A 67,614-nucleotide genomic window follows, 5' to 3' on the forward strand; every position below is an offset into this window, starting at 1 on the left:
ACACACGCTTATTTCATTGCTGCGCCTGTGGGCCTGGCGGTGTGCTTTAGCTAATTACGCCTGTGCAGGGCTTTTTAATTCTACAGCCTCCAATGCAGTAGCCAAGGGCTTGTGGCACATGCCAGGCTGATTCAGGCTGCCACGTTTAATTAGTTTATTTCTCATTTTTGAGCGGCGGCGCTAATAAAATGCAGCAAAGCCAGGATCAGCATGTCAGCCAGATCCTTCAGCTCCGACCTCGCGGAGGGGGTTGGCAGTGCCTGGCAGACCATGCCCTAGGCAGACACGATTCTGTGAAGGAACTTGTCTCCTGAGACCCAAGGCACTGGGATGAGAGCGTCCCGGGTGCAGAATGATCCGTCTCCTCTTCCAGAAGGTTGGAGGATTAACGAGAAACCTCATGGCTCGGTAAGAGGTGGCTTGCCCGGGGGTTGCTGAGCCAGCGTGCTGTGGCACAGCCCTGTGGGCGGAGCTCAGACGCGGAAGCCAGTCTAGTTTAGACGAGCTCTACCATGGCCTTGCTCTGCATTGTGGGGCCTGCGCTGTCAGTTTACCCATCTGCAAAATGGGTCCAATAACACCCCTTCCTCCCCTCGGCTCCTTTTTAGGCACTGGGGAGGACGATCTGGTGTCTGCGGGAGCTATAGCAATTCCAGAAGGAGCGAGCTGAGCTAGCCTCAGGGTTTTAAAGTAACCGGTGGAGGCTCTTGCGCTGCCATCTGGCCTGGTTTTCTGAGGCTGGTACAGTGCACCCGGCCCTCCCTTTCTGCAAGCGACTCAAGGATTAAACATTCCAGCCTCTGGTCTCTCGCTCCCTGCGGAGGGTGTTTAATATTCTTGCCGTGGGTCAGAGTATGGCTGGCGCCGCCCAGGGGAGCTGTGTGTGTGTGTGTGAGTGAAATAAGTACAGGGCATAGGCAGTGCCATGCCCTCTCCCTGCACCCTCTCCTACCCTGACTGCAAGCAAGGGAGTGAATTGTGATTACCGTGCCTGCGTGGTGACACCTGCCTGCTCCCACGTAGTGGCCATGTCCCTGCTGCCCCAGGGCGGGTTTCAGCGGGACGCGGAAGGTGCTACCCCAGTGCCGGCCTACGAGCCAGCTGGGCCCCGAGACAGCCAGCTCGGAAGGTCCTTGGCTCCCCTCTTGCACGTTTCTTTGGACGGTTGCAAAGCACTTGGCAGGTATCAGAGCATTTAAGCCTGGCCCTTCTGCCTGTAAGGGAGGTGGCTGTTATCCCCATTTTACAGCTAGGGAAACTGAGGCGGGCAGTGATTTGACTGGCAAACTGCTGGCAGCACTGGGTGCAGAGCAGGGATGGGCAGACCTTTTGGTCTCAGGGCTGTATCGCAGTGTTTGGAAATTGTATGGAGGGCCATGAACCCCACGAAACTGGGGGTTGGGGTATGGGAGGGGTGCAGGGTCTGGCTGGGGATGTGGGCTCTAGAGAGGGGCCAGAGATGAGTGGGTTGGGATGTAGGAGGCTGCTCTGGGCTGAGGCTGAGGGGTTCAGAGGATAGGCGGGGGTGCAGGGCTGGGGTTGATGGGTTTAGGGTACAGGGGGAGGGCTGAGGTTGAAGGATTAGGGTGCAGTGGGAGGGGGAGAGCTGAGGTTGATGGGTTTGGGGTGCAGTGGGAGGGCTGAGGTTGAAGGATTGGGGTGCAGTGTGGGGGGAGGGCTGGGGTTGAAGGGTTTGGGGTGCAGGGGGAGGGCTGAGGTTGAAGGATTGGGGTGCAGGGGGAGGGGGAGGGAGAGGGCTCCAGCTGGGTTTGGGGTGCAGGAGGATGCTCCAGGCTCGAATGGAGGGGCTCAGAGGCGGGGGCTCAGGGCTAGGAAGGGGGAAGGGAGGGTGCCCCCAGCTTTGGGCTGCCATTCAGTGAGGGGTAAGGCTAGGTCTGATGCACAGGGTTGCCTGGGGGGTGGAGCCAACACCTGTCCTGTGAGGCGCCCGACCTGTATGATCCCTTCTGCAGCCCCTGGCCGTGTTCCCTGGCTCGTGCTGCGGTGTATGAAGGGCTGGGGTGTGTGTGTGTGTGTGGGGGAGCGTATTCCCTGGGGCGGGGTGGTGTGTGGGGGGGGTATTCCCTGGGGCGGGGCGGTGTGTGTGTGGGGGGGCGTATTCCGTGGGGGGGGTATTCCCTGGGGCGGGGCGGGGGGGTGTGTGTGTGTGGGGGGGCGTATTCCCTGGGGCGGGGTGTGGGGGGGGTATTCCCTGGGGCGGGGTGGTGTGGGGGGGGGCGTATTCCCTGCATGCCTGGGGGTCTCCTGTTGCCCTTGGCTCCCGGGGAGCCCCTGGCCGGAGGCAGCCCGGTTTGGGCCGCGTGGGGCCCTGGGCTGGCGCAGCGGAAGGCCCTGCCGCTCTTGGCCTGGGAGCTGGCCCCGGCAGAGGGGGCCAGGGTGGAGGGCAGGGGCACGTGCTGCAGTGGCCCGGGGAAGCCCCGTTCAGCCGGGCGCATGACAGCCAGGCCGTCGCTCCCGCCGGGGGGCTAGTCCCCCAGGTCTCCAGTTCCCCTCCCGCCCCCCCAGGCCCACAGGCCTGCTCCGCGCTGGGTGCAGCTGCCGCCCTCCCCTGCTGAAGAACGTCACCGGCAGCCCTGTCAGCCACCCAGCAAGGGTCAACGCCGGGCAAGGGGACCCCCTGAGCCCCAGCCCCGGTGAGCAGGCCATGCCAGGCTGCTCCTAGCCTCGCTGGGCCCGGGGGCTCTGGATTAACAGCAGGGGCTGGCTCGTGAGCCGCACGGAGCTGCCTGCCCAGCCTTGGGCGGGAGGGTCTCGGCTCCTGTGAGGAGAACCCCGCCACTGCCTTTGGACCCTGCGGGGCTTGCGGAGAGACCCTTCCGGCCTCGGGGCGCCAGGCATTGACCTCGCCGGGGGCTGGCTCTTTGACATGGGCGAACGGAGTCTTGTCCAAGGTCGCAGGCAGAGCTGGGCTTCATCTCACACGTGCCTGGCACACAGGGCCCTGCTCCGTCCCCTGGACCACGCCTGGCTCGCAGGGCCCTGCTCCGTCCCCTGGACCACGCCTGGCTCGCAGGGCCCTGCTCCGTCCCCTGGACCACGCCAGGCTCGCAGGGCCCTGCTCCGTCCCCTGGACCACGCCAGGCTCGCAGGGCCCTGCTCCGTCCCCTGGACCACGCCTGGCTCGCAGGGCCCTGCTCCGTCCCCTGGACCACGCCAGGCTCGCAGGGCCCTGCTCCGTCCCCTGGACCACGCCAGGCTCGCAGGGCCCTGCTCCGTCCCCTGGACCACGCCTGGCTCGCAGGGCCCTGCTCCGTCCACTGGACCACGCCAGGCTCGCAGGGCCCTGCTCCGTCCCCTGGACCACGCCAGGCACGCAGGGCCCTGCTCCGTCCCCTGGACCACGCCTGGCTCGCAGGGCCCTGCTCCGTCCCCTGGACCACGCCAGGCTCGCAGGGCCCTGCTCCGTCCCCTGGACCACGCCAGGCTCGCAGGGCCCTGCTCCGTCCCCTGGACCACGCCAGGCTCGCAGGGCCCTGCTCCGTCCCCTGGACCACGCCTGGCTCGCAGGGCCCTGCTCCGTCCCCTGGACCACGCCAGGCTCGCAGGGCCCTGCTCCGTCCACTGGACCACACTGCCCTTCTGCTCCCTGCGACTCTGGCTGGGCCGGAGCCGAGCCCCCAAGGGCTGGATCTGCGCTCATGTATCTGCTCCCCACCCTGCGCGCCCGTCACCTCCGGGGGCAGGGAGCCCAGGGAGGGTTTTCCCAGGGAGGTGCGGGGGGCCGGGAGCAGCCCTTCCCCAGCCGCGCCGTTCAGAGCGCTCTGGTTCCCCCGCGCCAGCAGCAAGGGGCCGTGGCGTTCCCATACCCGAGGTCACGACTCTTCAAAGCCAGGCACAGAAACAAACGCGCCGGCTCGCACGGGGGCTGGGCTGGGGCTCCCCGGCCCCTTTGAAATCCGCCTCCTGAGCCCGTGCCCTGCGGCTGTAATGGGCACACGGTGGCCCGGCCCGGCGGGGGGGGGGGAGCCCCTTCGGCACAGAAGAAAAGTCACGTCAGGAGAACTGTAAACAGCTTTATTGCAGCCCCTCGGCAGTCTCGGCCCTCGGGGCTGTTCAGCCAACGTGCTGCTCCCCCCTCCACACCTCCCCCAAGTCCAGCGAGAGCTCGGCAGCCAGTCCCACAAGCTCCCCCGGCTCAGCCGCTCTCCCAGCCGCTGTATCGTCCCCTTCTCGCTGTCCTGCGCTTGCAGGCGGGTGGCCTTGGCCGGCGTGCCCCTTGGCCTGAGGCCAGTGACCCTGGGTGCGAGCCAGGTGCTGGCGGCTGGGTCCCTCTGTTGCCAAGTTGACTGAGCATTCACTGATCTCATGGTGCCCGCGATGCTGCGCTTCCCCTGGCGCAGTGGGGGTCCCCAAAGAAGCGCCCCCCTCCCCGGCCGGGGCTCGGCTGCCTGCCACGTGGCGCGCAGCAGCAGGAGGCTAGAGCCAGCCTAGTCCGTGCCAGCAGCCAGGTGCCTCGTGGGAGCGTCCGTCCGTCTGTGGGGACTGGGATTCGAGGACAAGTGCAGGAGAGAGTCGGACGAGCCCCAGTGCCGGGCTCGGCCTCGCCTCTGACTGCCCCCCGCCCAGGCCTGCTCGGTGGCCCCCAAGGCCGCTGAGGTACCGTCCCACGGCCTGCTGGGAAGTTGGGCCCTCCTCGGGGCTCTTAGACGTAGCCCGTCAGGTTGTAGGCATTGAACTCACTCTTTGTTTTTTGCGTGTGGCTGATGGACGGCCGGGGGTTGGCCAGCAGCTTGGCCTGGTAGGCGCTGGGGTAGGCCGGCTCAGTCTCCCGCGGCGGGCAGGAGGCGCAGAGGATGCAGCCGCCAATGATGGTGAGCAAGGAGGAGACGATGCCCAGGTACATGGCCTCGCCCATCTCGTACTTGGTGCTGTCCGGGAGCAGCGGGTTGTAGAAGTCCCGCAGCACCACGTGGGTGTTCCACACCAGGGGGATGAAGCACAGCACGCCCCCCAGGATGAAGATGGCCCCCCCGGCCACAGCAATCTTGTCCTTGGCAGGGGAGCCCTGGGCGAAGATAGTGCACCGCATCCCCATCACAGAGACGATGCAGGCCAGCGAGGAGACGGCGCAGGACGTCACCATCAGGGCCTGCGCCGCCTGGATGTCGGGGGGTAGGGACAGCAGGGAGTTGTAGATGTCGCACTGGGTGATGCCAGTGCTGAAGATGGCGCACTCCATCCACAGGCCCCGGGTGAAGCCCACGGCGGTCACAATGCTGGCGCCGATGTAGGAGCTGTTCTTCCAGCTGGGCAGGAGTGTGGTGATCACGGTGCCCAGCAGCCCCAGCCCCGCCAGAATGTAGCCCACGAGCTGCAGCCCCACCGAGACCATCTTCAAGCACGTTCCTCACCTGACTGTGGCCGCCTGCTTCTCCTTTGCCTCGCCGGCTCCCCTCCGCTCCCCTCGGTCTGTTGTCCCAGCTCTTGGAGAGCAGCTGGCGGGTGTGGGCTCCTTGTAGGCTCGCGCCGTGGGGCTGTCCTTGTGGGGGCGGGAGTGAGGGGAGGAGAAACTCCCTGGAAGGAAAGAAATCTATAGCAGATTAAATATTGACCAGGGAGTCCTGGGAGATGCCAAGTACCCTTTCACCTCCCTGCCATCCCAAACATCCTGCAGTGCAAGAGCCCCTAGATCATAAACCCTGCCAAGGTTGTCACGCTGTGCCGGGGGCCTGGCGAAACCCAGCCTCCTGCCACGCTGAGCGCCACCCCCTCCTGCCACGCTGAGCGCCACCGCCCCTTTCCACCCAGCTGCTGGAGTCACCCTGAGCGCCATGTGCCTGAGCTGGGGCACCCTGTGGTAAGAGACGCTCGCCCGCAAGCTGACCAGGGAGTCGCTTTGGGCTGCTGGGGGTCCTGGCCCCCTGGGTCTGAGAACAGCCCCTGCCCCGGGTCGCCGCCTCCTCCAGCCACTGCTCCTGCCAGGAATCGGCATGTGCCAGGCCAGCCCCCGGCTAAGAGAGCTTGAGCAGGAATGCAAAGCAGCTGGAGGCAGCGCTGCCAGGCTGCAAAACCCTTTCAGACAGCGGCCCTCTGCCCCGGCTCCGAGGTTCTGCTCGGCCAGGGAGGAGACTGGTTTCCCCCGGCCATCCCTTTGCTGAGAGGCGCACAGGGAGAGAGGGCAGGTCTAATGCCCTGTCCCAGGGAGCCCTGCCAAGGCCCCTCCAGCACCACCTGACCTGCGGAGGTGAGGGGGCAGCTCAGGTCTCCATGCACCTGGGCTCTCTCCCGCCGCCCCCACCCTCAGCGACCTGTCTCTCTCCTTTGGCGCATGCTTGGCCCTGCCTGGCATTCACTGGCCGAGTCAGAGTCAGGGCTGCTAGGAGGAACGGCAGGACGGCCACACTGGGCCAGGCCAGACCAAAGGTCCATCCAGTCCGGGTCCTGTCTGCCGCCAGCGCCCCAGAGGAAGGGAACAGAACAGGGAATCGTCATGTGTTTCCCCCCCCCTCCCAGTCCCTGCCAGTCCCTGCCAGACAGAGACAGACAGAGACAGGGTCTAGGGACGCCCTCCCTGGCTCATAGCCATTGATGGACCCAACCTGCATGAATCTAGCTGGCTCTCTGCTGAGCCCTGTTCAAGTCCTGCTCGTCACAACTTCTTAATGCCGTAGCTCCAAGCTCAGCACTCATTCCTGCCAGGGGTCGGGCCGCTCTTGGTGTGTACAGCCCAGCAAGGCTCTGGGCAGAGGACAGCCATGTCCCCCAGTCCCCTACAAGCCAGGGACCTTTCCATCCTCCTGGGGGCAGAACTTGTCTCCTGCATCTCTCCATGCAGTATTTTCAGATCCTGTCGCCCCAGGAGGCTTCAGATGAGCTCTGAGAAGAACTGGCTTGCCACACTCAATTCGGGTATGTCTACACGGCGCCCTTACCTCGAAATAAGCTACCCAATTTGCACTGAGTAACCACCACCAAGGTGGATTTGAACCTGGGCCCTCGGGAGCTGACTAGAGGAGCCTCTACCCTCTGAGCTAAAAGTCGGCTGCCTCCTAGTCCCTGCTGTAGAGGTCACTTGAGCTGAACTGTTGCAGTGGTCTAGGTGCCACTTGCAGTACTCAGTAACCACACTAGGGCTACGTCTAGACTGGCATGATTTTCCTCAAATGCTTATAATGGAAAAATTTTCTGTTAAAAGCATTTGCGGAAAAGAGTGTCTAGATTGGCATGGATGCTTTTCCACAAAAGCATGGTGAGGTCAAAGGTCACAGGGATACCACCGCAGGCATGGTGAGGTCAAAGGTCACAGGGGTACCACCGCAGGCATGGTAAGGGCAAAGGTCATAGGGATACCACCACAGGCCACAGGGATACCACCGCAGGCATGGTGAGGTCAAAGGTCACAGGGATACCACCGCAGGCATGGGTCACAGGGATACCGCTCCAGACCTGGTGCTTCCGTCGCCAGGGCCATGGCAGATCTGCTGTTGATAGGCCCCGGCTCTGCAAATTCTCAGCCCCATGGGGTGTGGGAAATCCAGCGCCATCCGGCATGAGGCAAAAGGGGTTGTGACTCTGTGACCTTTGCCTGACACTGTCCCACACACTCCGAAGTGTGCTGGTGCCTGGAGACGTGACAGCCCAGCCGAGTGTGCCGGCACCTTCCCCCGCCAGGCTGTCGCCGGCGCGCAGGGCTGGGGAGACCATTTGGGAGGCGGAGGTGTGAAGCCTCCCAGTTAGGTTACACTTTCCAGGCTCCTGTCCGCTCTGCTGCCCGTCTCTTTGCGGGGCGAGCTCGGAGCGGGGCGAGCGCTCCTCCGGGCTTCGGGCGCGCGGGATCCAAGGGGCACCGCGCTGACAGAGCCGCCGGGGCGGCTGTACATCAGGCCTGTCTAACCGCAGGCCGGGGGCTTTCCCAGGGCCTCCGCCCTGCCCCTCAACCTGCCCCTCAAACTGCCGGGGCTTTCGTGCTGCAGCTGTGAAAGTGACACCGAGTCGCAAGGGGGGAGGTGGAGAGGATAGAAACTGAGCCTTGTCAGGCAGGCTGCAAAGGAGGGTGCTGGGGAGCACTTCAGACCTGCTGCTGGGGGAGGGGGGAGATCTCTGAAAGTCAGGGGCTGGGGTGTTAAAAAAATTCCTTGGCTGTCAGGTTTTTGGCTTCGTGAGAAGCTGTAGGACCTGGGGAGCGGTCCTGGGCAGGCAGGGCCCGGTGTGCTGGGCAGGGATGCAGGAAGCAGTGGGGCGTGTTGCTTTGGCCACAGGTGGTTTGTAGAGAGAGCGAGCCCGGTACAGACCAACGTGCCTGCCAACGGCAACGGCCACGGGAAGTGGGGACGGGCTGCAATTGTGACAGCAAAGGGACTGAGTTGGGCCTTCGCTTCTGGCTTGTTTGTCCCGCGGGGATTGCATTACACCAGGGCCACCCAACTTCGCCAGCCCCGGAGCCCACAATGATACTCACAGCACGTGCTGAGGGCCGCAACTGAAGTGTGGTTGCATATCCATGCAAATATATATGCAAATATATGATAATAGATGAATACAAAGATTAAGGCAAGACTACAGAACACGCAGGCCCCATTTAAGTCCATTCTGCTGATATTAATAAAATGCAACATTTACCCGATATCCACCCCTATGACAGCACTTTTAACGAGCAAAGCAGTCCAGGAATTTACCTATTAAATCGCTTCTCCACAGAAGACCATTCTATTGATGACTTTGTTGTCTGGGCTCCTACCTGCGGGTTGCGTGTTGAGCCCCGCGTAAACCCAGACTGCCCCGCGGGCTGCAAACAAACGGGCTGCAGGCTGTGTGTTGAGTAGCCCTGCATTGAAATATAATGTGAGTCAGGTGCAAGGCTTGGAAGTGTGTGTGCATGGGAAGGGCACAAGTGTGAGCGGGGAGGCTAAGGGGGGAGGTAGGGAGGGGTAGAAAGCTAGCCAGGAGTGGGAGGTTTGGATGGGGCAATGCGGGGAAGGGAGGGAGGTTTCCAGGTGTCACAGGCTGAATAGGCCCTAGAAGCGGGAGTAGGGGCTGGTGCACCAGGACTGCCGACCTGGGGTTATAGAACAGCAGGCACTTGGGCCTTCGTCAAGAGGTGGAGGGCTGCAGAGAGCTACTGTCCATGGAGCCCACTAAGGTAGGCTGACCCAGCAGACACTGTGGGAGTAGAAGAGATGGGAGCCAGAGAGGGCAGGGCAAGGCCTGCCACAGCAGGGAGGTGCTGCAGACAGACAGGGCAGGATTAAAGTTCAAAAAAGGGCAAGACAAATTATTAGGGGTTTGGAACGGGTCCCATATGAAGAGAGATTAAAAAGACTGGGGCTTTTCAGCTTGGAAAAGAGGCTAGAGGTCTATAAAATCATGACTGGTGTGGAAAAGGTAGATAAGGAAAAGTTATTTACTTGTTCCCACAATATAAGAACTAGGGGTCACCAAATGAAATTAGTAGGTAGCAGGTTTAAACCAAACAAAAGGAAGTTTTTCTTCTTGCAGCACACAGTTAACCTGTGGAACTCCTTGCCAGAGGATGTTATGAAGACTAGGACTTTAACAGGGCCCAAAAAAGAGCTAGATACATTCATGGAGGTTTGGTCCATCAATGGCTATTAGCCAGGATGGGTAGGAATAGTGTCCCTAGCCTCTGTTTGGAAATGGATGACAGGGGAAGGATCACACGAGGATTACCTGTTGTGTTCACTTCCTCTGGGGCATCTGGCATTGGCCACTGCCAGCAGACAGGACACTGGGCTCTATGGACCTTTGATCTGACTCGGTCTGGCCGTTCTTATGTCCTGCCACTGCAGGGAAGCACTGCCACCAGGCAGGGCCGGATTAAGGCAAATACGCGAACGAAGCTACATCTTAGAACAGGGGTGGGGAATGTAGGGCACTGGGGAACTTGCACCGGTGCTGCTTCTCCCTCCCACGGGGCTGGCGCACACAAAATCCATTAGCCTGGTCCCTCTAGGCTCTGGGGTGTGAAGGGAATGTGGGGAGCGTCTTTCTCCTCAGTCGGGGGCCACGTCAATAAGGGTTTGGCTTTTTGTTTTGTTTTTTGCTTCTCACTGGTGTGCAGCCTCCAGCTGATTTTTCTGTGGGTCAGCGCCTCCCCCCCCCAAAAAAAGGCTCCTCACGAGCCTCGCCACATGAGGGGCTTCTAAAAAAGGGGAAAAAACCCACGGATTCCGGCCCAAATGTTACCAAAATCAGTTGCTAAATAAAGGAGAAATGGGGAAAAGCAGATTCTCTCTAAATATAGACATGTTTATTCCCAAATGACAAAAATATACCCATCTGGGACAAAAATACCCTAATCCGACCCCAGCATTTTGTCGGCAGCTGCTACTGGCAAAAATCTGGCTGTGCCTTCATTGTTTATTTAAATACATAAATAATTGCACTGCCGAGAAATCTTCATCCAGCAGACTCATGAAGCTTTTCTGCCAAGTCCATCCTGGGAGTGATGTCTTACACAGGGTCCCCCCGGGTTGGTCATAACATGGCTGTCTGCTTCCTGTGCTATCCGCGCTTCCCATGACTGAGTTAGCAGGGGATCGTCTTACGGACTTGGGTCAAATGGATCTGGAGGAGGATTCACTTGTGTTGGCTTCAGTTTCGGGAACCTTCAGAGTATTTTGATGGCAGGGCAAAAGAAAACCCCCAACAATGCAGTGTTGTGTAGTGAAAATCAAATTGGAATCAACATTTGTAAACGTATTTTACTTACAGTCTGGATAAATGTTGAGTTTCCCTAACAAAATTAACCCATTTTTTCATTTATTCATATGAAAAGAAGGCTCATTGTCCTTATTCTGGGAGTACAAATGATATTGCCTCTCTTGTTTTCCTGTGAGAAGATAAAGCCTTTGGGTGTATTGATTCAATGTCCCTTCTGCGAAAAGAATACATTTATTTCTGCTGGTGTTGAATCGCGGAGGGCCTCAGAATGCAGCCCTGCAGACAGCAGATCTGGGGAGAAAAAGGGAACCCTCGTGGCTAGGCATTGCGTGATTTAGGCCAGCAAATTAGACACTGGGAGAAAGGGCATTTCTGGACCAATCTAAAGTCTGTTAATAAGGGGTGCAAAGGAGAGATAGGAGGCAGGGTGCTGCTGAGGCACACCACGCTACAAAGGGGGCGCTGTGGGGCAGGCGTGCCGTTCTAGAGCGCCGCCTACTGGCCCACTGTGGCGTGGCAGTGCCCGCTTGTGGGCTGGCTGCCCAAGGCTAGCACGGAGGGTCAGATCAGTGGTACGAGTACCCTTAGGGGTACTCAAGAGAAGTCTGGGGGCACGTCAACACAACCGACATTTGGAGAAAACGGAATGGTTGTTTTAAGTTTTACAGCGTTTTGTTATTTTTGTACTTTTTGCGCCCAAAAATGGAATCGTCCACCTGACCACGATTAAGTTGTTTAAACAAATATGTTGTAATAGTAGAAAAACTTTTGTGTGTCTGAAAACTGTAGGTACTGGGGGCATATATATATATATATATATTTTATTTTTTTGAAAAAGGGGTACTTTATAAAAAAAGGTTGTGAAACACTGGGCTAGATGATGCTGGGCTCCCGTGTCTCTTGCTGACTCCAGCGGGCGCTGCACGCTCTGATTGGCGGGGCGTCGCAGTCGGCGCTGTGGGCCGGGAATGATGGCTTTGGTGCCCCGGGCACTCCCAGGGAATGGTACTAGGAGTGCGTGCCCCCACCCAGGCAGGAGCTGGCCCAAAACAACCTCTGTGGCGCGTCCATCCATCCGGTCGGGAGAGGGTGTCCCGAGCAGCCCTACAATAACAACTCGGGCTCCTGGAAAACACGCAGAAAGGCAGCCGCCCGCCCGGGATCCGAAACGAGGGGGAGGGCAAAGGAGGGGCTGCTGCCACCGCTAATGGCAGGACACCTTGTGCCAGCAGCAAGAGCTCGGGGGGAGATTGCCATGGCTAAGCGCCCGCACAGAGCCCAACCTCCTGCTAGCTAGTGGGCCAGGCATGTCCCCAGACCCCGCCCGGCGTGTCGGCTCAGCGCTCGCTCGCCTTGCTCCAGGGCTGGCCCGTGCTTCCCGATCCGCCCTCTCGCGCCTCACAGCACGCCCGGGAGGGCAGGAAGGGCGGTTATCCCCACTTCGTCTCCCTGCTTTGCGCGTGCACACGGCGTTGGCACGTGAGAGCCACAATAGCCGGAGGGAGGAGCGTGAACGCACGCACAGCCTGGAGAGCCCCGAAACACCGACCCTCAGCATTGTAAGCCCGGGGGAGGGAGGAAGCGGGAGAAAATCCGCACCATGGCGTCCATTTCTGGTGTCCGTCTGTCTCTCCGGTGCGTACAAACAACAGCCCTCCGCCCCTTATAACAAAGGCAAGGGGCCCACTCAGATTAGGCTGGTTCCCAGCGGTTGCCAGGCTCTCTGGAGCTGAGAAGAGGGGAGGGGAGGAGGCCGGGGGAGCTGGCCGGAGTGGCTGTAATATCGCTCAGCAGCCGCCTTCACCCTCCCCACGCTTTGTTATTCTAAGACTCCTGGCCCAAATGAGAAACAAATGGGACGATGTAACCAGCCCTGCCCAAGCTGCCGTGCAGGCAAAGGCCTAGCCACTGCCACAGATGGGGGGCAAAGGAGAGCCCCAGGGCGACAAATTGTGTCCTCCCGAAGGGCCCAGCCAAGCTGGCCGTGCTCGTTCCCAGAGACGGAGCATTTGGGACAGCTGGACGCACGGCAGAGGCCGGGCGGGACCATTTGCTATTTTCTCCCCTTCTCCCACCTTGAAGGCAGTTTGGGAGAGGGGCTAAGCTGGGACCCCACTTTGCCTCCTGCTCCCGCCACGTGCCCCGCACCACGAGGGGAGCAGCACGTGGGGAAGAGGCATAGTGCGGGGGCCGCTGAGCTGCGATAAAGCGGGGAGACCGCGCCCCCCACCCAGCACGAGGCTGTCTCAGCGCTGGCAACGACCGGCCATTCCGGTGCTTTCCGCGGGGCCGTGGCAAAATCCCCTCCCTGTGGCCTCGGCTGGGCTGAGCTGACTCGACAGGGAAAATTCCCTCCGACTCCTTCCTCCTGGGGCTGCGGGAGTGGGCCGTGGCCCATCCGGGCGGTGGAGATGTCCGGGGGCTGGGGGACGGGGGCGCTGGTCCCGCTCAGGATGGCAATCGGTGTTAATAAGAGGCCCATAACAAATCCCATTAAAGCTTCATTAGGGTCCCTGGGGGGCTTTAATTAGCAGAGATGCTGCAGGAGTCGGGGGACTCTGAGGGGAGGATGGGACGTGGGCCGGGCTGGGTTGCCCTGGGCAGGGCCCCCTGTGCGGAGCAGGGGTGAGGTGGTGCCGCCCGGACCCGTGCTGAGCACTGCCAGTGAGGGGGAGGGAAGTGGGGGGCAAGCGTGAGAAGGCAGCTCTGGCAGGTGCTTAGTGGCGGGGGAGAGGCTCACCCCATGGGCGGCTCGTCTGACAGGGAAATTCCAAGGGCGCCCCTGCTAACGCCCCAGCCCTGGCTGGCAACGTCCAGCCCAAACCAGGTTCTTCTGGGGAGACCCCCAGGGCTGCCCCTAGAGCAGCACAGCCCCCCGGCCGGCTGGGAGGGCAGAGCCACCCCAGTGCTTGGGAGAGTCCCCCTGCAGAGCCCGGGCCTGGCCCCCTGAAGGTCTGGGAGCGCACGGCGCGAGACAGAAGCGGGGCCTGTCATTCCCCAGTTCTAGCTCCAGTGGTGGGGCAGCCCCCCGGGCTCCCTGCAGAGCTAGGTACACAGGCCTGGGCAGCCTGGCCGCCGTGCGCTGCCCCAGGGGCACCCTGGCAGTGGGGGAGGCAGCTCAGCCCCCCAACACGCCGCTTTCTCGCAGGGCTGCTCCCCTGCACCTAGGCCCAGCCGGCAAACCCGCCTGGCGACGGGCACCCGGCCTGGCCCGAATGCACGTTCTCTGGCTGTCCTGGCACCGCAGGGCCCAGCCTGCCCCACTGGCTCCGTGATAGCAGGATGGGGCCCTCGGGCCCTCGCCAGGCCCACTGCCCTTTCTACCCCTTTGATATGTCCCAGAAATCTCAGGCCTCTCTCCTCTGTCCCTCGCCTCCCTCCGCCCCCGCTCTGTCCCCAGCCCTCTCCATGAGCGGTGCCGTCCCGTGGACAGCCAGCGCAGCCCCATTTCTTCCCCGCGTCACTGCCCCCGGCCCCCGCCCTCATGGCCGTGGGGAGAAAGCGCCTAATCACCCTCATTAATTGTCCGCCCGCCCCCTGGCCCCCTGGGGCATTTCTCACAAATGGTGTCGAACTTTTCCCTTCTGTGTTTTGTTTTTCCACCAGAGCTGACGCTGCCCCCCCAGCCTCCTGCTGAGCTGCTGTTTATTCAACTGGGGCACACTGGGACCTCCGGCTCTCCCCCCTGCCCCAGCCCACACCAGGCCGGGAGGGCTATAAAGGGCTCCGAGGAAAAGCCGAGGGGCCGGAGAGAGAGATCTCGCTGTGCTTAGCCAGCTCACGCCATGGAAGCTCCTGTCCACGCTCCCCTCCTGCGCTGGCTCCGGGGGCCCCCCGGTGCCTTGGGCTGTGGGCGCCCCGTGCAGGGCCGAGAGCAAGGCGGAAGGTAACGAGGAACTTGTGGCCACGGTGCCCCTTGCCCGCTCTGGGGCTGGCGCAGCAGAGTCGGAGCAGACGGGGCCAGCCGAGGGGGGAGCCTTTGCTCCGTCTTGTCGCTGTTGGCAAAGGGGCGGGGGGTGGGGCAGATGGGGCGACTGCCATTGTTAATAAGGACTTTGGGCTTCTCTCCCCTTCGGGCTCAGAAACAGGCTCCCTGGCCCCCACCACCCAGTTGGGGAAACTGAGGCCCGGGGGGTGGGGGCTGGGACACTGGATCAGGATGTGGGTGCAGGGATTCTCCTAACCCCTGACCTCTACTTTGGGGGGAGGGTTAGCTGGGGCCCAATGCATCGCTCTCCCTGCCCCCCCCCCCATCCCTTGGCCCTGCAAAGCAGAGGGCTCGTGGGGCTCAGAGCAGTCTGGGGGCTGGGTCTCGTCCCAGGGCGGGGCAGGCGGAGGGCTGGGGCGGGGGCTGCGTTTGGGTGTGGACGTGAGCGGGTCTCAGTCTGAAGGATGGGGGGCGGGTTTGGTGTTTTATACCCTCGCCCTGTTCTCACGGGCCTGCGTTTGCCTTGGCGCTCGTGCGACGCCGCGGCGGGGACGTCTCAGTGCGATAGCGCCTCGGACTAGCAGGCGGCCGACTGGCCCGCTCCAGACCCGCCTCGTCTCTCTTTGCAGATCCCCACCGCTCTGGAGACCCTGGCTCCCCCCTGCAAAGGACCTGAGCCGGCAGCACACGGACCAGATGGACACAGTGAGTCTCACCCTCTCTATGCTCGGCCCCTGGTCCCTCTGGGGCTCAGGGCGGGTCCGAGGCGGGGCGGGCACTCGCCCTACGCCTCTGCGGACAGGAACGTGGAGCAGCACAGGCGTAGGGGAGGCGGGCCGGCCACGGGCGGCCTCCCCCCGCTGGTGCACTCCCCAGGGAGGTGGCCGTGGGTGACCTTCAGCTCTGGAGTCTGTTTCGCAGGACGGGACGTGCGGGAGAAGGGAACTCGGGATGGTGGGAATCTGCCTGGCCGTGGGATTGGGGGAGGGTGATTGGCTGCCAGGCGACCCCCTCCAGCCCTTCTGCAGCTAGCGCTGGGCTGCACTGCTGGCCCTTTCCACCTCCAACCTCCGAGCTCGCTGGGCTGCACACGGGGACCGCTTGGGGGCAGGGGCAGAGAAGGAGGGGGCGCGGGAGCCGAGCAATGCTGTGCTGAGTGCACGGCCTGGCAGCCTAATGCATGGGATCCTTCGAGTAGGCTCCATTCACATCCCATGGGAGGCTGGGGGGCAGAGCCCTCCCCTGGCTGGTGCCCCTTGTAGGCTGGGGGGCAGATCTCCCCTGGCTGGTGTGTGAGAGGCATGCACGGAACACAAGCACTTTCCCCTCGCTCCCTTAGCATCCGGGGATGGGAGAAGCAAGTCCTGTCCCAGAGCGCACGGCTGCTGCCCTCCTACCCTCCCAAAATTCCTCTCTTGAGGGCAGCTCCTGCCCCGGCACTCCGCCCTTTGCCGGGCACGCAGCCCAGGGGGAGGGGAAAAAAAAGGGAAAATCAAAGTAAGGATCGGGCTCACTGTAGTGGGCCCAATCCTTACCAACTTTTAAACTTTCCATGACCTCCTTATCGTCGAGGTGCACCAGAGGTCCATCGGGAACCACTGCCCTAGAGCATGGGGGCAGGCGCCCCAGTGGTGCCCCTTAGAGGCGGAGGGGCAGACTGCCCTTGGCTGGCCCCCGGTAGCTGGGGGGCAGACTTCTCTGGGGCCAGTTGCTGGAGGCATGCGTCCCAATTCCTGTGCTTTGTTTCCCGAGGCCTGCGGCAGCGGGACGCTGGCGGATGGCGGCTCCGGCAAGGCGGCGGCGCTGTTCCGGCACCCCGTCAGGTACGTGTACCAGGGCCGGGATCCGGGGCTCCCAGTGAACTGATGTCCCATCCTCTAGCCCTGCAGTGCCTCTGCTTGGCCAGCCCTGCCCTCTCTTCTCTGTAAGCCCCACTTCTCCACGCAGCTGTGCCCAGGCCCCTCACTCCCTCCCGGCAGCCCCTCCTCGCCCAGTGCGGGCCCCATGCAGGCCGTGCACCCCCGTACTCTGTCCCAGGGGAAGCGAAGGAACCTGTATTTCTCAAGCCTGTTTTCCCCTCAGACTCTTGTGGCCCCGATCCAGGTCCTTCGATTACCTCTACAGCGAGGGGGAGAAGCTGCTGGAGAACTTCCCCGTGCAGGCCACCATCAGCCTCTACGAGGACTCGGACAGCGAGGAGGAGGAGGAGGAGGAGGAGGAGGAAGGCTGGGGCGAGGAAGGGCAGGCAGAGGAGGGGAAGCAGCAGGCAGGGGAGACTGTGTTACAAGAAGAGGCAGGCTGCCCTCAGGGCAGAGCTGGGCCCAGCCAGCCAATAAAGCTCTGTCCGAAATGACCCCTCCACCCTGTGCCCAGTGTACATGGGCAAGACTCAGCTGTGGGGATAAATGCCATCACCTCCCCTGGCACTGCTGTTAAAGGAGCCTGCCAGAGTCTCTGCCCCATGGGACCCCAGCCCTTGCCCTCCGACGCCAGGGTGAGCGTGGGCATGAAGAGGGGCCAGCGGGAGTGTCCAGAAGCTTTCCCCAGTCTCTGCGGCAAGGGGCACAGTTCAAACCCCAGGGCTGCAAAACTCCCAGGGGATCCTGCTGGAGGCGAGAGGCCCATGCACCTGTCCCAGGTGAGCACCGAGAGCCGGGGCGGCTGGGCTACGTGTCCGCTGGGGGAGGAGTCCCGCCTTCCAGGCCATATGCTCCCCTGAGCAATGCCCGCTGAGGGCAGCTTGTCCTACTGCACCAGCCCCGCTGGGAGCCAGGGGAGGGGTCTCAAAGAAGAGCCCTGAGCAGACAGAGCCCTGGGAGCTGGCTCAGAGCCAGTCTTCCCACCTGCTCCCTCTGAATCGAAGCGGGTGTCTGCACCCACAGGTCGGGGCGGGGGTGGGGAGAGGACACACTGATGCTCAGCTGTGGTCTCAGGGTTTCGGTCTGTGTGTTGGGGGGGTAATTTATAGCTGGGCTTGACGAGTGAAATAAAGCATGTGATGCTCTAGCAGTGGGGTTCATGGCGCTCTGGCAATCCATCTAGCCTTGGGATGCGGGCATGTGTGACGGGGGAGAGGGCTGTGGGTGGGGGACTGACATGGGAAGAGCAGGGCAGGATCGTCACTCTGCCCTGCAGCAGGTGGGGAGGACGGGCGCAGCTCAGCACCCCCACGCTAACAATCGTTCCAGCCCCACTGTGCACAACTACCCCAATTACTGTGCCCGCAGGCCCCTTTCAAATATTAGCAGCGACTGACACCTAGTGGACCTTAGGAATGTTGCACTTGATTTGGCATTTTACTGGAGAGTTTGAGATTCCATGATCCTCTTGCCTAGGCAAAGCCCAGTGGAGTTCACAGAGCTTTTCTTCCCTCACTTACCAGCCAGGATCCTCTCCCAGCGTGAGTCAGCTATGGAAACATGTTGATTTCTAGCCAAAAGGCAGCGTATGTTCTCTGTATTATGCATCCCTCAGTGATATCCCCAATTTAAGCAACACCTTGCTGTTCCCCTTGAAATCAATGTGTTGTTAGCTACCATTGTGTGGACCCCTGCTCCTGCACTCCACAGTAAGGGCCTCAGAAAGAGAATCGCTTCTCCCCGCCAACATGTCCTGCACACCAGTCTCCATCCGAAGGCTGAAAATCAAGCGGGGTCGTATGTGACTCCTATTTCATCAGTGACAGGCTGTTTGTGCTGTTAGGAACACAGCACTGGTAGGGTTGGCTCCTCTGAGGTACAAAACCCAGGACCCACGGGATGATCCTTGGGCTAAATCCATACACCTGGACAACTGCCAGAGCATACTGATCCCCTAGGGATGATCTTGGGATGATCAAGAGATGATCCCGGGAAAACCTGGCTAGGTGGCAACCCTAAGGATTGGAAAGGGCTTCCTTGGCTATTAGGTCCCATTGCCTGCTATTGCTGGCAGCTCCGTCATATTGTCCTGTTCATAAACATATCAAGCTCCATGTTAAACTAGTCTCTTCAGGCCACTGTTCCAGACCCACCCTCGTGGGATGGTTAGACCTAAGCTGTCTAATTTCCAGCCTAAGTTTATTTGTGGCCAGTTTATCCCCATTCCCTCCCTGCTGGTAGGGTAAGAGCGTTAGATGATAGTCGCTGTAGAAGTGCCAAACATCATCAGCAATCCATCATCGTCACTGAGGTTTTATTAGCTGCACCGTGGGACTGGGACCGACTTCTGCAGGGAGAGGGGTTTGGGTTGAGTCCTCCTCTGTTGGTAGCAGCAGGAATGCTTCTGGGGTCAGAGCCCAGCTGGCAGCCCCATCGGGGCACCACAATGCTGCACCCAACCTCTCTCCCTATGTCTTCGTGTGCCCTGTCCAAGAGGTCTGGGCTCTCTGGGCAGGGCCTGGGTTCAGCCCCTGGCACAGGGCTTAGATCTCAGCCGGGACCCTTCCCCACCACCCCAGCAGCTGGCCCTGGCTGGGCTCCCACGTGGAGTCCGAAGATGCTGGCTGGAGCCCGGCCCTCGGCAGCCGCACACACAGCGAGGCCCCGGCCGGGGGCGCCAGGCCCAGACACTGCGGTGAGGGGCGCACGGGAGCGGCAGCGAGCGCAGACGCCTGCCACGGCTCCCTGCCCGCTCCCAGCAGCGTCCTGGCATGACCCAAGCACTTGGACTACAACTCCCAGAGCACCCTGCGGCGCCGAGCAGGCCCACCCAGCAGCGAGACGGCCCTGCCTTCCAAGGCCGCCCTCTGATTGGACACAGCAGGCGGTAAGGCCCGCCTTTTCTGCGCTATGATTGGATACAGCTGGAGACGCAGCCCTCCCCCTTCCCGTTTTCTGATTGGGTGGACTAGACGGCGCGCGCACGCCTGAAAAGCTGAAGTGATTGGCCATAGACGCCGGCTCGCTCCGCCCATGCTCTGTGATTGGGCAGGGCGGGAGGCTCGGCCCCGCCCCGTGTCCGCGGGTGGGCACCGGGCACTGGTGGCTGCAGGCTTGGGCTGCGCTGCGCCGGGCAGGCGGGCGGGGAGCCCGGAGCTGCGGCGGGCATGAGGTACCGGCGGGGCGGGGGAATGGGGCGGGCGGCTAGAAGAAAAGGGGAGGGGTCGCGGGAAGGGGGGTGGAGAGGAGACCCATGGGATGGGGGGTGTGAATGGGATGGGGGGTGCGAATGGGGAGGGGACCCATGGGATGGGGGGGTGAATGGGGAGGGGGGTGTGAATGGGGAGGGTGTGAATGGGATGGGGGGGTGTGAATGGGGAGGGGACCCATGGGATGGGGGGGTGAATGGGGAGGGGGGTGTGAATGGGGAGGGGACCCATGGGATGGGGGGGTGAATGGGGAGGGGGGTGTGAATGGGGAGGGGACCCATGGGATGGGGGGGTGAATGGGGAGGGGGTGCGAATGGGGAGGGGACCCATGGGATGGGGGTGTGAATGGGATGGGGGTGTGTGAATGGGGAGGGGACCCATGGGATGGGGGTGTGTGAATGGGGAGGGGACCCATGGGATGGGGGGTGTGAATGGGGAGGGGACCCATGGGATGGGGTGTGTGTGAATGGGATGGGAGTGTGTGAATGGGGAGGGGACCCATGGGATGGGAGGAGGTCTGGGGAGAGGACCCATGGGATAGCAGGTGGATGGGGAGGGGGTTTGGGGAAGGGACCCATGAGATGGGAGGGTGGATGGAGAAGGGGATATGAGGAGGAGCACCATGGGATGCGGGGGAATGAGGGGAGGTTATGGGGAGGGGACCCACGGGATGGGGGGATGGCTAGTGGAGGGGGTGTGTGGAAGGAAGCCAGAGGGAGGAGAGCCCATTGGAGTGGGGCAGTGGGTTAAGGGAAGGGGGACCCATATGGGATGGGAGAGTGTCTGTATGGATGTGTGTAGATAGAGGAGGGAATGGAGGAAGAATGAGGTGGGTGTCTGGGGTGGGTGCACTGGCAGTGGAGGGCATGGGGGAAGAAATGGGGCAGGAGGAAGCAGGTTAGCATGGAGTAGTATGAAGTTTTAGGAGCCAGAGACTGTCCAGGGCTGTGAAATGGGGGGAGGGCGCAGTAGACACTGGGCAGAAAGCTGGGTGTCTGTGTGCTAGAAGAGATTGAGGGACCGTACTGGGCTAGGGGATTGGGCTTTGGGCACTGGAGTAGAGGAGAAGGGGGTTCAGTCTGCCTTTGGGAGTCCGGAAGGAGGCAGGAATGTCAGGGAAGGAAAGGGGGGTTGGGATGGGAAGGGGAGGTGTGGATGGCAGCCGAGGGAATAGCAAGAGTGAAGCAAATCAACACTTGAGTGCTAAGCTCCAAGGAACTGGGAAAGTATCGGCTACGATGTGTGGGTGCTGAGAAAGTGTATTTGCCAGGGTGTGTGGGTGCTGTGGATGTGGGGGAAGGTGTTTCCAGTGGGGATACTGTGGGATTTGGCTGACAGGGGCAGGTGCCGGGCTGGTATGTACAGGCATGCACAGGTGTTTACGAGCAGACTGCTCCAGCCCGAGTGAGTTCTAGGGTTGTGGTGTGTGGGGACAAATTCTGGCCCCATTGAGGGCTTGTGAGGATGTCCTGGCCACCGTGGGGCTTTGTGGTCTGTGGGAACTGGAGCCTGTGCAGCCTTTCCCGATGTGTTGATCTTGGTTTTGAAAACAAAAATAGTTCTTGGAACTTGCAAAGCAGCTGGCCCCCTTGGCGGGATGACGCCCGGCAATCCGGCAGCCTACCGACGTGCCTCCACACGTCAGCATGTTACGGAATCCCGCGGTCCGCTCCTCCGCTGGCAAGGGGCCTGGGGTTCTGGCTAACCGCTCGCTGTGTGCATCCCTCCCCCAGACCACACACCCACGCGCAGGCTGCCCATATTGCTAGAGGCAGAGGACACCATATTCTGTCAGCACAGTTTCCTCCTTCAGCATCATCACTGTTGCGGGGAGGGGGAGAGGGAGCTCGGGGTTGTGAGGTGTGGAAGACACGAACGTATGACTGCATCAGCATCCCCATTGCTGTATCCCTCACGCCTCCTCACCATTGCCATGGCAACCTCCTATTGATGGTGTATTTATAGAGGAGGAAAACACTGTTCGGTGAAGGAGGGAGGGGACCCAATCGGGTGGGCGGTGAGGCCAGGTTCTGGGTTTGGGTTCCTTCGCTTGTTTGTCATCCTTAAGCAGAACAAAAAATTAACTCTTCAGTGTTCTCTGAGGTGGAGTGTTTTGTGTTCCAGATGCTGTGTTTTGTATGAGTGCCTGTAATGCTGCTGTGTTTAGAAATGTGAAATACATGCCTGGAATAGAAATGCATTTCTATGTAATCCAAGTCCCCTGCTGCTATGATACCCCCACAACAATTGTGTGTAGTATAGACACAGATATTCAAGTTCAAATCCACCAGGTTGTTTGTTCCATTGGATTAAATAGCCGTACTCCTTCATGCTTGGTGTACGCGCCCCTTCCTCACATGACCTGCATCCCATCAGCTGGCCGCTTGCAAGTATTGCTGGCCCTGCCCCATGCTTCTAATGAAGCTTCAGATATAAATTCTTCTTAAAATGAGCTTTCTTCCCTGCACAGATGCATTCCTGCAGGTAGGAGTGTATTTTCTCTGAGGGTGGGAGGGGAGGGGGGGGCGCGGCGCGGGTTGTACACTGCTGCTCATCAGAGATACCTTGTGGCCTTATAAACTGAAATTCCTGATTTCTAATCCCAGCTCTTGCCACTGCCATGTGTGAGGATACAATAATAGTTATAGGGCACCACCGTGAAGGTGACCAGATAGCAAGTGTGAAAATTGGGGTGGGGCTAGGGCAGTAATTGAGACCTATATAAGACAGAGCCTTGAATATAACAGCTTTCAAGTACCGAAAAGGGTGTTACCAGGAGGTGGGAGCAAAATTGTTCCCCTTGGCCTCTGAGGACAGGACAAGAAGCAAGGGGCTTAAACTGCAGCAAGGGAGATTTAGGCTGGACGTTAGGAAAAAGTTCCCAACTGTCAGGTGGTTGAACACTGAATAAATTGCCTAGGGAGGTCGTGGAATCTCCATCCCTGGAGATATTGAAGAGCAGTTTAGCTAAACATCTGTCAAGGATGATGTATGGCGCTCAGCCCTGCCGTGGGGACGGGGGACTGGACTTGATGACCTCTCGAGGTCCCTTCCAGTTCTAGTGTTCTATGAGTCTGAGAATTGCCCATTTGAAATCAGAGCATATTGTTGCTCTAACCACCTCTCTTCTAAGTATTGTTGAAGAGGATGAGGGTTTGCCTATAACCCTCTCCTGTTGTCACATACATCTTTGGTTTTTAATAAAACCTGAACGTAGCAAAAATTAGCCAGACCAAAGTAACCTCTGATCATAGCTGATGCGACTGATCACTTTATAGTCCAGAGAAGATCCAATTGGATAGTTACAAGTCCTCAGCTGGTGTCATGCCTGTGTTTTAGGGACCAAAGTTTCCTCTCTTAGGCTAATCAGAGCTTAGAAAAGATTTCCAGTGTTGGAAGCATCTATATCGGTCCATTTCTTCCTAGCCCCGGTGGTATGTCAGAGAGTAGACCGTAAAATCCGGTTCTCTTACTTCCTTTGTCCTCGCTTGAATTCCAGCATGTGTTTTGCAGTCAGTATTTCACAGACTTCTGAGTGCTTTAGGCCTCTGAAACTTGCATTCTGTATGACTATAGATTGATGTGGCTAGAACTGTGAGCAATAACCCAAAAGAGGCTACGTGCAAGGATCACTACTGCTTGTCCCGTTGGAGTGGGGGGGCAACTGCTTTGTGCTTCTGGAAGGCTTGCGCTCCTGGATTTTGAAGAGACGTGACGTTTCTTTGTAGCACTGGGGATTAAACGTAATTGGGCTTAGAAACTGTCTGTTAAGGACTGATCTGGAGCTGAGTATTGTGAATCCTGGACTTCAGATGAATGTAGCTTTTATTTCTGATTTCTCCTCTTCTTCCTCTTCTGCCCCTTCATAAGAACGGCCAGACTAGGTCAGACCAAAGCTCCATGCAGCCCAGTGTCCTGTCTGCCGACAGTGGCCAATACCAGGTGTCCCAGAGGGAGGGAACCAAACAGTAATGATCAAGCCATCTCTCTCCTGCCAGCCATCTCTGTCCTCTGACAAGCAGAGGCTGGGGACAGCATTCCTTACCCATCCTGGCTAATAGTCATTCATGGGTATTAACCTCCATGAATTTATCTAGCTTTTTTTCTAAACCCCGTTATGGTCCTAGCTTTCACAACCTAGGGGACTAGGGATCGCTCAGTGGTTTGGATATTGCTGTGTTAAACAGAGCATTGTGAGTTCAATCCTTAAGGGGGCCATTTAGGGATCTGGGATGGCACTTGAGCCATGAGGGCAGAGTACTGGACTCATGACCTCTCAAAGTCCCTTCCAGTTCTATGAGATAGGTATAGGTAAACCTCTTCTGGCAAGGAGTTCCACAGGTTGACAGTGTGAAGAAGAACTTCCTTTATTTCTTTTAAACCTGCTGCCCATTAATTTCATTTGGTGGCCCCTAGTTCTTATATTATGGAAACAAATAAATTCTGCTGCACATTTTTTTTACTCCTCTAGTTTGCAGTGTCACTAGAGCCCCTAGATCATGGGTTCCCAAATTGGGGTGTGTGAACAAATTCCAGGGGGGGCACGAGGCGACCCAGCCTCCCTGCCCCCCATCAAGTTTTGCTGCCCTGTTCAGTTCCTTTTTTTTTTTTTTTTTTGCTTGACAAATTTTGCTGCTATGGGGGGAATGAGGGTTTTTCAAAAATCAAAAAGGAGGGCATGATGCCAAAAAGTTTGGGAACCACTGCCCTAGATGGAATTGTGCCACTGTTCTGCTGTGCCGGTCTGAGATGGGGCCGGGGGTGGAAAGCCAAGGGAGTTCCTGCAATGGATTTAAGATGGGCACAGTGGAACGGTAGGAGACTAGATTCAGAAGGACCCACTGGTGAAGAGGAAATTCCTTTTGGATGGGGAGGGGCACCAGACGCTTCCGCGCCATGTGATTTCCTCGTGTAGAGCGAGCTCGCCTTCCCGATGCAGCGCCGCCTTCTTGAGTTTGCCGGCCGCCCCGCTGCTCTGAGTCCGGCCCCACGGCATTAATGGGACTCGTCTCACATGCGCCGCTGCTGTTGGTAGGCAGAGCGGCAGCGGAACACGCAACAGCTGGGTCCTGCTGCCGCTGCGTGGAAAAGCTGTGAACAGCAGGGGCGTCTCCTGGAACTGTTCATGGAGGAAAAGGGCTTAAAAATAAATACATTTGGAGGAGGCATGGCTGGAGCTGCAGAACTCCCCCCTCTTCCTCCTCCCAGCAGTGCTGCCCAGCTTTCTCTCTTCCTAGCAGCTGGGGATACTATTATTATATGATTGTTACTCAACTTGTGTGGCAGTGGCGCCTAGGGCCCCGGCCAGCATTCCCAGTCAGCTGAATGCTTGGATGGCTGCCCAGGAGAGATTCTGCGGCCACCCACCTGATTGGCAGAGCACCCACTGCTGCCCGTAACCACCAGCATGTCTCTCGATTGGTGGTGCACATCTGCACATGCCTCGGTGCACACAACACAATTTATTCTTCACAGGGATGGAAAAAATAGAGGGAACATTGTCCCTGGCTCATTACTGGGGGCCTCGATGCGCCAGGTGCTGTACAAACGCAGAATGGTGGGTCCCTGCCCCAAACAGCTTGCAGTCTGTGGGCAGGGGCTCTCGGTGGCAGGAAGAGGGGGCGTTTCCTCCTCCACGTGGCTGGTGTATTCACCCGAAGGCTGGCGGAGCTGGGGGCAGTTTTTAGGCCTGTAGGGTGTGCTGCCAATCGGCTTTTTTCGTCTGGGGGAAGAAATCTTGTTTCTCGCCCTCTGCCTGGCTGATCTTCCGTTTGACGGACGCGGTTTGGAGGCACCCAAGAGTCCAAACTCGTCCAGGGGCCCCGATCCTGTGAGGTGGTTGCGCACCCTCCGCTCCTGCTGCGTGAGGGAGTTGAGAGGCTACACGCGAAAGGCGAACGCAGCAGCACAAAGAGCGCTTTGGCCGGGATGGTGGACGCACCGCCTCAGCCGACATCAGCTGGGAAAGGTGCTGGCTTAGCACGTGGTGGGTTTTGACAGCGGGGCTGCGTCAGGGGTCTGGATTTTTTTCACAGCCCTGCCTGACAGGGCTACTCTGGCAAAACTTTAGTGAATGGCCTGGCCTCAACAGGATGGGCCGTAGCTTCTCAGACGTCTCCCAAATGCCGGCTGTGGTTTTGACCGGCTGACAGAACTTTCCTGGCCAGGTAGGAGGCACTGGCCCTGCGGTTTGGTGGCTAATGTTCGGGCAGATGGTGCCGGAGGTGGCCTGGCAGCGAACTAAGAAGTCTGCTGCAGTAGGGAGAGGTTTGTAAAGCGCTTTGCGTGCCAGCCTGAGGCTAGATGGCACAAGGCAGATGTGTGGGGATGCGATGGACCAGAAGCCATGGCCGGGTTTCTCGCCTCTCCTGCTGAAGTGGGGCCCAGTGTTCCCTGGGGAACAACGATTCCCTGAGCTGATGGATGGGAGTCCCTGTAGGCCTTGCGGCCTGCTTCTTGCGCGCGCTCACAGGCCCTGTCACGAAGCGGGGAGATCTTGGGGCGGATCAGAGGCCGAATGGGCGTGCGGGGGAGAGGGCTAAGGGGGGTTTGGTGGGCCGGCAAGGGCCAGCTGCCGTTCTGTGTACCTAAAGAGCCCGGAGGAGGTATGGGGGGGGGGGGTCATGGCTTCCCACAGAGGTGGTGGGTCTGGAGAGTTCAGCTGAGACCTGCCGCGGGCCCCAGAAAAATCCACCTTTCCCCATGGGTCAGTCCTGCTACTGGTGTGACCCAAGGCTTGGAGCCGAGGGCCTGAGGCTCGGAGCCCTCCATGATGCTCCCATTTTCTTCCCCACAGGTAGGTGAGAGCCCCGAGGGTCTGAGCAAGGCAGCATGGCAAGTAAGTATTTCCCAGCGGGGGCCTTGAGGGCCAGGGCGGGGGAGCAAGTGAGGTTCCCCCCCCCCCACACACACTTCTTCCTCCAGGAGGGGTGGAGAGGTCTCCTGCCGGGGGGGTGAGAAAGGGCTGCCGGGCTCCTCCTGTCTGTGGGGCCGTGGGCGACAGAGGTGGGGCCGTGTCCTGGCCCCTTCTGGGAGTGGAGGCCCAATGCCCGGCTTTGTCTGCTGCACATCTCTTTGCCGCGTGTTGCCGGGCGGCAGACTCGGAGCCCGTGGGCCAGAAGAGCAGTTGGGCCAATTGCCGGTCCCTTCTGCAGGCACCCCGGGCCAGCAGGGCGTTTTCAGTCATCCACGTCTGGTTCAGCCTGGCCCCGAGCCGGGGTAGGCTCAGCTCGCTGGCCTGATAACCCCACTCCCTTCCCACAGCCTGCTGGTCCCTGCCGCTCGGCTTTCCACGCTGCGCGGCGCCCTTCCCTGTGCTGCTCCTTTGCGCACGGTGTTCGCAACAGTCGGCTGCCTCCGCAACAGGTCGACTTAGTTGCCAGCAGGCTCCGAGGAGGGTTCCCTGGGAGCATGGTAGGGGCAGACGGGAGAGTACTGGCACTGCTGGCCAGCTGGGGCGGGGAGGTGACCCTGCAGCCGGTGTGCAGATGAACCGCCAAGCGGCCAGCTCTGCTGCGACCGGATCCCAGGCCCGGTGCTTCAGCGGGTTAAAGCTGGGTCCACGCCCCGCATCTGATCTCGAAAGAGCCACGCTGAATCCTCCTGCTGGGTCTGGTGTGCAGCCCGCCGGGCTGCTGGACGGCACGGCGGCTGCGGGCTTGGAGGGGAGCCCTGCCTCTGAAGCCAGGTTGGGAGAGCCCAGGGATCGGCTTGGTGAGTGACGGGATCCGGAGCCGAGAGTGGAGGCAGCGGTCGAGCTGAGCCGGCTGGAGGAGCCGGGAGACGAGGGCTGCTCCGTGCCAGGTAGGCAGTGCTTTGCTGTGTGTATGGTGCCAGCGGGAGGCGGAAGGGCCCACCTCTCTCACGCCCCTGCCATCCCCTCTTCCCTGCCCAGCACCTCTGTGGCCGCGTCAGCCGCTGCGCCCTGGCAGGGTGGCTGTGCCCAGCAGTTGCTGAGCAGGGCTGTGTGCCTGGACTCGGAGCTGGAGAAGCAAGCGGGGGGGATGAAATAACACAAACCACAGCTTAAGTCTGCAAATAAGACTTTGGTTGCAGGAAGCTCTGGGCTGCTGTGGGTCTGGCACGTCATGACCATGAGGGTAAGCCAGCAGCCTGGTTAACTATGTCCATTACCTAACCAGGTAACAGGCAGCCAATAGAAATGGAGGTAGGAATTTCAAACTGGGACAAAGGAGTTTTTCGGTTTTTCCCTCCTCTGTCCCTGGGCAGTTTCTCCCCAGCTTCCCTTATCGATGCTCTCGTTTGTTTGTTTTTCATTCTAGAAGCCAGTACAGCATGGCAGATGTCCCAGAGCGGGGAATGGGGCAGGTGGCCGGGTTGCAGAGTGGCTGGCGATCCTGAGGTCCAGGAGAAGGAGGGAACAGCCTTGTCCCTTCAGGAAACGCCGAGGGAGTCTCAAAGGAGCTGGGGAGGAGGAAGCGAGGGGCGCTCTTGAAAGAAAGGCTGGGCCGAAGCAGGAGGGGGAGGCGCTGGGGCCAGGCTATTTCCAGAATGAGAGGCGGTGACTTGAGCATAGACCACTGCGCTGGGAAACATCCACCCAGCGCACGAAGGCCCAAGAGCTGATGACTGTCAAGGCCGAGCCAGCAACCGGTCCCTGCGTCCTGCTCAGTACGAGCCTGCTCAGCTGGCCAGTGCTCCTCTCGGGACTGCTCCCTCAGCCATGGCCCGGGAAGCTCCTTCGCAAAGCGTGAAGAACTAGGAGAGCCGGGGCCCTTGATGACCCTGTCAAATGGTCTCTCCGTTGCCCCTGCTTTTGTATGTCTGTTGCTCTGCTCTAGCACGGCAGCTGCAGAATAAAGTGGGTTCTGGAGAAAAGTTCGTGTGACTCACATCCTTCAGACCGGCCTTCATTATCCGTGCCAGGAGCAGGAGTACCAGCCTCAGAGCGGGCTACTAAGAAGCCGGGCAGAAGCCCCTAGCTGCCTGTGATTCTGTACTTAGGTTTCACCAACCAGTTATTAAGAGTAAACTCGTTAGGCTGGGGTGGTTAATAAGTGGCCCGCGGGCCGGACGCACTTTGCCAAGGGTGGCTGCCGACGCTTTATTTTCCTGCACGTTTGCAGGTACGGTCATTCGCAGCTCCCATTGGCCGCAGGTCGCCATTCCCAGCCCATGGGAGCTGCAGGCAGCAGTGTCCCGGGCTGTGCTGCTTCTCACAACTCCCATTGGCCGGAACCAGCGATCCACAGCCAATAGGAGCTGCAAGCTACTGAACCTGCGAACGTGCAGGTAAATAAAGCGCTAGTGGTCCACCAGGGACTAACTCTAGCGAAACGCAGACCACGTACAGCCCACCCCTGCCTTAGGCGCCATCACAGGCAGCGCCCTGGGTGCTCTCATCTTGCCACCCAGGTGAGTGTACCTTTGTGATGGTCCTGGACAACAATCACAGCAGCATTCAGGTTACTCCCAGTTCCAAAGGACCAGTCATTTACCGCACATCAGTGGCACCTTAGGTTTCACACTGACGACAACACCTGTAACGAATCTTCTGAGAAACTATTTAAAGATTCCTTAAATAAAAAAAGGAAAGGAGCTATTTACAAGATTAAAGCAGACTGCAGAAATAGATACACAGACGAATTGCAAAATGTTAAGTTTCAAGAGGTAATAGAAGCTTCTATAAAAAGCAAGCTGTGTATGTCCTTTAGGGCTAACCCGGGCCAAGCTCTAAGGATCTTTTGCTTGTGCCTGGAACATCTTGGCTACGTCTAGACTGGCATGATTTTGCGGAAATGCTTTTAACGGAAAAGTTTTTCTGTTAAAAGTATTTCCGCAAAAGAGCGTCTAGATTTGCAAGGATGCTTTTGCGCAAAAGCATCCGTGGCCAGTCTAGACGAGATTTTTGTGCAAGAAAGCCCCGATTGCCATTTTAGCCATCGGGGCTTTTTTGCGCAAAACAATTCTTCCCTGTCTACACTGGCCCTCTTGAGCAAGTATTCTTGCACAAGAGGGCTTTTTCCTGAGCGGCAGCGTAAAAGTATTTGCGCAAGAAGCACTGATTTTGTACATTACAAAGTCAGTAGTCTTGTGCAAATTCAAGCGGCCAGTGTAGACAGCTGGCAAGTTTTTGGGCAAAAGCGCCTGCTTTTGCGCAAAATCTTGCCACTCTAGATGCACCCCTTGAGTCCAGACTCCAAGCAGCATAAAGATCCAGTACTTCTGTGTTAGGTGTGTTTATTCCTATTGCCCCATGTGTTCTGAGTTGTGAACTCAGCTGACGGGAGGAATCCACTTTTGGGGCTCATCTTCATGTGCAGGGGCGGGGAGGAGAACAAAGCAACAAATGTCTTTTGTTCTCTTTAATGGCTCACAGTAGACCATCAGGAGTTGATGGGCCTTCCTCTTGGCCAGGACGTAACCCCTCTGTTGGTGATCTGTGCCTGAGATTAATGTCTCTCCTGTCTGGTGACTTACCGTGTCAGAGAATCTTCCCATGCAAATGATTCCGCATTACTCCTAGCCTTTGTCCCCTAGCTTGTAAAGTGAGATCAATGCATGCAGCAACTCACAAGCATTCAGTGAAGTCTAAACAGGCTGTTAAATTCTAACACCTATTTTAACAGCGCTCAGGCACAGGTCAGCCCGACAGTTTCCAGCTGTGTATTTATCAGTGCTCAGCTGAGACATGGGGACCTTTCCATGAGCTGCCAACATTACACTCCCTCTGTCAGCAGTTCCTCCTCCATCAATTCTCTCCCTAGAGCAAAGATGAATAAATGGGGGGAGGAGGAGAAAGTATCTACAGTAACCCATCAGGCGTGTCCTGTCCTGACCAAAAGCGCGTGGCACGGCATGGCTGTAATTCCTAATACACCTCACTGCCTCCGGAGTCGGATAATCCGTAACACCACTTGCCCGGTTAGTTGAAAGTAGGAACGTGAAGGTCACGTGATGACATAAGGAGAAATGTGCCACCAGGTTGGCCACAGATTATTCCTGGGGGTGGCTCAGTGGTGTGAGCACTGGCCTGCTAAGCCCAGGGTTGTGAGCTCAATCCTTGAGAGGCCTGTAGGGGTCTGAGGTGAATCTGTGAGGGATGGTACTTGGGCCTGCTGTGAGGGCAGGGGACTGGACTTCCTGACCCCTTAAGGTCCTGTCCAGCTCTGTGAGATGGGTATATCTCCATTTGCTTGGGTAAAGACAAGGAACATTTGTGATTAGCAGAGAGCATGGGCCTTCCTCTGAGGCCAAGCTGCCTGCTGGTCTGATGAGCAACTTGCTTGGTGTGTAGCAGGCTGGCTCTGTGCAAGTTGCTTCGCATCCTGTGTCTGTGTCATGAACTTGCAGATGTGGTTGTTACAGTGGTCAGTCAAGTGTCCTGTCTGTCCCTGCCCTGGTATCGGGTCCCCAGGTTTGTGCCACCGGGGAGTGGTTCCATGAACTGAGGTTGGCCTGTGGGGTGACCCCTGCGGGGAGGGAGACATCACGGCCTGTGCTGGTCAGTAGGGTTGCTTGGAAGAGTCCAGGTGTTTCTGAGCACTTGGGGGGGGGGGGAGGGAGGGTGTTTGCATTTGCATGATCTTCCTGTGGCCTCCTGCCCCTCTCCCCCTCTCCCAGTAAAGGGGACCCCTTGCTTTGGCACATGTAGGTTCCACTGATTGGAGCCAGCCATCTGGGTTATCCATGAATTTGCTCTCCTGCCTTGGCTGGTGGTTGGTGCCCACAGCATGGAAGGCCGTGCCATTGTGAGAGTCCCACCTGGAACCCCAGGGACAACCAGCTGTCCTGGCTAGATAGTGCCCACTGGGAACAGCCCCTTGTCTGCAAGGGTGACCAGCATGTGCCTCCTCGGGGGCTGGTGCTTCCGCATTCAGGCTTGTCTCACCCTTGCGGCACTGAAAAGCGTCTGTTCTTAGTATGAAGTTCTGCTGCTCCTCCCAGGGCCCGCCCGCACCACATGCAGTTCAGGGGGGACATAGATCCAGCCGTTGGGGGGGGGCAGCCGGAGAGGCACGGCCGAGGAGTGGGAGCGGCTGGCTTTGGCCTGGGGTGCTCCACAGGTGTGGTTGGGGCGCTCCTGCGCTTCGTAGCTGCTGGGGAGACACCTCTGCAGAGCTGCAGCGGACACCTTCCCTGAGCTGAGCATGCCCCGGGCCGGTTGGAGAAAGGGAGGGGGAAATAACGTCAGCTTCTGGGGACGGTGGGTGTGTGTCCTTCCCTCCCCGCCCCTCCCTCTGGGCTCACAGAGAGCCTCTTGGCCCTTCCCATGAGGCACCGTGGCCGGGCGGTGTGCTGAGAAGGCGGGACGGGTAATGCAGCCAAGGGGGTTCCTGTTCCTCATCCCTGTGCCTAAGACTGTCTCCTGTGATGGGTGCGGGGGGGGGAGGAGGGGGAACCTGGTGTGAGCCAGGGTGCGGGGGGGGGAGGAGGGGGAACCTGGTGTGAGCCAGGCCAGGTCCCCCCCGCAGTGCACCAGCCTTAAATGCCAAAGGCTGTGGATTGTGGGGGGGCTGGGTGTGCGGGGCTCCTCAGCGCCTCTCTGCCTTGTGTGTTTCAGTGTTCCTGGGGGCCACGCACGCCCACTCGGTCCTCAGACGCTTCCCCCGCGCCAACGGCTTCCTGGAGGAGTTCCGCCAGGGCACCATCGAGCGGGAGTGCATAGAGGAGATCTGCAGCTACGAGGAGGTCAAGGAGGTGTTTGAGAACAAGGAGAAAACAGTACGTGAGGGGGAGGCGGCGGGGCCCAGAGCCCGCTTAGCGGAATGACTCAAGGGTGGGGGGGGGGTCGCCCTGCCCATGCGGTGCTTTGTTTCCTGGATGTCAGCGGGAAACCTGGGCTCAGCTTTCACTTACACACCTCTCCCACGCGGCGCCAGCTCCCCTCCAGGTGAGTCTGCCTTGGGAGCCGTGGGGTTGGCAAGGCATTGCCGGCCCAGCCAACCCGTGCTCCTGAGTGCTCCCTGCTCCCATGTGCTCCTGGCCGGCCGCCCTGCGCCTCCGGCCCCCATGTGCTCCCGGCCGGCCGCCCTGCGCCTCCGGCCCCCATGTGCTCCCGGCCCGGCCGCCCTGCGCCTCCGGCCCCCATGTGCTCCCGGCCCGGCCGCCCTGCGCCTCCGGCCCCCATGTGCTCCCGGCCCGGCCGCCCTGTGCCTCCGGCCGCCCTGTGCCTCCGGCCCCCATGTGCTCCCGGCCCGGCCGCCCTGTGCCTCTGGCTCCTGGCCTGCTCTCTGCCCCCCAGACTAACCATGGCAGAAGGTGGTGCTAGCCCGGGGGCCCTCAGCCTCTCATTGGGCCGCTTGCTGCCATGCGCCCAGGATCCCAGAGTCCTGCGCGTTGGTTCCCATGATGCATCAGCGGCTGCCCCATGGGTCCTGCTTCGGCGACACGGGGAGGGTGGGGCTGTGAGGGAGCAGCCCCGGGCTGTACCCCGCTCCCCTGCCGAGGGGCACCGCTCTGAGGCGAAGGCCTGACGGGGGCTGCTTTGTGCCCCGCTGCAGATGGAGTTCTGGAAAGGCTACACCAACTCTGTCTACTCCGTCAAGGACCCGGGGCCGGGCACGGAGCGCTCGGACGCCATGTACGTGGTGGTGCCTCTCCTGGGCGTGGCGCTGCTCATAGTCATCGCCCTGTTCATCATCTGGAGGTGCCAGCTGCAGAAGGCCACGCGCCACCGCCCCTCGTACGCCCAGAACCGCTACCTGGCCAGCCGTGCGGGCCGCAGCCTCCCCCGGGTCATGGTGTACCGAGAGACCTCTCACAGCCAGGGGGAAGGCCAGAGCCAGCGTGAGCCGGGCGCCCGGGGGCCTGCCGACGGCCGGGCCGGGGGCGGCTCCCACTTGGATGGCACCCTCTACCCGCCGGAGCACTCCGTCTCCGTCCTCTCCAGACTGTCCAGTGCCACCCCTCCCCCTTCCTACGAGGAGGTGACCGGGCACCCGGAGAGCAGCAGCAGCAGCAGCGGCGAGGAGACCAGCGTCTCCTATAACGACCCGCCGCCCAAGTACGAAGAGATCGTGGGCGCGGCCCCTGCCGTGGGCAAGTAGCGGTGCCAGCCCCCTGCGCCCGGACCCTCCTTGCGGTGTAAATCTCTCTCACACTCTTACCAGACGCTGCCATCACGGGAAAGCCTTACCTTCTTCGCTCACCAAAAATGTCTGTCCCCGACGCGGGGAGGGGCGCCGGCGGCCAGGCGGGGGGGCCGTGGGGAGCAGCCCCTGCTGCCAGATGGCACGCGCCCCGAGCTCTGCCCTCCTGCGTGGAGAGACCTGCCCCCGAGAGGCACCCGGGTGGGTGGTAGTTCCTGGGTGCCCATGATCGCGGGGTAAAGGGGTCTCCCGGCAGGGCTCACGGGGCGTCCCTCTCCCTGCATCCCCGCCGCGCCTCGTTTCGTTTTGTGGGGGAAGCGGAGCGGCAGGGGCAAAGGCCTCCCAAGGGCCGAGTGGCGCTTCTGCCCGAGCGACGGGGCGCTCTCAGCCGCGGGGAGGGGCGTGCCGCGGCGCGCCAGGCGGCCCTTTCCCAGAAGTGCCGTAGGAGCAGAGTGGCCGCTGGCCCTGTGGGGATTCTCCTCAGCGCGTTCCATCCAAAACCGAGCACTCGGGTCATCCTGATTGGAACCAGCCGCACTGCTGCCTTGGCACCCCCCGCCCCCTGTATATGCACATGCCGGCACCGGGACGCTCGGGGGGATCGACTTCTCCTCAGTTCCTTGCCGGGGCGTGCGTGGGAGTGTCAAACGTGCGTGCGCCTCGCACGGCCTTGCACAGCGGGGGTGAAACGTAGCCGCTCTACCGGCCAGATGCCGTTGAGCTCTGTCTCCTCCCTCCTCGCCCGCCTGAGGGGGTGTCATCACCTGAGGGAAGGACCTGCGGCCGGGGAGATGCTCTGTGATCCGGTGTCTTCTCTCCACAGGGGGTGGCCCACGGGTGAGCGCCTGTGAGGAGAATGTCTCTGGACGGGGGCACCTGGAGCTTGTGTCTCCGTGACCCCCGGCTCCGTGTGACATGTCTGTTCCAGGGAGCGAGCCCTCTGGCTGGGATTGCCCTGGGCCTCCTGTCTCTGTGTGGCTGAGGCAGGCGGGCGGTCTGCCTCGTTGCCTTGTGTGACGCCAAATCCGAGACTGGTCCTGGCAGGTTTTTAAGGCTCTCCCCGTTTTAAGGGTGGGGGTGTCTCTTCCTCCTTGGCGTTGCCCCATTCCGCCTCCCCCACCAGCTCCGACCTCTGCCAGGGCCTTTCCCATAAATCGGATGCTGTTACAGAGGGGAGACTCCATCCCTTTCCTTGTCCCACCGTGCACCAGCATCCGGTCTGCGAAGCATCTGCCCAACGGGGGGGCACTGCCCAACATGCTCACCAGGCTGGAGGCAGATGCGGCGCAGCGGCCCTTCCCCATGGGCCGCCGTCCCGCCTGCCAGCTAGCACGGTGAGAGTGGGAGACTGGTCTCCTTTGAGGCCCACGCCGTGGTCCGTGCTGCGGCTGCCAAGGCTCTGGGGCTTGTGAGTTGGGGAACTCACCCGTAGGGCTGGACGCACCTGGGCCAGGCCACCGGGGCGTGCGTCAACATCTTGTGCTGCCCCTTGCCGGCCGGGCAGAGCTAAGGAACGAGGGAAAGGGGGAGGGAAATTGTGGGGGAACCTGCCCTTGTGAATAAAGTGGGGGTAGGAAGCGGTTTCAGTAGGGGGCGTGTTTCATAGACGCCGCCTACCTCTCTTGGCAGCTGTGACTCTGTGTGGAAGATCCCATCGTCGCAGGACTCTGGGCTTTGTAAGCAACCACCAGAGCTAAGGAAGACCACGCGCGCGTGGCATCTGCATGGTGTGGGGCAGATGTGCTGAAGGCTAGGCCTGGGAGCTAGAAGCTCTGGGTTCTAGCCCTGTCACAGATGTTGGGACAGTCACTTACCCTCTCTGTGCTTCTGAGGGACAGTGTCTGCGGGGCATTTTGCGGCTAAATTCGTGGCACGGAAAGTGCTTGGAGATCTGTGGATGCAGGGTAAAGGGGCGGAGCTTAGGAAGGTTCCCTCTAAGATTCCGTGTGGGCTTGCGGAGGGCCGTGAAGATTTCACTCTTCTCCGTGGGGGCTTAGGAGGGCCTTGGTGTGTGGATGCGGGTTGGATTGTCTGGGTTTCCCCTCAGGGCTGAGCTGAGCACCAAGCTCTAGGGTGAACAAAGTAAAACCAGAACGCGCTGTCAGACCGTCTCCCACGCTTGCCCGCGCGGCTCCCTCCGCTCTGTCCTGGGGCCTATTGCAGAATGCCTGGGACGTGCAGAAATCGAGGGAGTAGGCAGGCCTGGATCTCTCCGAATTTTGTCTGCGTTTTTTTTTTTTAAAGAGGCCGGGCCACGCTCACTGGTCAGGTTTGGGGGGTGAAATATCTTTTTTCAAAGATCTGGGTTTTTTTAGCCACTGACTTTTTATTGGGGCTGGAGCTTCAAGATCCGAACCTCATCAGTAGTTACAGAGAGCAGCTTAATGAATTGGCGGATCCAATTCCTGCTGTTCTGAGGGCACAACTCCATTCTCGTGCCCCGGCAGCAAATCTGGCTCTGACTCCCGTCACTTTTGTTACTGTTTCTCTGTGGGCTTTTGCCTGCCTCCAAATTCTTTCCTTCTCTCCCCCTGTCTTTAGAACATAGAAGCACAATGAGGCGAGTAAAGCCAGAGAGAAACCCCAGCAACAGAAAGGGTTAGTGAACCCAACAAAAACAAGTGACAGTAAACCTTCCCGAAATCTTTAAACCTCTCCCGCATCCCTGGGAGTCTAAAATCTGCAACCCTGGGCTAGGGCAGAGGAGCCAGAAAGTGCCTAGGGCAGGATGGCCAGGCCGTGCACCAATCTCACAAATGGCCGAAAGTGAACTCGATTTGCTTTCGAGACTCCAAAATGTTGCTATTCCCCTGGAAGGCTAATTTGGTCTTGCAGGGTCTGATATTTCACTTCATGGTGTCTCCTTTTCACCGCTGCTTTGGAGAGTAGCTGATGACTGCTTACTGGAGCCGAGCAATGATTTGGCTCTGTCGTTTCTCGAGGAGAGCTGGCTTATTGGTGACGGTGTAGTGCTGCTGAGTTGTGTAGTGCGTGTAGCCTATTCGGCCCCAGAGCCGGCCCCACTCGGCCCCGGGGCCGGCTCCACCCCAGGATAGGCATGAAAGGAATTGCTAAGGGAATGACACTGCCCGTCCGCCTGTTGCATGCCCTCCTGGTAAGCAATCCAGTTGCTTCTCTGGGTTGCACCTCCAGCTGGCTCTGCAACCTCCCTGCAAGGAGCTTTGCTTAGCAAGGGGGCTCCTGCCCCCTCCCTTGTGCCCCACCTTGCTCTCGCTGGCAGCCCCGCGATGTGGTGGTCTCACTGTACAAGTATTGAAGTGTCCAGCACTGCCATCCCTATTAATGTTACTGAGCACAAATCTCACTCCTCCACCCCCAAAAAGCACTGGCAAGGACATTTTAGCTGGTTGGAAATGCCCGTCACTACATATACCTCTCAGCTGTCCCCGGTTCTGGTCCAAGCACACCCCGTGTTCTCTTACCCCTTCATGTTGGAAAACAGCCGACAGCAGAAAGGTTGACTCAGGAACCTGAGGGTGCGAGAAAATCTTATTTCTGTGCCGGGGCAGCTGCTTGCACTCTGTGTGTTGTGTCCCTCTCCTTCTGGGTCTGTGTCCACATGTGGGCCATGGCATATGGTCTATAGCTAGGTCAGGATCCACCGGAACTTGAAAAGGAGCAGAGAGAGGTGGGAATTTCTTCCTCCCTCTCTCCCTCTTACAGTCACAGTGATGAACCCTGCGGTTTGAATTGTGTACAACTTGGTCTATTTCTGTGCCAAAACATTATTTATTAAAAAAACCACCGTCAAAACTGTGCATTGTCATTTTTCCCTGCCTGGACCTGTGGGCACCAAGTTATTTGGAAAAGCCAGGACCCGTTCACAAGGGAGGATGCCTCTGTGGGCCCAGTTCAGCCCAGTTCAGCTGTTTACCTTGTGCAGTCACTACATCAGTGCAAGGGGAAGCAGTGTGAAATCACACAAGTACCATTTTTCACCAGCCTTGAACGTCTCTAGTCTGGCAAGATTTTAGTTAGCTGGATGTCCATGCATGTGACCAAGTTTCCTACAGTTTATTTACAGCCTCCACTCCTGTGCTGGTCTTTAGCTCCAAATTCACCACTAGAGGGAGTCCATCTGTAAATAGCCACAGAAGATGTGAAGGTTCTGGGCTGCATGTGCTTTTTCTGGACTCGCTTTCTTATTTGGGTATACCTATCTCATAGAGCTGGAAGGGACCTTGAGAGGTCATCCAGTCCAGTCTCCTGCCCTCACAGTAGGACCATATACCATCCCTGATAGATTTGCTCCAGATCCTTAAATGGCCCCCTGAAGGATTGAACTCACAAACCTGGGTTTAGCAAGCCACTGCTCAAACCACTGAGCTATCTCCCCCTTGATGAAAGTGACCCCTAAACTCAGCTTGAAAAGGACTGAAGAACTCTGCCTACAGGGCTGGAGCCGGCACTGTGCTTATTGCGGGAGGAGGAATGGCATGAAATTCATCTTCGAAATGGTCCTTACGGCTCAGAGGCTGCTGTGCTGGAAACACAAGCAGTGCTGCCTCCATGGTACAGCCCAACATTGGCCCAGTCTCTTCTGGTTTGTGCCTAGTGGCGTCCCTACACAGCGATCGGCTGGCCGGCTGACCATCATAAGAATGGCCAGACTGGGTCCATCCGGCTCAGTATGCTGTCTGCTGACAGTGACCTATACCAGATGCCCCAGAGAGAGGGAACATAATAGGGAATCCTCATGTGATCTCTTCCCTGTCAGCCATCTCTAGAGAAACAGAGGCTAGGGACACCATTTCTACCTATCCTGGCTAATAGCCACTGATGGACCTAACCTCCATGAATCTATCTAGCTATTTTTTGAACCCTGTTAAAGTTCTAGCCTTCACCACATCCTCTGGCAAGGAGTTCCACAGGTTGACTGTGCGCCGAGTGAAGTAAAACATCCTTTTGTTTGTTTGTTTGACCATCCTCTACAGCAGGGGTGGGCAAGACAATGTCCATGGGCCGGATCTGGCCCACCACGCTGTTTGATGCGGCCTGCGGCCGCCCTGCCACTCCCCCGCTCCCAGGTCAATCAGGGTCTGTGGGCAGGGGAGCATGTGAAGCCTCCTAGCCCCGCCCATTCTGTCCAAAGCCCCCCCCCTTCCAGGGCAGTCCCCAACCACTCCGAAATTCGTGAAGTGGCCGCCCCCTTAAAAACGATCGCCCACCCCTGCCCTGCAGCCTCCCTGTTGCCAGTGCAGCAGGGGCGAAACCCAGAAGGGAAGGTGCTCTCTGACGGCCCGTCCTGTACAGGGACCGACACAGCGCCCGTGCCTCATGGAGCTGACCCTCAAGCAGGGCCCACAGGGCTCTTGGGTAGCACTGATCTGCCGCCATCACAGCCTAGATGCGAACCACTGCCCGGAGCTTTCCAGCAGAGTCCCAGGCCGGGGAGTGTGGGGTCGGCTCGCCACAGGGGCCCAGAACGCAGGTAGGAACAGTCAGGCCCATTGACCGTGGGTGGGACTCACGCTCCCAAGTTGCTTTGACATCGTTGAGGATTTCCCCCATGAACAGCTGGGCGGAGGCAGTGTGGGGACTCCGAGGCCAGGGACTGGATCTCTGATTCCAGGGAGGGGACTCAGAGCTCCCTGAACCCGGCCGCACCTGTCCCATGTCTCAGGACTTCTCAGGCTGATGCGGTGCTGAGGATGGGCCCTTCTTTGTTTTTTTCTTACACTTACACACCCTCCGCCCATGGCTGAGGCTCTCTGAGGGCGAGATGGGTCCAAGGACTCCGTCAGGCCCCCTTAGGCCTGCTTGGATTGGACTTTTCCCTGCCACAGCTGAGCCCATCCAAGGAGATGCCCCTGCTCAAGGTGAAACTGACCGGAGAGGTGCCGCTGAAACTGACCCCGGTTCATTTTCCAGGGGGAAAGGTGCAGAAAGCACCCACATTGCAGCGACCAGGGCACAGGAAATCCAGGGTACCATTCTCTGGTGTTCCCACGCTCTACCCTGCTATTGATAACGGGCCGGGCAGCTCGAAGAGCCCAATCCCATTTAAAAATACATATATTTTAACCGGCCCGTGCCCCTTCGTTCCTAACAAGATCTCCATACTGGCGAGAAGGATTTTCCTGGCCTGGCAGAGAGTTTGTTGGTGGGGGAGATGGGCAGCCCCGTTTCTCAGAATAGAGCCGTGATACAGCACAGAGGTGAGACGCCAGCCCCATCCCATCCCCAGAGAGCACTTTTCTTTTCCACTGCCGCCCTCTGGCCAACGCACGGTCCCAATCTATGAGGCCTGAGCGTCAGAGCGGAGAGCACTCTGGTGCCAGCGCCCCCGGTGCCTGTCGGCAGGAACACCCGGCTGCGTGGGGGTGGTGTAGATGGAAAGCACCTTACAACGTCACAGGGGGGGTTGTCACTTCAGAAGGGGAAACCCCAGCCACAGTGGCGGAGTTTTCACCACCTGGTTTTCACACTTACACTTTGATTGGAAGCTCTTTGGGCCCAGGGACTGTCTTTTTGTTCAGCTTGCGCCATCCCTGACCCCATGAAGCCCTGCTCCCGGACGGGGGTGTTTAAGCACTAGGGCAGTCCAGCTAATAACTTCCTGACGCAGAACCGAAGGTGGTCTCCTGGGAGTGACAGAGGAGCATTGTCTCACAGCCCTTAGGGGAGGGAGAACGGCCTAGTGGTTAAAGCAGGAGGCATGCCGATTGACTCCGCGTTGGCGATGTGCTCTGGGACTGCAGCTCATCTGGCAGAAGGTAGCGACTTACTTTCCACTGCCAGGCTGAAGTTTGTAAAATGCCTGTTGATCCTGAGAGGCACAATAGTGTCCAAAAAGCAAAGTCTCTCGCTGTTTGCAGAGTCAGGGACTCCTGCTGTTTGAAACTCTCCAGACAGGAGGCTGGAGGAAAAACTGCCGAACATATTGTGTGTGCAACAAGGTAAGTGGATTTCTTGTTCCCACTGACCAGAAGACAGGTGCTCATTAGCCACCTGCCATGTCTCATTAACCAGCCCGTCTGTCTCTTTAAAAGCATGATGGACAGCTGCCTCATCCAGCCAATCCCACTGCTTGCTAGGAGCCTGAGCTGCCAAAATGGGAGGGCTCAGGACCTGTGGGGTTGACATCACCCTCCAGCTGATTACAGAGGGCCCGGAAGAAGAGCTGTTTATAGGTTAGTAAGTTTCATTAACAAACTGGCGAAAAAGCAGAAGCCGCAGGGAGCAGGAAAGGGGATACAACTGGCTAACGCCAAGGGGGGGAGTTGTGGCTTTAGAGATGGAGCAAAGTTTGTTTCCTTTCTGGAGTCATTCGCTCTGGCCTGGCTGGGCTAATTTTTGTGAATGATTCCAGCTTCTCTGCCCAGCTGGGGCCTGGCGAAGACACCAGGCTGTGGCTTAGCTGCCTTGCCCTTTTCCCTGGGCAGGCCCGAATGCTGGTAGCTTGTGGGGAGAAGTGTGTGTAGAGAATTGCCTCGTTCCAGGGACAGGATCCGCACTGGGGGAGAGGGGCGGTGGGACGGATTGTAACAGGACCCGGCCGGGGGTGACTGCCTGCCACCAGTTTTGCCTCTTGATTTCAGCACCCATCTGGTGCAGGTTCCCTGGGGTTGTCTTCCTCCCTGCTGGGGCTGTGTTTTGAGCAGGGAAAGATTCAGCCAGTTTGGCTTTTGAAGGAGTTGGAGGGGCGGGGCGGGGCGGGGGGGGTTCCCTCTGTCTTGTAGTAGACTGGTCAGGGTCTGAAATGACACCTGCCAGCCTACAAAGGCAAAGTCACCCTTCCCGTGGCCTGAGCTTGGCTCTTGCTGTCTCGTGGCAGTGGGGAGAGCCCATTCGTGTTCGCCCCCCTGGGCTCCTGCTGCGTGCGTCCCTCCCGTACCGGCGCCGCGCCCAGAATCCTTTGGCACCTGGGCAGAGCTTGGTACATAAAACAGGACAGCGCTGCCGCCCCCCGGTGCTCTCTGCGGGGCTGGGGACCTGCGGGGGTGCAGGGGCCGGGCAGGCCAACGGCGGAGTCACTGGGATGGGTTCCGGTCTGGTGCGGGCCACGTCAGGAGCGTGATTCTCCCCCTGTTGCTCAGGGTGCGGCCTATCAAACAAACCTCGCTCCTGCCCAACCTCCCCGGTTCGTGGCTGTTGGGGAGAGGCCGCGCTGCACCCCCTGGCTGGGAGTGGTGCCATTCTATGGGGGAGTTTGGTGCATGGCTCTTGGCCTCCCCCGCGTTGTCCAGCCCTGCTGCTGAGCACAAAGCACAGGCCTCTTCACTCTGGGCAAAGCACATGGCAACTTCCCAGCAGAGGGAGCCCGAAGTGAGCTCAGGGGGAGACCAGTGTCATTACTGTATTATTATTATTACAGGAGGGGAAACTGAGGCATGGGGTGGGGCCATCACTGGCCAAAGGCCACTCAGGCAGAGCTGGGAATAGTCCCAGCCCAGTGCTCAGTGCATTAAAGCGATACAGCCTCTCCTGCAGCTGTTACCTGCGTGGGCTGGGGAGCAAAGAGATGTTTGGGGGTTTTATATTTATATACTTTTTTTATATAAAATCTTGAAATGTTCTGTGGCCAGAAGGTGCTTTTCATGAGAAATTCTGAGTTGGGTTGACAGCCCAGTTTTCCCTCAAACAAAACCAGGCCTGATGGACATTTTTTGCCTGGCTGTACCACAAGCGCGGCGCTTTCTCCCACGGGCACCTTGTTTTTTGTTTGGTCCTGCTCGTTTCCTGACTGTCAAATATTTCCTTTCCTGCTGAAAGCTGAAGGCGTCATGTGTGAGAGAACACACTTCTAGCCCACAGGATTTTCCATTTTTAATCACCGTTGGAATCGATTTCCCTTCTTCCCACTGGCTCATTCATAGGCTGTGTCGTTGCTTGCCTTCTTAAAACCTCCTGCCTGTGCTGTATCGATTACCTCTGCCTTCGGCCTGCTGGGGATCCTTGGGCAGTCACGGCTCCGTGCCTCAGTTTCCCCAGTGTCACGATCCCCATTTCACAGGTAGGCCCCCTTGTAAAATGCTGGAGAGCAACCACTGTAAGGCACTGTATGCGAGGTAGGGGTTATTAGCGAGCAGGCATCTGTCATGGCTCTGCCGCTCTACTCTGTTCTGCCACTCTACTCTGCACTAGTTAGGCCTCAGCTGGAGTACTGTGTCCAGTTCTGGGCGCCACATTTCAAGAAAGATGTGGAGAAATTGGAAAGGGTACAGAGAAGAGCGACAAGAATGATTAAAGGTTTAGAGAACATGACCTACGAAGCCAGGCTTCATGAACTGGGCTTGTTTAGTTTGGAAAAAAGAAGATTAAGGGGGGACATGATAGCGGTTTTCAAATATCTAAAAGGGTGTCACAAGGAGGAAGGCGAAAATTTGTTCCTCTTGGTTTCTGAGGACAGGACAAGGAGTAATGGGCTTAAAGTGCAGCAGGGGAGGTTTAGATTGGACATTAGGGAAAAATTCCTAACTGTCAGGGTGGTCAAATATTGGAATAAATTGCCAAGGGAGGTGGTGGAATCTCCCTCTCTGGAGATATTTAAGAACAGGTTAGATAGACATCTGTCAGGGATGGTGTAGACGGAGCTTGGTCCTGCCTTGAGGGCGGGGGGCTGGACTCGATGACCTCTCGAGGTCCCTTCCAGTCCTATTATTGTATGATTCTATGGGGTCCACCTTGGCAGGATGGCGCTTGCTCTCTTTCAGCAGCGTGTGGTGTGACCTTGCAGGCTGCCAGCGGGAGGCTGGGAATGAAAGGACCATGTGGCCGTTTTGGGGCCTGGAGGGGACCCGAGCCCCGTGTGACCAGAGCTTCCTGGAGGCCGTCAGTCAGCGCATGCAGGTGCCCCGCAGGCTGAAGGTGGCGGACGAGTCCAGGCTGCTGGCTGAGGAGAGAGATGTGGAGGTGCTTCCCCCTTCCTTCCGGATGCACATCCCAGAGAGGCTGTCGCTGGCAGGTGATGGGCAGGTTCAAGTCCCGCCACCCAATGTGGGGTCATCCAACATGAGCTCAGCAAAGGATGGACCTGGCACCCTTGGGGCATAGGACGGATAAGGGGGGGGCCAGAATGCAGGGATGTTGGGGGCTCCTCCAGCAGCACCGTGGAAAAGGCACCCACCTCCAGAGCTAGAGGCCAAGGGCCTGAGCCCCACCCACTCAACCTGGGGTCACCCAACACCACCTTGGCAATGGATGGACCTGGCACCCTTGGGACATAGAGGAGATAAGGGGGGCAGGAACTCAGAGGGCACCAAATGCAAAGGCCTCCATCTGTTGCTCCACTCATCTGGAGAAGTGGGCCGGGCCCACAAAAGCTCATGATGCCATCGACATCACTTTAAGTTTAGATTGTAAAGTTACAGACCCGCAGGGCCTTGTCTACACTAGGGAATTATTTTGGAATTACCAAATTCAACCTGACTCCCGATTTAACGACCTCAAACGATGCCCACGCTACGGGGAAGCCTCGCAATTAGTCCAAGGCAGGCCCTATTAATAGGGACACACTACCTTGGACTTAGAGCCCCAGGAAGCACTAGGGTGTAATGAGTTTGAATTACTCAGCGTCCAAGGCTGGATTAAGGTGGGGGCTCGGGGCACCTGATGGCAGCTGTAAGGGGTGCTGGCCGCGCGGTGCCCCTTAGAGCTGCCATCAGGCGCCGCGTGCCCGATTGCTGCTGTAAGGAGTGCAGCATGCTGGGGGGGCGGGGCCACGCATGCACCATGCGCCTGGGGGCGGAGCCGTGCATGCGTCGCATGCCCGGGGCACAGGAATGGCTCAAGCCGGCCCTGTCGGAGTCATTATTTCGAGATCGCAGCAGTGGAGTGTCCACACGCCCGCTATTTCAGAATTAGAGTTACTCCCGATGAAAAGCAGGAGCGCAGATTTCATATCACGTGGCCCGTTCCTTTGAAATAACGGGCGTGGTAGCATGGACGCTCTGCTTATCAGTTTAGCCTAAGGGGGGTTATTTTGAAATAAAGTCCTAGCATAGCTGAGACTTTTAGTCAGGAGTTTTTGCTCCTCCCTCTCCATTCAGATCCGGGTCCGTGTGGGTGTCAGAACTCCGGCCTGGTGTATCCATGTGCCGGTGGGTGGGTGGCTACTGCATGCTAATGAAGTTTGCCCCACTTTCAGCTGAAGGAAGAGTCCTCAGTCGTTACTGCAGAGAAAAGAAATCCATTCCAGGATTTTCATGGGAAAACCTGGAAGAGGTGTCGGATAAAGACTCAGCAGAGAGTGGCTGTCACAGCTGCGGGGTGTGTGTGTGTGTGTGTGTGTGTGCTGCATCAGGAGCCTCAGAAACACGATTGCTTCTCCCAGGGATTTGGACATCACTTTCTCCCCCACCTAAGTCTGACTGTGACGCTGTTACGTTCTGGAGCGTAGGCAGATGCTTCTAACGGTCCTCTCTTTCCTCTCTGTAGACATGATGGATATGAGTCTAAGGCCTCTCCTGTCGGACCAGCTGCAGCAGCACCCTTCTATTGTTGTGCATATGCCTCAGGCCCCCTCCACCCAGCCTACGGCATTCGGGGAGCTCCCGTTTCAGGACACCGCTACCCGATCAGGCGCCCAGAAATGCAAGCGATTGGTACTGTATCTAGCAGCGGGCACCCGTAACAAGCCGGTCTCCAGAAGAAAAATTCCTGGGATAGTGAAATAGCCCAATGTCTTCTTCCTAGGTCCTATAGCCCAGCCCCTGTGCCCTGGAAAGGAAGTTTTTTCTTCATGCAGCACATAATCAACCTGTGGAACTCCTTGCTAGAGGATGTTGTGAAGACTAGGACTTTAACAGGGTTCTAAAAAGGACTAGATAAATTCATTGAGGATAGGTCTATCAATGGCTTTAGCCAGGCTAAGCAGTAATGGTGTCCCTACCCAGTTTGTCAGAAGTTGGGAATGGGTGACAGGGGAGGGATCGCTTGATGAGTCCCTGTTCTGTTCACTCCCTCTGGGGCACCTGGTATTGGCCACTGTTGGCAGACAGGTCACTGGACTACATGGACCTTTGGTCTGACCCAGTCATACGTTCTAACAACATCTGGTCCCCTCCCCTCCACAATAGTATATTTTTAAGCTGCCTCAGATGCCAAGGCAAGAGGTGAGCTCGTGATCAAACCAAGGCATGAACAGGTCAGTGTAGGCTGGCTGAGCCAAGTGAAATGTAAGCGATTAAACAAACTTCATGCAAGGTTCTACTCGCATTCTTTCCACTTCAGTAAGGGGGTCTCTTGGAATATTATTTTTGCATCTAGATGTATCGTTCTGGTGTATTCTCCTGGAGCAAGACCAATTGGAGCAAGGCTGGGGTGGAGATGCGCTCTGGGATCCAAACACAATAGGTCACATGACTGCCTTTGTATAATTATGACCTCATTCTATTCTGTGCCACACTGTAACGGCTGGGATGCTGTGGCATCGAGTATCCTGCTGCTACCCAGTGGCAGAGCCTGCATTTGAAAATGGTGCCACAGCCCATCAGGCAAACCTCCCGTTGACGCCAGAGGCTCTTGGTTGGAGTAAAGACCCCAGTCCGGGTCCATGTGGTGATGAGGGCACATTTGGACAAGGTGGCTGCAACAGAGCGAATCTGTGGAACTCCCTGCATTGTTGCTGCTGCCTGCCTGTGGCAGCGCATGGGGGTTGCCGAGGGATTGTTGCCAGAGGGGAATGATTGACAGGGTGTAATACTAATGCTCTCATTTTGTGTGTTTGGACAGACCCACCATGGCAGACCGCGGAAGGAGAGAGCGCCGAGCGCGACCCCCCCGATTGCCGTGTGTGGCACAAGCCAGAAGCCTGACTGGTGAGACCTGCCAGGGCAAATTTACATGCTGAGCCTCCAGCCTCGCCTATATTGTGGTCAGATGGCCCGTTGCACCCTGCGGCACGCCCCCTCCTGGGGTGAGGGGCACGGTCCTGGTTGGTCTAAGGCAGCGGTTCCCAACCTTTTCCACATGGGGACCCATTTGGACAATTCAGGAAGACCTGGTGACCCAAGGCAATTCAAAAACGGGGAGGGGCAGGGGCAGTGTCACCTGGGGAGACACTTGGCGACCCTTTTGAAATGTAATGGCGACTCATATTTGGGTCCTGACTCATAGGTGGGGAACCCCTGCTCTAAGGGAACTGGCAGGCAGTGGTATGGAAGGAAGGGTCCATGCCCATGCGGGCAAGTTCTAGTGAAATGATCTTTCTCAATCACATCCCAGCACTGGATGACCCAGCCTCTCGTGTGTGATCCTCAGTACGAGGCACTCTCGGCTCCAGCCTGGTCCGCGCTTGTGCCGACAGATGTGGCTGGTGCCTGCTTGGCCTGGCCCGGCCCGGCTGAGGCTGGACGGGCCATGCTGAACTCCCTCATTGGTCTTGAACGATGATGGTTGGTCCTTCTCTTGCGCCGTCGACCTGAAAGATCTGGCGCCCTTCACCAGCAATGCAGTCCGACTCTGAAGGCCTTCCTGAGCTCCAGAGCCTCTCTGCCCTACTGGCACACACAGAGGTTGCCCCAGCGTTGCACTCGCCCATCCAAGGGCCAGCTTGGGCCACTGACTCCGCCAAGGGCTGTCTGGGCCTGGTGTGCAAGGTCGGCTATCCCTGACAACGACGTTGGCAGGAGCTTAGTCAGTTACCACAGTCGTGGTGGTACAAGCAGACGGGTCACCGCTCCACGCTGGTGCCCCGTTGTGTATCGTGTCCATAGAACGATGGAAACGAAGAGCTTGAAAGGACGCCTAATCCACCCCCTGTGCCAAGAGCAGACCTAGCTCACCTAGACCACCCCAGACAAGCGTGTCCGACCTGTTCTTACAAACCTCCATTGACGGGGTTCCACAGCCTTCTTACTTCCATGCTTCACTATCTCTCGACTTAGAAAGTTCTCCTAATACCCAATCGAAATACTCCCTTGCTGATCACTGCTTGTCTTCCCTTCCGTGGACCATGGAGCCCAATTCATCCCTGTCCTTTTTATTATGACTCTTAACATATTTGAAGAGTGTTAGCAGGTTCCCCGTCCGCCTGCTAGTCTCAAGATTAAACTTGTCCAGTTATTTTCATCTTTCCTCCTTGGGCAGCTTTTTTAAACATTCATCGTTTTTTGCTGCTTTCCCCTGGAGTCTCCATCCAGTTGGCCCACATCTTTCTGAAGTGCAGTGTGTAAAACTGGGCATGACACAACAGCTGAGGCCTCCAAGCCAGGTCGTGTGGGGCAGTCGCTGGTTGATACATGCCAGCGTGGTATTAGGGTTGTTTTTGCAACAGCATCACATCCTTGGCTCCTAGTGAATGCCTGATTGAATGTCACCTCTGGATCCTTGGTATGCCATCAGCTTATGCCCCATTTTGTACCTGTGCATTTTTTCCCCCTTCCCAAGTACAGTACTTTGCACTTGTCTCTCCTGAATTTCAGCTTGTCAAATTTAATTGTCCAGGGCATTTTGAAATGTAATCCTGTCCGCTAAAGTGCTTGCACTCCTGCCCAACAGGGGTGTTCTGCAGATTTTATAAATAGATCCTTTACTTCCTGATCCAAGTAATGAAGGAAATCCTGAATATTGCCAGCCCAACAAGCAGACCCCTGATGGTCCCCACTAGGTTGACAGAAAACCACTGGTTTGCCCCAATGCCTTGAAGGGGCTTACGAACTGATTACAGTATTTAATAATTTGGTCCAGTGCCTTTTTTAAAGTATTGAAGTTTGGCCGATTGATTCTGTTACTTCCTGGCTGCGTCTAGACTGGCAAGTTTTCCCGCAAAAGTAGCTGCTTTTGCGGAAAAACTTGCCAGCTGTCTACACTGGCCACTTGAATTTGCGCAAGAACACTGACGATCTCATGTAAGATTGTCAGTGTTCTTGCGGAAATACTATGCTGCTCCCATTCGGGCAAAAGCCCCATTGTGCAAATGCTTTTGTGCAAGAGGGCCAGTGTAGACAACGCGGTATTGTTTTGCGAAAATAGCGATCGGGGCTTTCTTGCGTAAAACCGCGTCTAGATTGGCACGGACGCTTTTCCGCAAAAGCACGTGTTGCGGAAAAGCGTCCGTGCCAATCTAGACGCTCTTTTTCCGCTAATGCTTTTAACGGAAAACTTTTCCGTTAAAAGCATTTGCGGAAAATCATGCCAGTCTGGACGTAGCCCCTGCGTCCTCTTTGTTCCCCTTTTAAAAAACAGACTGGTACTATGGGTGCCCCTCTGCAGTCCTCTGGGACCTCACTTGTCTCCCATATGTTCTTGAAGATTGTTTTTACCTAGTTTCCTAATAGCCTGTTCCATGACACATGGGTGAAGTGAGACGTACCCTTGCTAAGCGCAGCTTGGAGCTATCATAAGGATGCATGAAACAGCCCCGTCCTGGGTCCTCCGGTGCATCAGTGCATAAAAGGGAGGGGAAATGCAGCCGAGCGCAGAAGGGAATAACTATTGTGATTCGGTATATGCCCTGCAGGCCAGACACATGCCCACCGCCCTGTCCCGGCCCCCCATGCCCTCTGTTCCTCCAGGGCAGCAGGATCTACTCCCTGCAGAATATCTTCCAGATGGTGCGATTCCTGGGTCACCTGCTCTTCCAGCGGGTTAAGAAGTCTGCTCAAGACCAAGCGCCACCCAGGTGACTCGGTCTGACCTGCTTCGGTCCTGAATCCGCACGACTCTGCCTACACGCCGCTTTGCATATTCCTCGCATGCCTACGGGGAAACCCGCTGTGCAGCCAGCCTGGAATTCCCTGAGCCAGGCATCTGGCTACCTGCCTCTGTAATTCCCTTGACTGTAACACATTACCTAATGCCTCCTGGGACTTTCGTGTGCTGCTGGCTATGATCTTAATGTAACGAGAGTGCTAGGGCACCGCACGTACACTGCCTACTTGGTGTTTATTAAATGGATACAGGACGGGAAAGGGGATAAAATCCAGAGCTATTTGGCGACGGATTCTATGCTCTTATGCCACTGACGTGGGTTTCCGATCCAGTAGCTCCTTGTCTGCAGAGTTTATAAGCTTTGCAGCCTCCCTCCACCAGGGGCTAGAATCCGTCATGCTTTCAGAATCTTGTGAAGCCGAGCCATGCAGCCCCACAAGTTACAAGTTATCTGTGTTGTCACCAGGCCGGAATCTCCATATTCTAATGATTTTGAGGAAAGGGAGGGGAAAGAGAAGCCGTATCTATAGACGCAAAGTGTCAGTCACACATTTACAGCTGCTTGACTAATGTTCTTCCAGCCTGGCTTGCTTTTTGAAGTCTCAGTTTGCTCAACAACACCAGCAGCGTTTGGATCAGAGAAAAAAGAGCCCCGATTCAGTTCCAAATGCACCATTTCCAGTCTGAGAAGTTAAATTTTGCACAGAGTAAAAAATGATTGCACTGATTTGCTCCAGCTCTAAACCAGACAGAAATTTTTGGAAAATCTGCTGGATGACTTCCTTGAAAGTTGAGTCATTGGGGGGAAATAGCTTAGAATTCTAGGCAATTTTCAGTCTGTACCATAATGAGGACTTCCTCTACCTGGGTGGGTGTGTGTGTGTGTGTGTGTGTGTGTGTGTGTGTGTGTGTGTGTGTATTTTAGTCAAAAACTTTGGGTTGTTGCAGTTGTTAATGTTCTGTGTTGGGTGACATCAGCAATGTTCCATCACGTTGTTGTTGTGTTTTTTTTTAAACTCTTGTCATTGTGTTTAATATTGGTCGGCCTCCATCCAGTTCCTTAAACCTCTTTGGACTGTCTTGGAGTGTGGTGATGTGCCCGAGAGCAAACTGCAAACCAAATCCACAGAGCTTTCCCACCTGTGGTTTATATGGTCAATGACACAAGCCACATTTTTGGCCTGCTCCTCCCAGCCTCTGTAAATGGGAGTGTTAAAGTCAGTGGAACGGCATCTGTTCATATCAGCTGAGAATCTGGTTTTACAATAACGAAATGCATTAGAAAAGTTGACTCTGCAAACGGCAGCTCCCTTTTACCTAGCCTGTCTCCTTTAGTCCTATCTGCCGACTTTCCTGAGACAAAGCTACTATTCCCGCTAGCTCTGAAGAATGAGCGCAGATAGGGGAGAACAAGCTGGAGTTTTTTTCTGGCTGTCATATGGCCAATGGCAGGACTGATACTATCCTCTCCTGAGGAGAAGAGGGTCCTTAGCCTAGTGAAGTGACCTTGCTGGGGATCAGTGTTCCCGCTAATTGTTTCTACCAGTGTGTGGAATACATTTTGTTATGCGCACTGAAGCATGTGCGGATGTGCACCACCATGAAACACATGCTGCTGACTGCGGGCACTCTGCTAATCAGCTGGGCGGTGTTTAAAACTTTCCAAGTGCTCAGCTTACAGAGATCGCTGCTGGGGATCATGGAAAGTAACTAGAGAGCCCTCTTTTTAGCAGAGATCCGTGGCCGGTGCATTGGGGCAGACAGTCACCACCCCCTTTACGGGTGGTGGTGGTGGGGGGAAATGGCAGTTTTCTGGACCAAGTCCTCCGCTGGTGTAAATAGCGTAGATCCATGGACTTGAACAGAGCTTGTCAGTTTCTGCCAGCTGAGGCCTCAGTTCTGGTGTTTGCATGGACCGATCTAATGACTGCACACATGGGGGACTGCCATTTGGCACATGCGCTATTCTCTTGCACCGTGTGCTGGGATTTTAACCTTAAAGCCATCGCTGAGTAACCTTCCCCTGGCAGCATGCACTGTCTGGTTTGCAATGCGGGTCGCTGACCACTGCACCTTGGCAGGGTTACTTGGCCGGGGTGTGGTGACAGACATGCTGCATCTCCACAATCACATCTGCTGCATCTTCTCTGTGCCATCCACCAGGTGTGCTTTGAGCGTGGGTTCCCCTTCCCGCCCCTCTTCCGGGCTCCCTGTGCCAGCCCGTGATTCCATCTCTGGATCTCTGTCTGCCCGTTTGCATCTCTTTGTTTTCCTTCTTCGTAGCTCTCAGGACGCAGGCGCAGCCTCAGAAAGCTCCCTGGAGGAGTTGGGTATGACTGACATGGTGGCCATGAGAAGACAGGTGAGAGGGAGACGTTTTGCTACTGGACTCGGGGGGGGGGGGGAATGTTATTTTGGAATAACCGACGTGATTTCGGAATAACAAGGAGCGCGTCTACACAGCAAGCCGTTATTTCAAAATCCCGTCGAGCTGGCGGCCTGCTGACTCCGACTCCTGTAACCTGCATTTCACCAGGAGCAAGGGAAGTCGGAGGAAGAGGGTTCTTCCTTCGACTCCCTGCTGTGTAGACAGTGCTGAAAGCCGAGTGAAGCTGTTTCGCTGACGCTGTGTAACTTAATTCGACTTTTTGCCCTGCTGTGTAGACATGCTCTGGGGAAGCGGCCTCAGGGACAATGAGAGCAGGTATTGGTAGTGGGCTCCACCTCGTGTTCTTACGCTGGGCCTCGTGAGCATCCCTGATAAGAGGAAACACTGGGATCAGAGTGTTGCTCTTGCAACCAGTGCTCCTGTACTTTCGTGATCCTAGAAAGAGCCCCTGGCAGACTCCAGTAACTGACATTAAATAGCCCCTGGTGCTTTGCTGGCCCTAACAGTTTGCTTCCTTAAGCAACTGCCTGCTGGGTTCGTGTGGGGCAGATGATGGCCCCTTGCACTCGAGGGCTGTATCCCCTGTGGGCTGTATCCCCTGCTGGGAGAGACCTGGCATAGCTGGGAGTCCATGCTGCTGTGCTTGCCCTCCAGAGACACCTACTGGTGGAGGCTGGGGCCAGCGTCCTTTAGATCACCCTTTGATCCCTCATCAGCTGCATGTGACTGACCTGGCTGCTTTTCCGGCAGTTGAACAAGATCTTGGGGAGGGTGCAGACTCTGGAGGAGCAACGTACCAGCTGGCAGCAGAAGGAGCTTCTGGTCTACTCTGCGCTGGTCTCGGCGTGTCTCATCAACACCTGGCTTTGGCTAAGGAGATAGAGGGCCCTGCCCATCCCAGGAGAGAGACCGAGAGCACGCCCATGGGGGAGCGTGATGGGCGAATCCTCGCTAATGCACTTTCCAACAGTCAACTCCATGTGCGTCCTAAAGTGCTTGGCCTGCTTCTCCTCCTGCAGATTCCCTGAGGACTGGAGCTCTTCGGCCACTTTGCACCTATGATGCTGGCGGAGGTGGGGAGTGGGGGCAGGGGGGTATGAGAACTGCGGGGCTGGGTTCTTTTGCCGGCACAGCCAGTGACTACCAGGGAGGGGTGGGGAAGGCTCACTTATAACCAGTGAATGGGTGTCCCGTGGCCATGTTGCTGTGAGTGTATCAGATTGCTAGTGCTGTATAAATATTAACGAGGGTGCGGTGAGCTTGGTTGGGTCCGTGCGTGGAGGAGAAGGGTTCCTATGTGGAGGGGAATCCTCCAGGGATAGCCGAGGCACTTCAAGAAGTAGCACTTGCTGTTCAGAAGGTCCCTCTTTTTCCCCCCCGGCATCGGCACTGAAGCCAGACCCCAAGATGCTAGGCAGCGCTTCATGCTTTTTTGGAAGAGATAAAATGGCAGTTCTGGGCACCTGTGGCCATCGGAAATCCCCCTGCTTTTTGGATAAGTTCAGCCCTGATCTCCTGGCCAAATCCCAAACTTTGACTCCTTAAGGTTCCCCCGTAGTTTTCTCTAGGCACTTCCACATCTCCTGCCCAGAATTGTTGTTGGCTGGCTGTGCACTTCTAAGCACTTGCTACACCCCCGTGTGGAGAAGGCTGCATCTTTGCGGTGGTTGAAACAATCAGTGTCTACTTGGTGTGGCAGGCACATAGATAACCTCCAGGTGTTTGTGGGATCGCTGTCAGTATTCAGGTGTTGTTGTCTGGGAGTCTGGTGATGTGTAAAGGGGGGTACCTAGGATCTCGTACTCAACACGCACCAGTTGGCTAATAGAATAGCCTATCAATTCTAGCCTGTCTATCCCAGGAGGGCTATGGGGTTGGGCTGGGATAGAAAGGAATTGTCTAGGCTCTGTATTCGGGACAACTGTCCTGAACATATTGACACATCCCCCTACTGAGCAATGGAAGTGGCCATGAAAAGCTGACCAGGACAATTGACTCATTATTGGCTAAAAAACCATCAAGTGATGAGTCTAGAAATGGCTGCCAGTTACCTCCTGGGTCTTGGCAATCTTTGGGTTGGGAACGGCAACGGGAACCTTTCAGCTCCCATGTGCAGATCACTTGCAGTTTGGCGGGTGTCTTTCGCAGAGCATCTAACTCCCCTGCCATGCGCTCTCAATGGTGGTTGTGTGCCACGATATTATTTCTCTAGTGCCGACACGAGAGGTGTGCGAAGACGAGAACCCTGCCCCGGGGTGTTTGCTGTCTAACTAGACAATGCGCTAATGCAAGACATGCAGAAAATAGTATGACGGATGGGTACTTATATCATTTACTTGCACTCAGCACTTCCTGGCCATAACGGGGACACCTCCGGGTAGTTCTTCGGTGTGTAACGATGCATCTACCTGAATTTTGGGACAGAGTTTCAGTCCAGGTGTAAGCCGGCTTCTTATTCCACCTATAAATACATGGGGATACAATTTAGGTGGCTAAGTACTGAATTTCCAGGTGCAGGTATATAGAGATTTATATGACTTGCGTTGTACCAAGTAGCCAGACCTGTAAATCAGATACTTGGGCACCTAAATAATCAACCCATAAATATTTCTGGGTGCAAATTCTACCTCTGCGGCCAATGACTGAGCTGAAGAGACTGTCAAGATTTATTACAGCTGGAGCGGAGATCTGCTGACTGTTCTGGATATGAAATGAGGGGATGGGTCGGCTGTCAGTCTAGATGTGGTTCCTGCATCTCCAGGTTAAGGAACCCTGGGGAGGGAGCAGGGTGGGGATCTTGTAGTGCTTGTGCCTGGGTTATTCTGCGGTGATTGGATTTCCGCCTGCAGGGCTGTCACTCCAGCTCCTCCCATTTTTGGGGGTGGAGCCACTATCGGCTCTGCCCATTCCAGCAGGGATCACAGGGACCTACCCCTGTAGTATCACTCCAGTCACCTGCAATTTAAAGAGAAGCTGCTTCAAGGCTGCCAGAAATGTGTGTGCTCTAGCGGTGGCTCCCGGCTTCGCAGATGTGCGCCGCGCTTTCCCAGCCGGGCGACAGGCTGCAGACTGATCCGGTGGGATGTCCAGCACCTTCACGTTCCTGCGGAAACCATTTTGGATCAGGGGTGCTCTGCAATGTGCAGGATCAGGTCTGTTCGGTCTGCTCAGCTGGCTGTGGCTGATCGGTCACCAGGGGTGCAATATGGATTTTCTCTGTATCCGGCATAGGTCCCGATTGCACGTGTGTATCAATCTGGAACCATCACTCAATAAAATGTGTTTTTAAACCAGTGCCGTTTGGCGAGTACAAGCAACCTCCTGGCAAACGGGGTCGTAACCCTCCCTGCAGCTCTCCACCCTGGGATTGTAGGAGTCCCGATGGACTGTTGCTTCCTTGTGCCCACCCAGAAACTTACAGAAAGACCATGACTCCTGAGCTCCATCAGGGATAGCTCCCCCAAGGTCCTGATTGGAGGGATACGGGGACCGCTGATTGGTCTGGGCTTCCTACTTGAATCCAAAGCGAGGCACAAGAAAGCGTCTGCACAACGTGGGTGGCGATATATATATATATATATACAGCTAAGCCAGGGTGGGCAATTATTTCTGTGGGTGGGTCACTGCTCGAGGTAGTCATGGGCTGGATCCATCCCAGAAGGGGCGGGGCTTCAGGCAGAAGGGGCGGGGCTTTGGGTGGAAAGGGGCGGTTCCCTCTAGATGCCATGCTGCTTTGAACAGTGAATAACTTTGCGCCCTCACCCAACCCCAGGTCTTGATTGGTCTGGGGGCAGGGGAGCAGCAGGGCGGGCTGGGGGCCAGATCAAACAGGTGGGTGGGCTGGATTTGGCCCGCGGGCCGTATCTTGCCCAGTCCTGCGCTAAGCACTCCCCAGCCTCTGAAAGTGCCCTGAGTTTTCCCATTTGCTGTCACGTCACCCTAGGCACAGCTGGGCTGCTGCCTGCTATGTAGGACCCTGCCCCCTGACTAGGGTTACCAGGTGGTTTAAAAAAAATACTGGACACACTTGATCTCAGATGAGGGGGGGCCCGGCTGGGAGGGGAGCAGGGCTGGCCAGGAGGAGGTGGGGTGGGGTGGGGAATCCGGCTGGCGGGAAGCAAGGTTGGCGGGGGGGAGAGGAGGTCAGGGGCAGCGGGGCTGGCTGGGAGAGAAGAGGGAGGAGGAGGAGGAGGGGGAGAGAACCGGCCGGTGGGAAGTGGGGCTGGCCGGGAGAGATCGGGGGCAGCCAGTGGGAAGCAGGGCGGGCTAGGAGGGGGTCGGGGAGAGCGGGGCTGGCCGGGGGAGATGAGGAGGAGGAGGAGGAGGAGGAAGGGAGAGCCAGCTGGCGGGAAGCAGGGCGGGCTAGGAGGGGGTCGGGGAGAGCGGGGCTGGCCGGGGGTAGAGCCGGGGCAGAGAATCAGCTGGCGGGGAGCGGGGCTGACCCAGGTGCACTCATATCCTGGGGTGCTGCCAGTCTCGCGCATGGTCCCGGCGAAGCACAAGCGAGTCTGGCCCCAGGGATTCCCTCCCCCCCCTACCCCTCCCCTCCTCTCCTCTCCCTTGCGTAGTTGCAAACGGCCTGGCTGGCAGACACACTCACGCCGTGCAAGCACGTGGACCAGCCAGGCAGCTCACAAATACTCCTACTAATACCAAAATGTACCTAATTAGAAAACACCGGACATTTTCTAGGTCCAGTATTTTCTCAATTTGTTTCCTGGACAGAAAACTCAAATTCCGGCCTGTCTGGTTAAAACTGGACACCTGGCAACCCTGCCCCCCAACTCCCGGGTCCTGCCCCATTTCTGATCCTTCCCCGGGGCTCTGACTCCTCCTCCAGCCACTAGGCCTGGCCCCAGCAGGAGGCCTCTGAGCCCGCTCCCCGTATCTATCAGGAATGTTTCCCAGTGGCTGCGGGGCTGTGATCTGGGGCCGAGGGTTCTAGCCTGGCCGTTTCTCCAGGCGCCAGTCCCCTGAGCGTGGCAGGGCCTGTGGTGAAACAAAGTCCCACAACCAGAGGCCCAAGGGGAGTTCATGGCTGGAGGCTGCTGGTTTCTGCCAGTCCTGCCTCCAGGGGAGGAGCACCTGCCTCCTCCTCTGGGCATCCTTTCCTTCAGGGACAGGGCACCAGCTGGGCGAAGGCGCCGTCTGTTCAACCACGGTAAGTCCTGCGCCGCTGCTCTTGCTGACCCTTTCCCAGCAGGCCTGCCAAGGAACCGAGGGCATCGGGTGGGCTGCCCCGGGCCGGGAAGAGCAGCTGACCCCTGGCGTGGAGCAGTTTTTCTGCGGCCGGAAGAGACGGTTGCCCAGAGCGTTGGGGAAGTTGCTCGCACAATTCCCACAGTGGCTTCAGGTGAGTCCTTGACCCCTGTGCCTCAGTCTCCCTGAGGCATGCTTGGGAGGCTGGTGGGAAGGAGAAGCTGCAGGGGCATTTGTCTGGAGGGTGTCGGCAGTTGCTTGGCCACCACTCGGGAATGGAAACAAACAGGCCCCCGGAATTCCCTAGAGCTTCTGCAGGTGTTGGTGGATTCAGTGTCTGTTCCCCTTTTCTCTCTCCTCCACTGTATTACTGCATCCGAGTGGTCCTCCATGGTCTGTAGGGCCTCTGAGGTGTGTGTGTGTCCGACTCCTACGGTCACAGGGTGCTGGAAACCAGGCCAATCTAAGAGGAAGGGGTGGCAGAGCTGCGCGTGTTTCTGGTGCGGCGCTGTCTTCCTTCACTCATGAAATGAGTTGAGGGGAGGGGCTGGTCTCAGCTGTTCAAGCTCCTCCCACAGAGCCGAAAAGAGCCTATGAAATGCGACCAGAATGTAGGTGTTTCGCGTGATTGGTGGGTGCTTGCCCTGTTCCCACCTCTCCGCCCAGCGCCATTTTGTGGCATCGGCGCTGACGTCCCCTGGACTGCCGACTTGTGCCCGCTTGAGGCGGGCATGGTGGGCAAAGGCAGGGCGGTAGCACCCTTGCCAACGTGAGGCCTGCAGACATCCTGAATTAGACCCCCCCCATAACGAGATCGATTAATCACACACTTGCGATTCTTCCCATTTTCCTTCTGGAATTTCACGTTTTCAAAGCGCTCTCACAAACCAGAAGGACCAGAAATGTTTGGTTTTCTATGGAAGCTGACATGTTCGTGTAACCACATGACTCACGAGCCTAGGGCTTCTAGAGAAACCCCAAATACTGGGAGACTCATGAGAGCAGCTCAGGAGGTGGCAACCAACTGGTCTAGCCAAGCGATTAGCCACTACAGCTTATGGTGATTTTAACATCCTTGGGGATTGGATAAGACCCCTCCCCGATATACGTCTCAGGGCTGTAGATGCCCTAAGTTGCACATGGAACCACCCTCCTACTCCACTCTGTCTTATTACAGTGACTTCTAAACAGATTCAATAGCCCCTAAAAGAGGACCTCGTGAAATACGCAATTCCACGCAATTCCACGTCTCCCACACAATTCCACGTCTCCCACGCAATTCCACGTCTCCCACGCAATTCTGTCCTTCTGATAACCTGCTTGCCTCCCGGATAATCTAGTGCTGTGGTGTTCAACCAGTTCTGAAGCCGTAGCCACTATAGTGAACTAGCCACACTCAAATGGCCACATGTGGCTAGCGTGCTGGACACCACGGATCTAGAGGGTCAGAATTCACTTCCTGGGCATGCATGTGTGCAGAGCGGTGACGGAGGCAGGTGATATTAAACTATTGGCCTTTTCCTGCGATTCCCAGGCTGAGTGACAGCTGTAGCATGACCTGGGCAAAACCACAAAGGGAATCTTAGAATGGGAAGGGACCTCGAGAGGTCGTTGAGTCCAGTCCTCTGCCCTCATGGCAGGACCAAGCACCGCCCAGACCCTCCCTACGGGCTATGGCTGACTGTGGTATCCTGCGTGGTATTGATGAAAGCCAGAGTGAGCTGCCATGCCAAGCAGGACTCTGGGGTCCTAGCCCCGGCTCCCTCTGTTTATATCCTGTACTTATCACCGCCGTCCCTGCGCGCCGGTGGCTCGGCGTGACAAGGTGAGGGACTTCCTAGTTCACTGGGCCAGCGTCTGCTGGGGAGAGGCCAGTGTCTGAGCTTACGCAGCGCTCTCTTCCTCGGCTCCGGGAAACCCCAGCTGAGTCACCGGCCCTCCTTGGGAGGCTCAGCCTGGCTGGGCGGGTTCCTTCAGGAAGGTTGGTAAAGTACTTGGAGAGCCTCGACCAAAGGGAAGGGGTTTGCCGGCTGTTCTGGGTCAGCCACGCTGTTCCTTGAATGCCTTGTGAAACGCCCGCCTGAGGCCAGGTGGAAGGCAGAATTGGATATCCCCTGTTGCCTTTCCAGGCAGGCCAGGGGGGTGGCGTGCGGGGCCCAGCCAGACGTAGAGGGAGGGCAAGTGGGAATTTGCTGGGTAGTGGCAGAGCCTCAGCCCGGTGATACCCGAAGCAGAGGGGAAGAGCTTTCATCTCTCCTCCCCTTTCGCTCCCCAGACACAAAGCCATCTGTGATTAACGCCTGGAGTACACCTAGTGCTTTGGGAGCCTGCAGGGGATGCACACGCTGTAGCAGGGGGAGAGAGAGACGCCAGCTCAGAGGCCCTTTCGCTGTTGTTGGGGGGTCGCCTGCCCCACTCTCTTTCCTCTGAAAGTTTTTGCTGCATTTCTTGGCTATAAACTATCGCCTCGCCCCACGGGCGACTGGCCAGGCTCCTGAGTCCTGGGGAGAAGCAGCCCCTTGGAACCAGGACCGGGACTGTTTCTTTTCAAATCCACCCGTGGCGTTCAAGTCTTGAGTTCAGTCCTCGCAGGTGCGGCGAGTTCCTGGGGGTGATGAATCCCGTCTGCTCCTGCCTGCCCGTGGAGGTAACGCGTTGGTGGGTGGTGTGCTGAACCCCCCCCTTTTGCACCGAGCCAGGAACCTGGAGGCGAGCGCCGGGGCCCGACAGCGCCGCACCGGAGAGGCTGAGCCAACTGGGGCGAGTGGCGTGGGCTGGTTCGCTGCTCCGATGCTGAGTTTTGCCACTAGCCGCTGCGCTGCACGGGACGTCTGACTAGTAAGTACAAAGGCTTGTTCGGCTCTGCCCTGGGTGTGTGCCCCTGAGTGGCCCATAGAGGGTTATGCCCCCCCATCTTGCCCCTGGAGGTGGGAAGGGATTTCCCCTGGCTCAGACTGGTAGAGATCCGGGGGTTTTCCTCTGCAGCGTTAGTGTACATAGTTGATCTCTGTAACTTGACATCTTTAAATTCCAGTTTGAGGACTTGTGTAGCTCAGCCAGCAGAAGGTGGGTGAGTGGGTTTGTATAGCCTGCAATGTGCTGGAGGTCAGACGAGGTGATCATCACGGTCCCTTCTGACCTTAAAGTCCACGAATCTACCCTTCCCACGTCGCTGGATGTGTCCCTACGCCAGATGCATGGCGCCCTGTATGCCTATGTCCGGGGTGGGGGGTGTGAACCTCAGTGCCCCTCTGCTTCGGGGGGTAGAGATGTGTTCTCTGCAGACAAAGCATGCCCGTTCACAATGCATTGTGTAGATGTGTGCCTGCGCGCCCGCCCTCCGCGTCCTGCAGAAGTGTCTTGAGTTGTCTTTCCTGTGTATGATCGACACGCGTCCTGTTTAGCGGATGGTGCCTGTGCGAGTGGGACCCTTGTATCTATAATGATGACCAGATGCCCCTGAATGTAGGACCCTGGGGTGTTGTGGGAATACATCCCTCTTAGGGGACGTGGGCATGTGAACCTGCTGGCTGTTGTCCACGGGTCTTTGTGCGTTTCGGTGTGCGTGGCTGTCTCTCCAGGGAGTGTCTCTTTCAGCAGCCGTATTGGGTGTGGGGTGCCCACTCTGCCCCACCTCTCACTGGTGTTTCCTGCAGTGGAGTGGGATACCCAGGAGTTTGCCCGTAGTGGGTACGTGGGAACAGTGTCAGGCTGGGGAACCTTTTCTGGGCCGGGGGCTGCTGACCCACATCAAAATCAGTTGGGGGCTGCACACAAGTGAAAAGCAGAAAAAGAAAAACCAACCCCTCACTGGCGTGGCCCCGACGGAGAAGGAGAAAGATCCTCCCACGTTCCCCTCCCACACCAGAGCCTGGGGTACCCAGGCTAGTAGATTTTGGGTGCTCCAGCCCTGTGGGGCTGTGGCTGGTGGCAGGGGGGACTGGAGTGCCAGTGCGGGCTCCCCAATAGTGCGTGGGGAGCCCTGAGCCTCAGGGGCTGGATCCAGGCAAGCCAGGGTTGCATCCGGCCCCCAGACCTTAGGTCTCCCACCCCTGGTTGGCTGAGCATCCTTGGGGCTGGGCAGGAAGAAATCAGGCTTCCTTGTAGGAGCCCTGAGTTTGGTTTCTGCCCTGTGGCTGCACTGGGGACCTGTGGTCTCTCTTGAGTAGCAGTGGCCGTTTCAGTTGCTCAGCTCTGCTGTCCCCTCGCCGAGGGGGTTTGATCTGCCGTCTAACACGGCCTGGTCACAGGGACCGTGGCGTGTGGCCTGTCCAGCTGCCGAGGCCCCAGGAGGTTAGAATGGCTGGTTCTTCCCACGGAAGCCACCAAGGGCCTCTCTCCGCTCAGACATGTTCTGGATTTAAACCTTCATGTCATGGTTACAGGGCTGGTGGACCCTTTGTGGATTCTGAGTTCACCTTCTCAGGTCTCAGGACCTGGGTCACCTTCTCCCAGGCCTCCCACGAGTCTCCCTCTCTGACCGGACCTTGGTGACAGCAGCCTGTGTATTGTGCTTACCCAGCAGGTCCACTCGGCTTCGCACCTGCAGTTCTGTCCTTCTGGGGTCTGTGGCCTCTCATGACTGGACTGAGTCCAGTTTAATCTGAAGAGTGGCAATGGATCATGTGGAGAAAAGGCTTTTAGAGCCACCTAGGCTACATACGTGCATCGCTCTGTTACCTAGAGCTCTAACATCCTGTGAGTGCCACTGGTTTTCTGATGGAGTTCTGTGTCCTTCACTCCCCAGGCACCTTGGCGGGTGGAGCCCCCAAAATGTCAAGATGTGCCCTCTATAAATCCTCCTTGGTCACCCGTAGTGGGTTAGTCCCGAGGGGAGATAATTGCGTTAGGATGCTGCATCACAACATCACATTAATGATTTAATGTCATGACAGGAATGGCCTAAACTCTCTCTGCTCGGCACTGCCTTTGTCTTATAACAGCCCACAAGTGTTTGCCTTGTCCCGAGGCTTGTTCTGTCTTCCAGCTTGTTTCCCTACAATGCTGTTGATTTTAGCCCCCGTGACATGGTGAATATACGGCGTTCGTTAGTTATTACTGAGTCAAGCCAAAGTGCCCGACTGGGGCCTTTGCAAAATGTCTTGTCCTAAGGAACAAGTGTCGCTCCTGGCATGACTGGTCGGGGAGAGCAGTGGCAGAGGCTGCAGATCCTTCATCCGCGAGCTCCCTCCCTCCCCCATCAGAGTCCCCAGGGATGAGGACTCCTGCAGCCACGTTCCTAGAGCTGAGGTGAGCTGTAGAAATCTAGGACAGAGAGCCCAGGTTTGGATGAGGCCAGGTGCAGTAAGGTGCTGTAGGTTCTGCCATCCAATGGGATTCCTGACCTGCAGCACAGCCCTGCTGGCCCAGTGCAGGCTCCCCTGTCCCCAAGGAAACCCCTCAGCCCTGCCCTGCTGCCCTCCCCACAGTCCCAGCCCTGCGCCCCTTTACACCTCGGATTGCGGCTCAGTCTTCTGCACCACCTCCCGTTACTCCGGTGACGGGAGGCTTAGCAACTAACCTTATTCACAGGAGACTGCCAGTCTTGTGATGTCTGCTTCATAACATGGCTGCTCTTTGTGGCCCGCTGGGTGTAATTACATTGGCTGGCGCGTAGGTGGCTTTTGAAGTAAGGAAGGCCGGGGAAATACTAGACCAGTTTCCCCCCCCCCCCTCCCCCGGCTCCTTCTTCCCCACACCTCATTGTTCAGGCAGCAATTGCACACTCGGCATGAATTCTCCTTCCTTGAATAGGGCATGAATCCTTCCCTATTGCTCCCTTTCCTGCCATTAGCGGGCTGCCCGACATAGCAGCTTTATTCCGTGCCAAGAAATTCCCAGGAAATCCTGGTACATTCCCACCTGCCTGTCCTGACTTAGCATAACGGCTCCTCTCTGCTCTGCACTCTCCAGCCTGCAGGAAATCTTACAAAGTCATCCCCTAATCTCCTTTGCTCCAGCTCCTGCAGACGTGGTTTCGCTAACCTCTTTGCACTAGTCACACCTTGGGGTCTCCATGGGCCTTTCACCCCCTGTAGGATCTCCAGCTGTCCCTCCATGGGTCCTTCTTGGACACCAGAGGTGGGCTAGCCCTGCAGAGACACAATTGCATTAGGATGCTGTGTCACAACATCACGTCAATGACCTAATGGCATGGCAGGAGCGGCCTGATCTCGCTGCTCGATGGGATGTTTATTGCTTTCCCGCTGTCTCCTGGAGGAGATGCACCAGGCTTCCGGGTGTGTCTACACACGTCTGTAGGCTCTCTGTGCTGCTGGGGTTGCTCCTTTATCTCTCCCGGGGATGTCTGCAGAGGTGGGTGGTGTGAGTTCTCTCTCCGGGGACAGATGTTTGCAGTTGCCTGATGGCCCCAGTGTCTGGCTGTCTATGGCTATGGGGTGCTCGAGGTGCTGCTGCCACAGCTAGGTAAGACAGCCAGGGCAGGAGAGGACTCAGCTGCTGTATTACCAGTGTGCTCAAGCACTCCTGGCGGGGTCCCCAGGCATCGTGGCTGGTGTGCTCAGATTTTACTCTCCCACCGCTGTCTCCTCAACCAGGTCATCTCTGCTCCCTGGGGCCACAACGTTGCGTGAACAAGGGGACTGCGCGTAGCCCCGGGCACATTGTAAAAGGGAATGGGGGATTACTCTAGAGAAGTATAAAATCTTCCCTCTTCTCCCAAGAAATAAAGAAGCTGTTACTGTCTAAGACAGAGCTGGTCTGTGGGGCACTGGATGGGCTGAACCTCTCTCGGGTGCTATTTTCCACATGAGCCATCGCTGCCACGGGGAAGTTCCAGAATCGTGTGTGTGTGTGTGTGTGTGTGTGTGTGTGTGTGTGTGTGAGGCGAGCTCTCCGTTTAGATGTCTCCATGATGGTTTCCCAGCTGTTCCCTGCAGCAGGGCTGTGTTGGCTGCCAGCCAGAGGTTCAGAAGGCCTGTTTTAACGAGGAGCCTAAATTTCAAATGCAGCGGAGAACTTATGGCTGAGGAGACATGTAGCTCCCGGGGCAAACTTCTGAGAGGCTGCGCTGCCCGGCAGGCCAGGTTTCTTTGTAAGCAAACAGGCACCAGGCCGTCCCAGCCCCTGCTACAGGACCGGCCCTTGGCTTCCTCTAACTGACAGGATGGTTTGACTTCCTTCATGGCCTGGAGTCTTCTGCCTCCATCACCTTTGAGTATCCCCAAGGGGGAGGGGTTGAAAGAGCTGCTCCTTCCTGCACGCTTCCTCCGGGGGGGCCTCATTACCTGGCTGAGGTTGCAGCTTGCACCTGTTGTTAGGGCCTTGCTTGTTGATGCTGTCGCCCCAGCAACGGCAGCAAAGAGTAGCGCTAGAGCCAGGGCATCTTTCCACTCGCACAGCACGGTGGAGGGCCGCGAGGGAGGCAGCTGGAGATGGGGGAAGGGAGGGAGGCACGGAAGAGGCAGAGTGGAGCAAGAGGGATGGGGAAGGGAGGGAAAGAGAGAGGCCAAGTTTAAGAAAGAGAAAAATGGGCGGAAATAGGGAAAGATTGGTACTGAGGTCCAAGGGGAAACGACTTCTCCTCTGTGAGCTGTCTGTACCCATATGCACTTGCAGCCTTGTCAGGAGACACACGCGCCTTTATACGATGACCTAAAGGCAGGGTCGTAAGTGTAGCTAGTGCTAGATTAGGATGGGAAACTGGTGAGCACAGAAATACAATACTTGGCTGAGAACCCAAGCTCCCTGTTTGCCGCCCTGTGGGTTAACCCCAACCTACCTATGGATAGTCCATGACCTGATGTAGCCCCACAACCAAGGTTTGTAGTAACGCCTCTGGTGATGAAATGCATTGTGGATAATGTCCGTCTTCCTCCAGTAGAAGCCACTGCTGGAGGCAGAATGGGGATCTCCTTTTTAGTAGGAGCTGGGTCAGCAAAGTCTTTGTTCTTAGCTGCATCCTCTTCCACCAGCAGATGCTTTCAGGAGTGCTGTGTACAGAGGGCAGGGGACAGCCCGGTCCCTGGTGTGACGTGTGTGTGCCATTCCTCTCAGCTCTTCATTATTTTCTGCTCTTTCCTGTCTCCTGGGGCAGGGCTCAGGCCGGCGGCTTCCTCACATGGAGGATGACGGGACATAGCAATGGTCTGAAGAGTTCGCCTGCCAATCACCCCCCCAGGCTGTCTGTGACAACCCACAATGAAGATGATCCGGAGCGGACTGAACTCAGCCCCAGCAGGTCAGGCGGCGCTTGTGTGGAACAGGAATGACTTGCCCGAGAAGGGCAGTCTATCCGTAGGGTGAGAGAATGGTTGGGCCTCCAACTTTTCCCCAGGGCACCTGGCCATCTCGGGCACGGTGGGGAGAACCACTGGTCAATATGAAGACAGTGTATGTGGAGATGGACACCTGGTTCTGAGGGAGGACGTGTTAGATCCTTGCATGGCCCCATTGAAATGGCTACAAATTAGACTTTTTCACAACCTCCCTGCAGGGATGACCAAGAACAATTAGAGGAGAGAAGAAAGTGAGGCCCAGCTGAGTGGGGGAAACTGCTCTGCAGAGAACTTTCAGCCCCAAACTACTATTCAGAGAGCTTAAAATGTAAATGTCCAAGGCCTGTAGTTTTATATGGACATAAGACTAGTCAGACAGGCGCTGACCAAGGAGGAAGAAAGGTGCTAATTACTTTTTGAGGTGAATTTGGAGGCCAGTAAAGGAGAATGACATGCTGAAGATCTGATAGAGACCTGCAGGAGATCTGTGGACCAAGCCCAGTCAATATAGGGAAGTCCAAGTGGCTTCAGTGAACAGGGCAGAGGGTTGGGGTGCTGGAAGGCTAGTGGGCTGAGCAGGCCTGGAAGGCCACCTTTGTGGCCAAGCCAGTGGAAGATAGAGGGAGATCACTGGGGCTTGTCTTCACTACGCAGAAGATCGACGCTGTCACAGTCGCTCTTTTGGAGTTTGATTTAGTGGGTCTAGCAAAGACCTGCTAAATCAAACTCCGAAGGCACCCCTGCCAGTGGCTGGAACTCCTGCTCCTTGTGAGGGAAGCTGATGGAAGTGTTTGCCCCCATCAGCCTCCCGCTGTGGGGACGGTGGGGAAACTCGAATCAAAGCACGTTGACTCCAGCAAGGTAATTAATGTAGCTGGGCTTGCGTCTCTTAATTCAACCTTCCCATGTAGTGTAGGCCTGACCTGAGCAACAGCTCTTTAATGGGGTCAACGTGCGCTTGACAGAGAGAGGCGGGGGCCAACTGTGAGCAGCCAAGGACCTCTGCTCTTTCTCAAGAGCCAGGGAGGAAGAGTAGTAACAGTACTTTAGTTGTACTCAGTACTCTAGTAGTACAGATCTGAGTACTTCATCATGAATGTCTTTATCCACGCACCTGTGTGGGGCAGGGCAGTGCGGTTATCCCTATTGTACAGATGGGAACTGAGGCATGGAGAGGCTAAGTGACTCACCCAGGATCACGCCACCGATCTATGGTGGAGCAAGGACTCTTGTCCCCTAAATACCAGGCTAGCGCCCTAACCATTGGACCACCCCCCCTCTCAGAATCAGGGCCTTAGAAGGGAAAACGAACCCCAAGGGCAGGTGAAACCAGGCGAGTATCCAAAGGGAATCTAGATCTCATTATGCAAGCCGCCCGGTTACTTTTATTCCAGGCCCTCGCAGTCCCCCACCCTATTTACCATAGAAAGCCAGGTGGGCTTGTGTACTTGGAGAGCAACATCAGGAAAATATTGCCAGCGGGAGCAACTTCTCCAGGCTGAGTGGAGGAAACCAAGGGCTGGGGTAACAGAGGGGACGTCCCTCTGCCCCCCTGCCAGGCTGGTGCACTGGGGGGTTAGCTTTGCTCTAGCACGGCTGGAGGATGGAGAAGCCCAGGTCTGAATGAACATGGACACCCTAGGAAGTCGCTCCGGTCCAGAAGCAGAGGCCTGGGAAGCAGGAGGACAGACTCTTCTCGTATTCCCTCTGGGTCTAGCTCATCTGACGTAGCTAGCGGTGGACGCAGCGCATGACCCCAATCTCCCTTCCCTTCCACAGGGCCCCGTCAGCAGAGGACGACACCTCCTCGGAGCTGCAGAGGGTGGCTGCATTGGACGATGCAGATCAGCCAGGCCAGTCTAACTTGCAAGGGCGGCTAGGTCTGTCCAGGTAGGTGGGTGTAGCCACACGCGGGATGAAGGGATGAGACTGAGGTCTGTCCAGCCATCGCTGCCTTTGCAGGGGCTGTGTAGGGCTTTGCATGACTGGGCCCAGCTGCTCTGCTTACAAAGTGAAGGGTTAATCCATCATCTCTGGCCAATCCTTTGCTATCGCACTGGGCAAAGGCGGCTCTTGTAGTGCTGATAAATGCGATATAATGTAGATTGCAAAACGTACGTAATCCCAACTATCCGTATAAAATGATGGGGACTAAGGTAGCTATTACCACTCGAGAGAGAGATCTTGGAGTCATTGTGGAGAGTTCTCTCGAAACATCCACTCAATGGGCAGCTGCCATTAAACAGCAATCAGAATGCTGGGAATCATTTAAAAAAAAAAGGATAGAGTGGTGTTTCTTAAACTTTTTAAGATTGAGGAACACCAAACAATAATTTTTTTTTATGGGGAACACCAAGGATTCTTTTGTTGAGGGGGAAATAAAAAAAGCCCCCAGGGAAAAGTCGTTGGGGGGGGGGGGGGGGGGGGAAAGAGGCTTGCCCCTTTAAGGGTGGCCATTTTGAATGCTGTTCTCTCCATGGCACACC

General features: G+C 57.3%; 5 protein-coding genes across 8 annotated transcripts in view; 4 read left to right on the top strand and 1 right to left on the bottom strand.

Moving 5' to 3' along the window:
- Positions 1 to 4,020: 4,020 nt before the first annotated feature.
- On the bottom strand, positions 4,021 to 5,504 carry CLDN2 (claudin 2). Its single transcript, XM_006139578.5, has one exon. It carries the CDS (start codon positions 5,351 to 5,353, stop codon positions 4,664 to 4,666), a length of 690 nt encoding a protein of 229 aa, XP_006139640.2. The 5' UTR covers positions 5,354 to 5,504; the 3' UTR covers positions 4,021 to 4,663.
- Positions 5,505 to 5,590: 86 nt separating this feature from the next.
- On the top strand, positions 5,591 to 17,575 carry RIPPLY1 (ripply transcriptional repressor 1). Of its 2 annotated transcripts, none has more exons than XM_075896706.2 (5): positions 5,591 to 5,818; positions 14,248 to 14,527; positions 15,199 to 15,274; positions 16,322 to 16,392; positions 16,652 to 17,575. In XM_075896706.2, the coding sequence occupies exons 2-5, from the start codon at positions 14,427 to 14,429 to the stop codon at positions 16,920 to 16,922; spliced, it is 519 nt and encodes a 172-aa protein (XP_075752821.2). In that variant the 5' UTR covers positions 5,591 to 5,818; positions 14,248 to 14,426; the 3' UTR covers positions 16,923 to 17,575. The 2 variants fall into 2 exon arrangements, with proteins under 2 accessions (XP_075752821.2, XP_075752822.2); XM_075896707.2 differs by having other exon boundaries at positions 16,673 to 17,575.
- A 1,883-nt stretch (positions 17,576 to 19,458) lies between these two features.
- PRRG3 (proline rich and Gla domain 3) lies at positions 19,459 to 37,531 on the top strand. The gene is made up of 4 exons (XM_075896694.2): positions 19,459 to 19,600; positions 26,434 to 26,475; positions 32,161 to 32,321; positions 33,101 to 37,531. The coding sequence occupies exons 2-4, from the start codon at positions 26,469 to 26,471 to the stop codon at positions 33,644 to 33,646; spliced, it is 714 nt and encodes a 237-aa protein (XP_075752809.1). The 5' UTR covers positions 19,459 to 19,600; positions 26,434 to 26,468; the 3' UTR covers positions 33,647 to 37,531.
- A 3,172-nt stretch (positions 37,532 to 40,703) lies between these two features.
- On the top strand, positions 40,704 to 52,666 carry LOC102455523 (mitochondrial fission factor-like). 3 transcript variants are annotated; one of them, XM_006136290.5, is made up of 7 exons: positions 40,704 to 40,842; positions 43,389 to 43,616; positions 45,089 to 45,255; positions 46,385 to 46,470; positions 49,113 to 49,274; positions 51,587 to 51,665; positions 52,443 to 52,666. In XM_006136290.5, the coding sequence occupies exons 1-7, from the start codon at positions 40,764 to 40,766 to the stop codon at positions 52,572 to 52,574; spliced, it is 933 nt and encodes a 310-aa protein (XP_006136352.3). In that variant the 5' UTR covers positions 40,704 to 40,763; the 3' UTR covers positions 52,575 to 52,666. The 3 variants fall into 3 exon arrangements, with proteins under 3 accessions (XP_006136352.3, XP_006136353.3, XP_075752808.2); XM_075896693.2 differs by having other exon boundaries at positions 40,785 to 40,842; positions 43,366 to 43,616; XM_006136291.5 differs by lacking the exon at positions 49,113 to 49,274 and having other exon boundaries at positions 40,705 to 40,842.
- Positions 52,667 to 64,676: 12,010 nt separating this feature from the next.
- The window catches only part of CNGA2 (cyclic nucleotide gated channel subunit alpha 2), a 14,220-nt gene continuing 11,282 nt past the window's right edge, over positions 64,677 to 67,614 (top strand). The window contains exons 1-2 of the mRNA XM_075896692.2: positions 64,677 to 65,091; positions 66,908 to 67,018. Coding sequence (XP_075752807.2) covers positions 64,829 to 65,091; positions 66,908 to 67,018 — 374 coding nt within the window. The 5' untranslated portion in view covers positions 64,677 to 64,828. The remainder of the gene's footprint in view (positions 65,092 to 66,907; positions 67,019 to 67,614) is intronic.

This window comes from Pelodiscus sinensis, chromosome 13, assembly GCF_052426305.1.
Source record: "Pelodiscus sinensis isolate ZL-2025 chromosome 13, ASM5242630v1, whole genome shotgun sequence".
Classification (NCBI taxonomy): Eukaryota; Metazoa; Chordata; order Testudines; family Trionychidae; genus Pelodiscus; species Pelodiscus sinensis.

Bases quoted from the DNA above. Each gene is read 5' to 3' on its own strand.
- LOC102455523 (XM_006136290.5), top strand. From the start codon at position 40,764: ATGGGAGGGCTCAGGACCTGTGGGGTTGACATCACCCTCCAGCTGATT. The intron at 45,256-46,384 runs GTACTGTATCTA...GTGTTTGGACAG, and splicing joins CCCAGAAATGCAAGCGATTG to ACCCACCATGGCAGACCGCG. The intron at 46,471-49,112 runs GTGAGACCTGCC...TATGCCCTGCAG, and splicing joins ACAAGCCAGAAGCCTGACTG to GCCAGACACATGCCCACCGC.
- RIPPLY1 (XM_075896706.2), top strand. From the start codon at position 14,427: ATGGAAGCTCCTGTCCACGCTCCCCTCCTGCGCTGGCTCCGGGGGCCC. The intron at 14,528-15,198 runs GTAACGAGGAAC...CTCTCTTTGCAG, and splicing joins GGCCGAGAGCAAGGCGGAAG to ATCCCCACCGCTCTGGAGAC. The intron at 15,275-16,321 runs GTGAGTCTCACC...TTGTTTCCCGAG, and splicing joins ACACGGACCAGATGGACACA to GCCTGCGGCAGCGGGACGCT.
- PRRG3 (XM_075896694.2), top strand. The intron at 32,322-33,100 runs GTACGTGAGGGG...GCCCCGCTGCAG, and splicing joins TTGAGAACAAGGAGAAAACA to ATGGAGTTCTGGAAAGGCTA.
- CLDN2 (XM_006139578.5), bottom strand. From the start codon at position 5,353: ATGGTCTCGGTGGGGCTGCAGCTCGTGGGCTACATTCTGGCGGGGCTG.